Below are 70726 nucleotides of genomic sequence, written 5' to 3' on the forward strand. Positions count from 1 at the left end.
CCAAGGTGGGGGATTGGTGGGATTTCAAGTCTTAAGCTTGGGGAAAGGCCAAAGATTGATGGGACTTTAAGCTCAGGGATTGGTGGGTTTTTGAGCTTAGGGACTGGAAGGTTTTCAAAACCCAGACGTGAACTTGGACTTTTTACTGTGACTGCACATGCCAACCTTTGGCAGCTCAGAAGCAACTCTCAGGGGCCTGGGAAACACTCTTAAGGAGTATCTGTCTCTGTTGGAGGACAGTCCTACACTTTGAAAACCACCAGATAACAAATGTCAGGACTCAGGCAAACTGAACCTTGTAGCATAAAAGATTGAAGCCCTCTTCAGGGTTTGAAAACCTATCAAACTCCACCAATCCCTGAGCAAAACAAACAAACAAACAAACAAACAAAGAAACAAACAAAAATTATCAATCCCTGACAAGAAATCCCACCAATCCCTGGGCTTGGCTTGAAGTCCCCACCCTGGAAATCTCTACCCTGGAAAACTCCTCTCCCAGGAAACCCTGTATAGGTCTGTCTCCTGCTCACTTCCCTGCTGCCTTTTGCCCCAACAGAGGCATCGAATTTCTAGTCTCTTTCCCAAAAAAAAAATCTCTTATGAGATTATGGTTCCGTGTGACTTTGCGGTATTCCTTGACTTGCTACTCCTTGACTCTCGACTCTTGCCAGGATTCCTTTTCCCCTCAGAACTGGAACACCTCCACTGGGGAAAAGTTCAGAGCTGTAATGTCCCCACTGGGAAAATTCTTCTCCTCAGAGCTGCAACACTTACAGAGCCTTTGTTCTTTTCACTTCTCTAACCCTCCCCCATAACCCTACCCACCATGATCTCTCTGCCCAGCTTGCTTGGAGAGGACTTTAAATGTGGCTGATTCTGGAGGTCAGGCATGGTAGTTGTATCCACTAGCTGTGCCATAGAAGGTCCTTCTGAGTGGAGGTCTGAAGATCACATTTCGGAGACTTCACGGCAGTTTGTGTTGTTTGTTTGTTTGTTTGTTTGTTTTTATCAAACCACCTGCCTCTTGGACAAGGAAGGTAGCTCAGTTGGTCGGGTGCTTGTCTTGCAAGCAGGTGGGCATGAGTTTGATCCTTAGAACAAGTTTTTTAAAAAGCTGGCCTGGTGACAACTGCTCATAATCTTAGCAGTGGGGAGGCAGAGACCACTGATCCCTGGGTTCTTCTAGCCTGCAAGCCTAGCCTAAGGTACAAGGTCCATGCTGGTAAGAGCTCATCACAAAACAAAGCAAAACTCCACAGGTGCTGGGGAATGACACCCAAGGTAGTGTTCCAGCCTACATGCACAGGTGTACACACACACACACACACACACACACACACACACATTAGGAGCCTGACAACTCCAACCTCAGCTCAAGCTAACAGCCATTCTGAACATATGCTTTTATAAAACTGTGCTTTATTAATGCATACACAGCCCACAAGACACTTCATCTCTGCCCTTTCCCCATGCCACTCATTGCCTGTGCCCTATTCCATAAATATCTCTAAATCCTGCCCTCCAGGGGTGGATTGAAGGTTCAGTTGCCCATCTCCACCCCCAGCTACCTTGCAAAACTCCTTTCAGTGATTGGTACATTGTGTGGCAGACAATGAGGACCAAGTTTGGTACTGCTCCCAAAATAGGCTAAAACATATTACTCAAAATATAGGCACATGGCCAGTTTGTCTAGGTTTAATGACTTCAGGTTCAATGAGAGACTCTATCTCTAAGGACAAGATGGAGAAAAAGAGAAGACACCTGATATAGGCCTCTGGTCTCCACACATAAGTAGGCACAGGCATAAAGTCACACCCACACATCCATATCCATCCCTCACACCCACACATCCACAAACACCACCCCTACCAAACACACGATCTAATTTGAAAGGACTGCACTGCTCATATATGGGACCCTAGAACACAGGGTTAGTAAGGAAAAAAAAACCCACATGTCCGTCCTGATAAAAGTAACTTAATGGTTTGGATCGGCAAGATGGTGCAGCAGGTGAAGTGCTTGCAGTATAAACCTGGCTACCTGGGTTCAATCCCCAAAACTTACATAAAGATAGAAAGAGAAAACCAACTACACAAGGCTGTTCTCTGACATGCACACATGGGTCACAGAATACATGTACACACACACACACACACACACACACACACACACACACACACTGAACACACACTCTATAGCAGTGGTTCTCAACCTGTGGGCTGCAACCTCTTTGAGCTTGCATTTTAGATATCTTGCATATCAGACATTTACATTACAGTTCATAACAGTAGCAAAATTACAGTTATCAAGTAGCAACAAGATAATTGTATAGCTGGGGAGTCACCACGAGGAAGGCTGAGAACCACTGCACTATAGTAATAAACATTTTCTCCTGTTTGTTTTTTTCTCTGTAGATCAGGCTGGCCTTGAACTCACAGACTGTCTGCCTACCTTTGCCTCCTGAGTGCTGGGATTGAAGGCATGTGCCATCACTGCCCAGCAGAAATTTTTAAAATTTTTCAAAAGTTAAAGATCTGAATTTTTGATAGAAGACTATCAGCTAATAAGTAATAGTTTAGTAAGTTTGAAGGAATGCTGAAATCAAGTCAACTGTTTCTACCAAGAAGTAGGCAATGTCCCAAGTGTCCTCAATGAATGCTAAGTCACCAGGGTCAAAGGTTGTTTGGAAACATTGTATTTACCAGTCTCAAAATAATACTCTGCTCATTTACTTATTAATCAAGTGAAAGATGGGGGCAGAAGAGATGGCTCAGGGGTTAAGAGCACTGACTTATCTTGAAAAAGATCCAAGTTCAATTCCTAGTACCCATGTGCCAGCTCATAACTCCAGTTCCAGGGGTGACCATGTATGTATGTATGTGTGTATGTATGTATGTATGTATGCATGCATATCAAGAGCACTGGATGCCTTAGAAATGGAAATACTGATGGTTGAACAACCATGTGGGTGCTGAGGCTTGAACCTTGGTCCTCTGAAGAGCAACCAGTACTCTTAACTGCTAAGCCATCTCTCCAGTCCCGACCGTATATTCTGTATAACCTATTATTCTATTCAAATGTGTACCCTGACTGGATCCCGGGGTTGGGAAAAAAGAGCAATAAAGGACATTGTTGGGCAGCTGAGGCACCAGCACGTGGACAGTAGCTAACAGTGCTGAAGTCACTTCCGTTACCAGTTTGTTTCATTGTGGTTGCAGAGGAGACGCTCGCCAAGAGAGGGCGACTGTAACTAAAAAATGTCAGGTGGCAGAGAGGAAAGAGATGAAAAGAGTGAGTGAAACTATTCACAGCTACTTTGTTAAGGCTCAGCTGGCGGGAATGCAGGCCGGGCTTTCCCCAAATACCCTTAGGGCACGGAGGTGTGACTGAGTCTTGCCCACCAGGGGACCCGTTTGGCTGTCAAGCTAGGGCCTCAGCTGCAATCACAATCTGCTAGCTGCCTCTTCCTTGTGGGGGGCTGGTCTGGACTTGTCTCGCGGGCTCGGCAGTATCTGTCGTTCCGTGCACAAGATGCTCTCCTTCAGGTAGGAGCTCTGCAGCAGGGTAAACTGAGGCACGGGAAGAGGAGGCTCGGAGCCTTCGCGGCCGAGTCCACATTTACATCCTTCTTTCTAGCAAGCGGAGTCGGACCGGAGACCCCAGGGGCGTGGGCGGGGCGGGGCCGGTCCTACTGTCAATCTCAAGCCTGCCGCCGCCGACTGGCGGGCCTGGTGGGCTCCGAGTCAGCTCACTGCCTTCACCAATCACAGGGCGCGGCTCGCGAAATCCGCTTCCGATTCGCCGTTTTTGTGACCTCACGTCATCTGGAGGCGGAGCTTCAGGCAGACACTTAGGGTGCTGCGGGAGAGTGTGGATCAACCGCCTGGACCCGGCACGCAGGTGAGGTTTTGCGTGCACGGACCAGGCCAGAGTGCAGGAGAAGGACGGTGAGCACAGAGGTGAGAGGGGGAAAGCGTCGAGAGTGCAGAAAAGTGTGCCGTTTGTACAAAAGAAGACAGTGAGTATTAAGGAAGGAGGCAGTTTGTGAGATTGTGGGGGGGTTGTGTTTGTAGATCAGGGTATGCACCTTTGCAGGTTTTAGGTAGATTGGCGAACAGATGTGCAGATTTAGAGGTGTGTGTGTGCACAGGAGAGGGGGCTATGTGCTCGGGTTTGAGAAGATGTGTACTGAGGGAGGGGGCCTGAAGTTCGGGTGGGGGGGAGATGCTTTGCCCAGATGGTAAGGTGCACCCGTGATCAGGTATGGAGGTGGACCTTGCTTAGCTTAGCTGGGGCCTGTGGGCAGGAGAGGCAGCCATCTCTTGTGGTATGAGGGTCCAGCTTCCTGGGGGACCTTCGAATGCTCAGGTATAGAGGGGCAAGTATAGACTCACCCCCTGACCCACCCTCCTACCCCAGGGCATATACGATCCCAAGAATCTCCTCATTGGATTTGAACGATTCTATTTATTCTCTCAGGAGATAAATGGATTGCCCACTGGCATGAAGATCATACCAGACATACCTGGCCTCCCCAGGTTGTGAAGAGTCCTCTGTCCCCCTAAAGAACAGGATGGTTTTCAGAGGAAGAGTTCAAACAACTGAACATCTTTAATTTTTTAGCTACTTCTGATAGAATCTTCTTGAAATTTCTCTTTAAAACAAACAAAAAAACCCAAAGTAGTCGATGGGTGTACAGGGTCTGCACTCTACATGCCAAAAAGAGATGCACCTAGTAGTATATGGTAAAGCCCTGCTGCCAAAGAATTTGGTCAAAACAAAACAAAAAACAACAACAAAAACCATTTGAACAGAAAGGAGGAACAGTGATTGTGCAAATGAGAATTTGTGGAACGATCTGGAAGGGTAATGAGGCCTGGGATGGCCTTGAGGGAGGAGAAAGCACTTTTTGTTTCACATTCGACATATATTTTGGAACTTCTGAGAAGCAGAGATCTAGTAGCTTTGATTAGAACCAGAGATTACCCCAAATCTCAGGTCATTTCCTCCCTCATTGGGCTCATTTCTAGGGGCTTCAGGAACTACTGTTCCTCCACAGGGACCCCAAGCTTTCAAGATAAGTCAGACCAAAGTTCTGTGTTCAGAGCATCAGAGGAGCCCCATGCAGAGCTCACCAGCCTTGGGTCACCCTAGAAGCCAGCCTCCCTGACCTGAGGAAAGTGAGGCCCCGTGAACTCCCAGATGCCTTTTAATTACAGAAGCTCTTCTGCTAGGAAAGGCAGTGAAGTCCCAACATGCCCCTGTTTGTAAGGCTTCCGGAGATCTAGAACCTCTAGTCTTCCTGATCCTTGTGATACAGGAGGGAGGGACTCCGCCCTGCCGACACCTGCAGAGCCGGCTCTTTCTAGCACTGGGTGCCAGAACGTCTGATTTCTTTGATGATTTTCAGAGGGTGTGACATGAGTTTACGTGTCTGTACAGAGCATTGCAGGAGGTTCTTGCATCTGTCTGCTGCCACAGACCCAACTGTTTCCCAGGATGAATTCCCAATGGTACATGTAGGGGCATATGTTTCTCACCACATACCCATTTCCAGGATTTCCTACCTTTCCATCTTAAAATCCAACCCAAAGCTAACAGATCTCTAGATTGGACACCCTACTGCTTCTGGAATATTCCAGAGACATAGATGCTTCTGTGGAAGATCCCCGGAATCTGATATGCAAAGTTAGCCATGTCATCATTATTATACAGCCTCCCAGTGTGCCAAGTGGAGCACCAGGCCCAGTCTTGTCTCATAGGCCATGTGAGCAGTTGCCCTGTCTTCTGCTTTCCCCGGTGTCTCATCTGTGAATATTATTCATTCTTCCCGTGGGCTGGGCACCTGGCACTTGGCAAATGCTGAATGGATTGTAGCTCTGGCAACAGGCTGTGTCATCCTGTGAAAGCCAGGCAGCAGCTCCCTGTAGACATACTTTTTTTGTTGCCCCTTTAGGGTGTGGAATGACCAAGCTGTGGCCACTAGGGTCTGGTGATGTCTCATACCCTTTCCAAGGAGAGATCCGAAAGTCTCGCCTTTCCCCAGCACTTTCTGTGTGAGTTTCTCGCCACCCTGAGGCCACCCATAAGCCAGGCCACAGCAGCCCACATGGGTCTGTGGAAGGAGAGTCTACTCCCATGACACACCTCCCCAAACTTCTGACCTACAGAAACCATGAGAAGTGCTGAAGGCTTGTTTAGGTTTGCCATTCCCTGGCTTTGTGCTTTCTGCTGATTGAGTAGCTGTCTCCTGACCTCCACACATGCTCCCTTCCATAGGATGGATGGATGGATGGATGGATGGATGGATGGATGGATGGATAAATATTAAAAACTGACACGTACATATAACCCCTAGTACATAGGAGATGAAGCCAGAAGGGTTAGAAATTAAAGGTCGTTCTTGGCTATACAGCAAGTTCAAGGTCACATGCCCATGAAAAGGACAGACCAGTCACTTTCCTCTGTGCTGGGTATCATCCCTCAAGGCCACAGGTGTTCTGCTTTAGAACCAACCACCCTTCTGTTACAGGGTGTTTGCATCTCAGGCCTTGGTGCCCCACACAACCCCCTTGGATCTATAGCCATCAGGTTCGTGGTGAGCACTTTTTGCTTTTCTCTTCCTGAATTGTCACTGAAATCATTCCACCTCCTTAGGTGTGGATGTTTTTCCAGTTGCTGTGTGACCATGCTGCCGATGGTGATGTCTGGTCAGCTGAACAAAGCCTTCAGCTTCCTTGATCTGAGTCATGTTATTTCCTTTTCTTTTCTTAAGACAGGGTCTCACGTTTTTTGACCTGGAACTCACTGTGTAGACTCACTGTCTGTCAGGTGCTGGGATTAAAGATAAGGATACCACCATGCCTGGCCCATTGGTTTCATTTACCATATGGGGTACCAATGAACCTTTCTCATCTGTCCTTTATAAAGATGACCATCACAAATCCTTGGGGACATAGACTTATATGCCATGGAGCACTCAATAGGTGCCTGATTCTCTTAAATTCTCATGGAAACCAGTTCCCAATCCAGGTCGTTCTCTGAGCTACTCTGTGTCCTTGGTATCTCAGTGGCTTCTAGTATGTTCTGTCAGAATGTGCCAGCTCCAGGGTGAGTGCCAGAGTGGTTTTTATATGTGCAGGTTCAGCACCAGCATCCCAGGGAAATCTGTTACCATCTGTCAGGCCTACCTGTGCTGGCTGTAGCACTCCTGAGCCTCTGGAAACTTCCATTCACTCACCCCAGCTCAGCCCTTCAGGCTCCTGCTGACATGGCTCAGTCACCCCTAGATGGACCCTGTTGAGTGTGTACCCCAAGCTCTGAGCCCGTCCCTTACTTGACATCAGCAATAACCTTGTCGCATACAGTGTGGATCCTTATCTGCCGTTCACCTTGACCTTTCAGTCTCCTGGGTTACTTTGCCGTTGTTGTGGCCTCTGTGGCCTGCTGTTGTTCAGCATATGGACAAAGATTGATCAGACCTTGGGGGATTTCTGAGCCTGGACATTTCGAGAGCCACTTTTGAGAAAGACAACATCATTCTATTGTGAAACCTGTGGCCCAGAGGTCAAAGGTGAGTGTGATTGCTCACAATGCCCTTGAGTGTGGGCAGTAGAAGCCAGGCACTGTTTTAAAAGCTGAAAACTAGGCGGGAGAGGTTGCTGAGGGTCAGAAAGCACTGGCTGCTCTCCCAGAGGACCTGGGTTTGCCCAGCACCTATGTGGTGGCTTACGACTATTGGTAACTCTCTTCAGTTCCAGAGGGTCTGACATTTTCTTCTGCCCTCCGTGAGTGGTGCACAGATAATACAAGTAGACAAAATCCCCATGCACATAAGATTTAAAAAAAAAAAAAAAAAACTCAAAAAAGCAATCCCCAAATGAAGGAACCAGTGCACCAGTCACATGTCAGCTGTTCAGTGAGGCTTGGGAGTGGAAGGGGATCCCCTCTACCCAGCCGCCACACTTTTATATCTTTTTACAGAATCTGGTGCCTCTGACAGAGGTATGACCGGATACATGACTTCCACATAAATTTAAAATAGTTACTTTTTCTGAGTCTCATGTAGACCAAGCTGGCCTTGAACTTTCTATGTAGTTTAGGGTGGACTTGAACTCCTGATCCTCCTGCCTCCAAGTACTGGGAACACGGGAGTGCAGTACACACCTTTGTGCGTGCTAGGCTCTGCCAACTCTTCCAACTAAGCCATAGTACCAGCCCCACTTGTTATTTTATTTTAATCACATTTTCTGTGCTATTTTTGGAGGTGGAGTATGCCATAGGGCATAGAGGTCCGACGACAACCCATAAGAGTTGCTTCTCTCCCTCCACCACATATGGGTAACAGGATTTGAACTCAGGTTGTCTGCCTCAGCAACAGACACCTTTCCCTACTGAGCCATCTTGTCAGTCTTTGTTTTTTTATTGTTTCATGGTAGACAATGCATGCTATTGCTAGGTGTGGTGGCTCACACCTGTCCTCTCAGTCACTGGGAGGTGAGACAGGAAGATTGCTGTGAGTTCCGGGCCAGTCTAGGCTATAGACTAAGTCTCTGACTCAAAAAAAAAAAAAAAAAAAAAAAAGAAAGAAAAAGTTCAGAAAGCGTGTACTCTGTGGACAATGTTCTTCAGTACCCCAGCGTTGAGGTCTGAGGTTCTCTCCTCATGGGCTTGCATAATCTTCTAGCATAATAGATTATCAGAAATTAATGTTGGTGCCAAGCTTTATATCCTTGGGGCTTATCTGTGAGTCAGGGCAAGAAGAGTGCCAGTCCCCTCTGTTGAAACTCCTGGAAAGCTTGTGGGCATGCCCTGGTTTTACTGTGATTAATGTAGGCACTAGAGATCAGGGAGATAAGGAAACCTTTGGTAGTTGTGTGGGACTGTAAATGGGGCCATATACTGAGTGCACTGTGTGTGCTGCTGGGCAAAAAGCAGTGTGATAGTTTCTAGGGGATGGGGTTTGGGGGTAGGGTGAGGATGGAGGAGTCAGGGTGGGGCTGTCAAAAGCAGGTTGGTATATCCAGGCAGCACAGGCTCTGAGGCCAGGATTGCTGGAGAACAAAAACTTCTTAGAGCTTTTAAGATATTACTTTAAATCCCTGATAGCTTAAAGTTTTACAAGCTAGACTTGTTTTGGAGGGGGAGGGGAGACACCTGGAGACCTTATCTATGACATGTGTCCTCCCCTCAAGGCCCTGGTGGGGGAGGGATGAATAGTGAGCTGCCTTCTACTGGAGGGAGTGGGACAGTGCAAACAAAGCATGGCTGTGCAGTGAGCAGAGTTATTCAGAAGTCAAAGGAACAGGTTACCCTAGAGGGAAGCCACTTGCCATTAGCTGGTCACAGTCTACTGAGAAGGGGACCCTGGACCTTTTACACTGGTGCTGTACAGGGACATCTGTAAACATGCTCTGACCAGAGGAAGTAGTTTGTACTACCAGGAAGGATGAAAGCCATATTCAAAGATGGTGAAGATCCTGGGGTCTGAAGGAGCAGAGATGAGTCCCTGCATCTGCCACAGCTGGGGAAGGTATTAAGCAGGGTGGGAAGGTTGGGTGGGAGGGAGTACAGGCTCAGCAAGGGCCTTTTTTTCTTCTCCCAGAGTCTGTTGTAGGTAATCAGGTACTAAGAAAGTTACAAAGGTTGCCTGCTCTAGTCAGCACTTGAGTCCTGGTGGGGTCTAGCTTTCTGGAAAGATCTGAGCCTCTCTTCCTTCCCTCAGGGGCTGATGGCTTCAAAATCCCAGCACAGCGCTCCCAAAGCCAGGAGTCCCAACGGCAAGGCTGAATCTCAAGGACAATGGGGCCGTGCCTGGTAAGAGGCTTATCTGTTTTACAAGCAAGAGGGTGAAGCCAACTCCCAAGGGTTTCAGCCTCAGGGATGTTATAGATCTAGAAAAAAGTTATTATTTTATAAAGACAAATGAAAGGTCAGCTGTTTTCCATTCTATAAAATAAAGAATTGGAAATAAGAGCTTAGAAACCATTTTGGGTATGCTGTCCCTTGTCTGAAGTACTTGGGGATGAAAATAATCTCATTTCTGACACATGTGCCCATGCAAGCGCGCGCACACACACACACACACACACACATACACACACATAGGGTGGGGGAGAGGTATGTGTGCGTATATATTCTGATATATCTTAAGGAGAGGATTATAAGAACCCCACTCTCATTGCATGAAGGTAACCTATTTGCAGCATGCCTATGTTTTTAATGCAACTTATCACTTAAGGACAGGTGTGGGACTCTCCTCTGTCTTACCCTATCAGGAATCCAGGTCTTTCAGAGGGCCTAACGGTCATCTTGAGCCCTGCCACCAACCCAGGAAAGCTGGGTTGGTGTCATGGTACTCTTTCTGCCATTGAGCAATATGAGTGCTTTGTGTGTAAAGTGTCTTTAACACATGAAGTGTGTCAAGCGGATAGGGCCCGGGGTCGGTAAGGGCCCCCTGCACTCATGTACTGGTCTCTGGGCTTTTTGTTGGCAATCACAGATAGGACACCTTCTGATGCTGCCACAGAAGCAGCGTGAGTGACCTGCCTTGGCTGGAGAGATTTCTGAACTGATAACTCTTTCCCACCAAGTTCTAACTGGTGTGAAGGAGAGGCCGAGGGCACCTTGGCGACCCCATGTGACCCAAGGGGATTGAAGGGCATGTCAGAGACCCCTGTGGGGGGCTCAAGGCACAGAAGAGAGTCTCAGAGGGATGGAAGAGTGTTTTAGGCATCCCACCATGGGACAAAAGGGAATCTCAGAGTCCTCCATGGGGCCCAAGGGATGGGACATTTCTGTCCAAGGAACAGAAGGGAGTGTCTTAAGTCCCTTGTGGGGCTTGAGAAGAAGAGCCCTCATAGTAACCACCCTCTGTCCTTCTCTCAGGGAAGTGGACTGGTTCTCCTTGGCCAGCGTCATTTTCCTGCTGCTCTTCGCTCCGTTCATTGTGTATTACTTCATCATGGCATGTGACCAGTACAGTTGCTCGCTGACTGCCCCCATGCTGGATATAGCTACAGGCCATGCTAGTCTGGCAGACATCTGGGCCAAAACACCACCTATAACAGCTAAAGCTGCCCAACTGTACGCCTTGTGGGTCAGCTTCCAGGTCAGTTCACTGCCTTGGAGTTGGGGTACAGTGCATGGAGTAGGGGTTCTGCTGCCAGGGTCTTGTCTGGGATGCAGACTTCTGACCCAGAATGATGCTCACATTGTCAGGATGTTTCTAGTTAATTAGAAACAAATACATAGAGCAGGAAGCACCTATGTGTCTCATTGTATCCTTCATGGTTCCCTGTCCCGCCCCCCCCTCCCCCAACCTCCCCAACCTGTCTACAGCTCAGCAGCATGCCCTTCTGGGCAGTGAACAAGGCTGCCAATGGGAGGGCATAGGGTGCCTGAGGGAGACCCTTCACACAGCTGGAATCTTTCACAGTAGCTTCTGGGAGGTGCTGTCCTAGACTATACTGCTTCCAAGGGTTGCCAGATAGACCTGGTCCTGAGTGTCTTTGTCTGTGATGTAACCTCTCTGACATGAAAACTAGGAGCAGCTTTCATAGGATGGATGTTGGACACAGATGTAAGTCTACACCTAGGACAGGTTAGGGAGCCACATGGGAACCAGGTCAACCTTTTTTTCCCCCCAGGCAGAATCTTGCTTTGAGACTTGCCTCTCCCAGGGCCCAAGTTTTTAGACTCCAGGGTCTCCTTCCTTTTCATTACCTCCATCGTCTGGGTGAGAAGGACAGCATGACTCATGGTTGCTAAAGCATGGAAACAGCCCAGCTAGGACTGGATAAACAATACATGGTCTGTCCATAAATAGAAAGCTACTAGACTGTAGAAATGATGGGCCTCTGGTCCAGGCTACCCTTTGGGCCAGTGTTGGAAACAGCTGCCAAGTAGAAGGTGCCAAGACCAATTGGAGCAATTGTATTTATGTGAAATGTCTAGATCACATTCACACACTGGAAAGATTGGCGGCTCCCAGGGACTGTGGGAGAAGATGAGAAACAGTTGACAATGGGAACAGGGTTCCCCCCTTTTAAACAACAAAAAGTATTTGGGCACGGAGGTTGAGACAGGGTTTCTCTGTGTAGCCCTGGCTATCCTAGAACTTGATCTGTAGATCAGACTGGCCTTGAATTCAGAGAATTATTTTTTAAAAAGATGTATTTATTATATGTATGTGGATGCTTTTCCTACACACACACGCACGCGCATGCACACACACATATATATGTACGCTGTGTGTTTACAGTGCCCAGTGGAGGCCAGATAGGTTACAGACAGGTGTGAGCCACTATGTGGGTGCTGATGCTGGCACTGGGAATCTAACCCGTGACCTCTGGATGTGTAGTTGTTGCTTTTAACAGCCAAGTTTTCTCTCCTCCATCTTATGGTTCCCTTTTGTCTTAGGGTTTTACTGCTGTGAGCAGACATCATGACCAAGACAAGTCTTATAAGGACATTTCATTGGGGCTGGCTTATAGATTCAGACGTTCAGTCCATTATCATCAAGGCAGGAACATAGCAACATCCAGGCGGGCCTGGAGCAGGAGGAGCTGAGAGTTCTACATCTTCATCTGGAGGCTGCTAGCAGAATACCGGTTTCAGGCAGCTAGGATGAGGGTCTTAAAGCCCATACCCGCACCTACTCCAACAGGACTACACGCTCCAATAGTGCCACTCCCTGGGCTGAGCATACACAAACAAAGCATCACAAGTGTCCATCAGATTGTGGTGATGGTCGCCTGGTCTTGTGAGCCTGTTAGGTGACTCTGAGTCATGATGTTGAAAGGGTGGGCTTCATGGGATGTGGATCACAATCAATGCTTTTATTATTAATTATTTTATTATTATTTTTTAATAGGTTTTTTAGAAATTACTGATTTTTATTTTACATGCACTGGTGTTTTGCCTGCATGTGTATCTGTGTAAAAGTGTCAGAACTCCTGGAGCTAGAGTTACAGCTAGTGGTGAGTGGCTCTGTGGGTATTGGGAATTGAACCTGAGCCTTCTGGAAGAGGAGCTAGTGCTCTTAACTGATGAGCCATCTTTCCTGCCCTCATCTCAATGTTTTTAAATGGCTTTGAAAAGGATGTGGGAGGGCTCATGTATCCTGGGAAGCCTGCCCAGCTTCTTCAGTGCTAAGCTCTAGAATAATAGACTTGCTTGTATCTGCCCAATAAAACCAGGCCAGGTAAAATCACCCAGCCATCCCCTGCAGGCTGCCAGTCTTTCTACCTAAAACTCTATTTCAGGTGCTGCTTTACTCCTGTCTTCCTGACTTCTGCCACAGATTTCTGCCAGGTTACGTGGGAGGCATCCAAGAAGGTGCCATAACTCCAGCAGGTAACCTTTGCCTCTGAGTTGGTACGTGTCTTGCCCTGGCCAGTCTGTATCTCTGGCTCCTGGAGTGGCTCTCCCATGCTGCATTCCACAGAAGAACCAATTTAGTTTGGATGCTGCCCACCGGCCTCAAGGTTCTGGAGACCACTCATGCTATTGTAGATGTGGTACCTCCACACTCAGGAATGCAGTCCCTAAGTCGGCTGTCTTTCAGTCTTATTGCTTCACGGCAGTGGGAGGACCCTGGCTTCACTCTGCAGAGGCACCGCAGCAAACACAAGGGGAGCCTGGGAGAACATTGGGTTGACTTAGTCTTTCCTGCCACATGATTGACCTTGCTCATACCTCATAGTCCTGTCCTCGAGTTGGGCTGGATAACGTGGGTGAGAAGCAACACAGAGCAGCCACAGCCTCATAGTGTGAAGGGTGCTGCTAGCCTTTAAGCCTGGATTTGAAACAGAAGATGCCCCCCATCCTTTGGAATGGTACCTGGAGGCTCTAGCCAAGGGCTACACCAGCAGAGGTCAAGGAGCAGATAGGTGTGAGGCAGGCACACGGCTAGGCCAGGTGATCTAACATGAGTACTTCCTCTGATTGTCTCTCTGCAGGGATTGTAAACAAGTATGAGGTGAACGGGCTGCAGGCCTGGCTCATTACCCACCTCCTCTGGTTTGTGAATGCTTACCTCCTATCCTGGTTCTCCCCCACAATCATCTTTGACAACTGGATCCCATTGCTATGGTGTGCCAACATCCTGGGCTACGCTGTGTCCACGTTCGCAATGATCAAGGGCTACCTGTTCCCCACTAGCGCCGAAGACTGGTAAGTTTCTTAGTGTCTGGGCAAGCCTAGAATGGATGGTGGATACCTCCACCCAGGACCTGCAAAGAAAATTGAGAAGTGAGATCTGGGATTAGCCTTTTGGATACCTAGACTTTCTTGCTTTAAGAACTGCTAGCGGTAGCCAAGGCTGCCAGGGGAGCAGTTAAACTAGAAGGACAACTTCTGGCTGAGGAGAAGGTAGATCATTGCCTCTTTCTTTGGATTATTTCTTATAAAAGAGCCTTAGAAAGACTCTTGATATCTCAGCAGCTTTACCGTAGCTTTGACTTTGAGCAGTGAGCCTCAGATGAGAATGTTGGATGGCATGTCACCCTGTCTGCAGTTGACTACCCTACTGCATTTTATGGCTCCCAGAGCCGTTGCTGCTTTTGTAGATGTAATAATTGGTTCTTTCTGTTTAGCCCGACTGTGGGAACTAGTCATGAGAACCTGCTGTCCCAGCTAACAATAATCCCTGTGCACGCACAGTAGGCTATACCTAGGAAGGGTCTTCACCCCAATTATCTCAGCTGATTTTCTGCCCTAGCTCAGATAAAGGGTTTACTGTGGGACAGGTGACCAAGACCATGAACTTGGTCAGTGAACTTGTGGAACAGGAGAAACATGGGATTTAGGCTGTGAGCACAGGACATTTGCCACATAATCCAAGTGCCCCTATGTTCTGTGTCTCTGCCAAGCATGAGCACAGTGTACTCTGAGTCACAGTGAATGCAGATATGAGGCTGAGGGCAGGGCTGCCATGATCTCCTCTGCATGGACACTTTAAGGTCACAGCTGCATCTGGGCTTCCTCTTTCAGTAGCCAGCATCTGAACATTGGTGTTCACAAAGCTGAATAAGCTATGTGTGGCAAGATACGCTAGTTGATTAAATGTGTCTTTGGAAAGCAGGGGATATGGCTCATTGGTTAAGAAAAACACTGGCTGCTCTTGCAGAGGACCTGAGTTCAGTATGTAGCACTCACATGGCAGGTCACAACTGTCTATAACCCCAGATCCAGGGGATCCAATTTCCTCTTCTGACCTCTGAGGGCCCTCTACCCACATGGTGCACAGACAAGCATGCAGATAAAACACATAAAATACATCTAAAACCAGATTTTAATGTGTCTTCTGTCTATGTTTTTAAGCAAATTCACAGGCAATTTCTTCTACAACTATATGATGGGAATTGAGTTCAACCCCCGCATCGGAAAGTGGTTTGACTTCAAGCTGTTCTTCAATGGACGCCCGGGGATTGTGGCCTGGACCCTTATCAACCTGTCCTTTGCTGCCAAGCAGCAGGAGCTTTATGGCCATGTGACCAACTCCATGATTTTGGTCAATGTCTTGCAGGTAATTTGGTGTGCTTGCAGCCAGGGAGGGTAGGGCACCACACCTGCTGGACTTTGGGAGAGTTTCCAGCATGCCATCCTGTTGAGAGCTGGCCCTTCCAGGTCACAGTGAGTACATGCTGAAAATATACGATTACATAGATGCTATTGTGCTAGCCCCCAATGGGACAGCATGTAGTCTGGCCTGAGCCAAGGATGACTCCTTAAGTGCTGGCCTCAGAGGGAATCTGAGAGTACATGGGCTTTTGTTCACTAGCTAGAGAAGAGAGATGGCAAGCATGCTCTGGGCACAAGGAGTGACCTGTGTCGTCCTCATAATGGGAGAGGTTGAGACCTTGTGGAAGGTCCTCTGTCCTGAGCAGCCAGAACTAGGAAGCTCGTGGCCAGGTGGGACCAACACAGGGACCCTTTTGGAAGTTTTCATCTTTCCGTTAAAGGCAGTTATCCCTCAGGAGGCTGCGGCAGGGATTGTTATGGGTTCAAAGACTGGCTAGGGGCTACATATTGAGTTTAAAAGTAGCCCGGACTACAGAGTGAGACCCTATTTCGAGAATAACAATAGACTAGGGAGAGGGCTCTGTGGCTAAAGGGCTTGCCCTGAGAGTATGAAGGTCAAAGTTTGGATCCCCAGAACCTGTGTAATTCCAGCCTCAAATGACAGAGGCAGGGGAATCCTCAGAGCAGGCTGACCAGCAAGACTAACCATATCAGTAAGCTCTGGGTTTGCCAGAGATGCCTTGCCTCAATGAATAAAGTGGACGACTTCAATCTGTGGCCTCCACATGCACAGACATTTGTTCATGCACCTACATACCAATGGATGCCCAGTACATATACCACATACCATATGTGGTGGTGTGTGTGCCCACATACATACCACATACACACATGTATAAAAGAGAAGAAAGGGGAGGGAAAAAAGCAATATGGGAAAAAAAATGCCCAGTGGTGCTGGGGTGTGGCCTGGGTCTGGTGTATCCAGCAGGGCTACAGGGTGCCAGGGGCAAGTGACTGCAGATGAGGAAGAGGCACAGGCACAGTTCAGGCTAACTGACTGTGTGCTGGGTGGGGCCAGACTGCAGACTCAGAACTGGATGGAGTAAGTCCTGCCTCTCACCAGCTCTGGTCGTGTGAACCTGAGGTGTGGGTGATATGGCCAGGACCGTGGCCTTTGGGAGGGATCTTCTCTGTGGTTCTCCATAAAGCTTCTGTGCTGGGGCATAGAGATGGATGGAGAAGAGACGTACAGAACACTGGGGTCTGGGCTCAGGAAGCTGGGACTGTGTGTACATATTATAGGCAAATCCTGTTATGCCTGAATAATGTACCACTTTTGCAACTGTGACTAACACACTTAGCACCCTAGAGATGAATCTAGAGTCTCTAGAAGGCTCTCTGTGTGTCCAGCTGTAGTCACAGCTTTTGGCCCCATGTCGGCTCCCTTGAGGTGGGAAGTGACAAGCAAGATTTTTGCTTGTGTCCATCTCTGTAAGTGGACTTCAGTCTCCTTGGACACCTTGTGTGTGTGTCATGGTTCTGATGGGCAACTGACAGGGATCAATGCTGGGACATTCACCATATGGATGTCTATGTTTGTGTCTACCATGGTACTTAGCGCCAGCTTCCCAGAGACAGTCCCTGAGCTCCTCCATCCTGAGCCCCCTCTGCTCTGAGATCCACATCTCTTGTCACCTGTGGGAGCTATATCTGGGAACCCTTCCTGCTGATGACAGTGGCCCCACCACCCCTCTAATGTTCCCAGCCCCACAGTAACTTAATCAGGTTACTTAGCAATACCCCAACTGCCTGACCCCCATCCCTCCCTTGCATGGGGATGAGATGGTGACAGTTTTGTCTCTGTCTTACAGGCCATCTATGTGTTAGACTTCTTTTGGAATGAAACCTGGTACCTAAAGACCATTGACATCTGCCATGACCACTTTGGGTGGTACCTGGGCTGGGGAGATTGTGTGTGGCTGCCCTACCTCTACACGCTGCAGGTGAGGAGGAGCAAGGGGATGGGACATGGTGTTACCAGCTTCGTGGGCGTTGGCTGTGTGGTCTTTAGGTGCTCTAGACTGACCTTGAATAGATACACATGCTGAGCTTGCCAAGGTGTTAGTCCTTGGGGTTCACTGAGCCAGTGTCTTCTCCAAAGGGGGGAAAGCCCCCTGCATCACAGATATCTTTGACCCAGTATGAGATTTGGTTCTCACTCCACCCATCTTACACTGAAAGTACCAAAAGTGGAAAGCGCACTTAACATACCTGGCCTACCAACGGTAGCTCATTCTTGCCTTCCCTAATGCACACATGGCCACGATTGGGCAAAGTCATTCCACAAAAGGCTTGGAGGGCTACTGAGAACTGTACTGAAACTGAACAGCAGATTGTGTGGATTGGTTTTCACACCATCTTGGTCTGGGAGGACCTGGCATGGTACCAGTGTGAGTGTGTCCCTGTGGTCAGAGACCCATGCCCCCAAATCAACTAAGGCAGGATGGAGCCATCAGGGTGGCCAGCAGTGACTTGAGCCAGCCTTATTTCCACCCACTTGGATGTATTGGCACCGTGGTAGTAGTGGGCCTGCTTATCAGCCCCTGCTGCTGCCTCGAGTGGCGGGAAGGAGCTCAGAAGTCTGTTGACCTCTCCAGGTGGGAATCAGTGAGGTGAGCCTCTGTTGGCTGGTCATGTAGCTGATAGGGACATGGGTTGTGGAAGTGGTCTAGCTACCTGCGCAAGGGTGCTGGGAAGCAGTTGTTCCCTGCAGAGAGGACGGGGAGAGTAAGGACAGGTATCAGCCCGACTCACACTGTAGGTCCTCACCAGCCATAAGCAGCTCACATGGTTGGGTTTCTGCACCAACTGGGCACAGGCTCATGGGCCACCTCACTGTATCTGTAGTGCCGGTGTGTGAGCTGATGACAGCCACACTTCCACGGGTCTTTCTATCTAGCAGGCCTTGTTTCAACCTCATGTTACTCCGTAACCTCTATGTTACGGAGTCCACAGATTAAACCAAACATGCATTGGAAGTAAGTTTTTTAAAACTTGCTGCTGGGCCTGGTGGCACACACATGTAATCTCAGCTCTTGGGAGGTTGAGGTAGTAGGGTCAAGAGTTCAATCCCCCTCAGCTGCATAGTAAGTTCGAGATCAGCTTGGGCTACATGAAACTATCTCAAAAACAAAAACCAAAATCCCTGAGTGCTGGGATTACAGATGTGTGCCTTCACCCTTGTATCTTACTTAACATAAAAGGAAGCTGGCGTGACAAGTCTGGGGCAGGGGCAGGGTCTGCACTTTTTATCCCACACTGATGCTCACCCTGCTCCGTGATGGGGCCACCCTTCACTTTTCTTCCCTCACCCTCTCTCACAGGGCCTGTACTTGGTGTACCACCCTGTGCAGCTCTCCACCCCCAATGCCTTGGGCATCCTGCTGCTCGGCCTGGTGGGTTATTATATCTTCCGAATGACCAACCATCAGAAGGACCTGTTCCGCAGGACAGATGGCCGCTGCCTCATCTGGGGCAAGAAGCCCAAGGCCATCGAGTGCTCCTACACATCGGCCAACGGGCTGAAGCACCACAGCAAGCTGTTGGTTTCGGGCTTCTGGGGTGTGGCCCGTCACTTCAACTATACTGGTGACCTGATGGGCAGCCTCGCCTACTGCCTGGCTTGTGGTGGCAGCCACCTTCTCCCCTACTTCTACATCATCTATATGACCATCCTGCTTATCCACCGCTGCCTCCGCGATGAACACCGCTGTGCCAACAAGTATGGCCGTGATTGGGAGCGCTACACAGCCGCTGTGCCCTACCGCCTGCTGCCTGGAATCTTCTGAGGGCCATCCTGGGAAGCATAGAGAGGCGTCATTGAGTGTGCGGAGTTGGGTGCATGGGGACCGGCGTCTGGCTTTCCCCTGCAAGGGCCTCCTCAGTTTGCTCATCTAAAGATTGGAGAGCCTGGTGTCCCACAGTGTCTGGCTGGTGGCAGCTGGAGAGCTGAGTCCACACTGATGCCCCAGCAGAATGACTTGTTCTCTCTGTTCAGCATCGTAAGGGCAGTGGCTCTTTCATGGATGGGAGCCCACCATCTATGCTGTCTAGGTAGCTTAGGCTTACCAGATGTCTCCCAGGATTGGGCCATCCTGGTAAACTGGAGACAATGTAAGATCTAAAGAGTTTGGCAATATCACCTTCACCTCCCACCTGCCCTAGTGGACTAGGCTCCGTTTTTGTCTGTAGCACGTGCAGTGTTAATTGATCAGCAAAGGGTTCAGGGACCATTGAAGGAGGAAGGCTTTTTGTTTATGTTCTTGTTTTTTGTTTTTACCCCAGGAATGCCATGCAGTGGACTGGGATATCCAGGGGGCACTGCCCACTGCACAGTCCCTGGCTAACAAAATCTTTCTGGCATGAGACAGGGTTCCCAGGACTCCTTGAGTACCCACCTAGCAACTCATCCACCCGCTCTTTTCCAGAAGGTGCTTCTTGTTTACCCCTGAGACTTGGCTCAGAGGTGAACAGACTCGGCTCAGACAACCCAGAATAAATCACCAGCCAGTGGCCTCAGCCAAGCAGGACACACAGTGTTGGGAAAGGAACCCATTCTCATTAGGGACACTGCCCCCAAAACTCAGGGTATTCTGTAAAACTAGAGAGGCTCATCTTAGCCTTGCAGGCAGTTCTTTGTATTAAATCTGCCTTTTTAAATGAGTTACCTTGTGCTGTCTCCTGAATGGGCCTGACTAGTACCAGGGGTGGGGGTTGGTCTGGGAGTGAGGGCTGTTGTATGATATAGGATGGGACCTCAAGAAGTATTAGAGCCAATGCCTGGGCACTATCAACATTTCATGTCCTACTGTGCTTTGGGGTGAACTGTACAAAACCCTCCATAATTCCCCTATCAGTCCAGAACACTGCTGGGTCATTTGCTTGTAGGAGGTGAGGGGTGAGGAATCTACTCCATTTGCCAGTGATAGGAAGCCACACAGTGAATGAAGAAGCCACACAGCCGAGCCTAAACTTCTCTTGTTTCTGGAGAAGTAGAGGTGAACGAGAGGTGAGTGACGCCCACAGCCAGGGCACAACTGGTCTACTTCCTGTTAGAGATGGTTGAAGATTGACAGCTACTCCTGAAGAGACAGCCGTGAATCCCATCAGCCTGACTTGGTATTTTACTGGGCCTGCCTGTCTAAGAATGTGGGCATCTCTGTTGGTCACATGTTAGCACCTTTATTTCTCCCTTGAACAAAGTCCTTTTAAGGAGGCTGGTGCGGTGGATGTTTGCTCTGCCTTCTGAAGACTATATAGCCTTAAATAGGTGCCCCTCTCTTGGCCTCAGCACACTCATTTGTGTGCTAAAGGCCAGTGTTGTGGTCTTCCTACACCGCTGGAGAAAGACATTCAAGTGCATGGGAAGAGGCCCCCATGTTACTAGTGCTTGCCAGTTGCCTATGGCCCTAGTTTGTTTTAGCCTGGGAGCCCAGTTAGTCTTTGGTGCATTGGTGCCCTCATACCTGGTGCTCCCTGCTCTCTGCCAGCTGTGGGCCCACCTGTCCTGCCACCAGGAGATGAAGCCACTCTTCCCTCTCTGGGGTAAAGATAAGAGTAAGCCACAGAGTCCCAGACTGTAGATTGTGTCAGTCTCTGCCAGTCACCCACTGCCGGCCTCTGTGCAGCTTCAACCCAGGCTTTTTATGGCCCGTCCAAAGTGGTGCCAGCTGAACTGTGCTTTGGGTGGAGCCACCCTGACACTCTCCTCATATCTCATCAGGCATCAGACAGGCCTAGATTGAGTGTTGGAAACATGAGCACCTTCGGAGTGGCTGGAAGGGTCACTTGTCCTGTGGCCCTGGAGATAAAAACAGGATCTATACACCGTTGGTTCTAGCAACAGGGCCAAGACACCATTAGAACACAACTTCACAGTCAGTGTAACACACTCATGACTCCGAGAGGGCCCTTGGTTACACGTACCTTCTGTTACAATATTGGGTGATTCAGCCAAATGAGTCTAGGGGATGAGGGGTTTGAAGCAACTTGCCCTGAAGAATGTGCCTGTCAAGTAGCTGAGACCAGGTTTAAAAGTGGGTGTCTTCATTCCAGCCCCACTGCAAGGGATGGGCCGGGGACCTGGGCAGAGTGCGTGTTGTACTCCATTGTTCTGAGATCTCTGCCACAGCATGGAAGCCATCATTGGAAATCTGCTGTTTTCCCTTTTTAGTTTGGTTTTGTTTGTTTTGTTTTTTAGGTAAAGTTTCCCGTATAGTCAGGGTTAGCCCAGAATCTGTGGCAATCTCACCTCAGCCCCCAAGTCCAGGGATGACATATGTGTACCCCCATGCTTGCCTGGCTTCTGGATTGAAAATATTTTTTTAAGTTGTTTTATATTCTTTTTATTTATTTAAGTGTTTTTGCCACTATAGATGTTCTATACTGATACCCAGAGGCCAGAGAGGGAAATGGATCCCCTGAAACTGGAGTTACAGATGGTTGGAAGCTGCCATGTGGGTTCTGGGAACTAAACCCCAACCCTCTGGAAAAGGGCCTAGTTCTCTTAACTGCTGAGGTGTTTCTTCAGCCCCTGGTTTAAAATATTTTGAAAAAGAATTGCACTTGAGGGCTGGGGAGATGGCTCAGTTGGTAATGCGCTTGCTATGCAAGCTTGAGGACCTGAGTCCTGATCCACAAAAAGCCAGATCCATAATCTGTAATCTCACTGGTGTCAAAATGGGAGCTGGAGGCTTGTGAACAAGACAGCAGGAAACCCTGTGGCAAACAAGGTGGAAGGTGAAGACCAGTACCTGAGGTTCTCCGTCACACACACACACACACACACACACACACACACACACAGCAGGAAGCCAGAGTGACACTGGGCTTGGCTTGAGCATCTGAAACCTCAAAGCCCACCCCTAGTGCCAGGCTTCCCCCAACAAGGCCATACCTATTCCAACAAGGCCACACTTCCTAAGTGCCCCTCCCTGTGGGCCAATGGGGACCATTTTCACTCAAACCATCACAGTTGGCTTTTGTGTATGTCTACCCACAGTTAGATACTGTGTCTACTCAGCCATGAGGTCCTGGCTTAGGTCTTTCAACCATAACCTTGGACAGAATCCACTGCAGGTATTATCACTTGGGACTGTAAGAAATAATGGTATTTTCCAAAGTGCTTTGAGGTCTTGTTAAACATAAATAAAATCTCTGGACCCAAGCTAGTCCATTGTGGCACCTTTGGTCCCTGTCCTGACTCACTAAGGCAACACTGAAGGGCCTCTAAGGAAGCCCAGTTAGTTTCAAGTCTGAATTCTCATTTCTTTTTCTTTCTTTGTGAGACTTAATAGCCAGGCTGGTCTCCAACTTGCTATATAGGTCCTGCCTCTACCTTCTAACCTTCCAAGTGCTGAAATGAGGGTACCGGTATTGATGAAACCCAGGGCCTCAGCATGCTAGGCAATCACTCTACTGAGCTATACTGCCTGGTCACTCCCTTCAGGAATGGTGTTTGTGAAGTGTTGACTTTATACTATAGTTCCAGAGTAGTTACTAGAATGTTCTCCCACATACCAAATGTACCAGGGTTTTCCCCTGACATTGCCTTGGCCCTGCCTGAAGCCCTAGGTTCCTGCATCTCTGTATATAGAGTATCCCTCTTGATTTCCCATCATGCCCTGGATCACCAAACCAGGGCCCAAGGCTGAGGGCAGTGACTCTACACGAGTCCAGGTATCTTTGATTTTTGAGTCCCTTGTCATTCCAGATGGAGGCCTTGGTTCTTCCTGAGGTCCCATAGGTCAGACATCTAGAGGGACACACAACAAGAGTGAACCTAGGAACAGAGAGTAACCAGTGTAAAACCCAGAAGTTTCTCTTACAAGATCATTTCAAACAAGGGCTGATAACCTTGCATGGGTGAGGCCCTGAAGTCACAGCTGCATCACAATGTCCAAATGTCCCAGCAGCAGGGAAAAGCCCAGGGTACCCAGAGGGGCCCACAACATCTTGTAGAGGGAGAGGAAGAGGAGGACTGTGACCTCCCTCAGAGATACCAGTAAGTTCCATTTCCCACCAACTTCATGATTTGGTTCAAGGGAGGGGCCCTCTCCCTGATGGAGTGCAGGTTATGCTTCACGGGGGGTGGGGGAGGCACCCTTCATTGTTGTGGGTTCTCGGGTTTGGCCTGGGTGAGTGTCCCTGCTGCTTAACTTAAGACTCTTGGATTTTTTTTTTTTTTTAAATGAGAAAAGGGACATGTTCAAGCTAGATCAACTGATCCTGAATAAACACACTTGGGATCGGCCGCAGATGCCCAGACTGTCACCAGGGAGCACACAGATGCCCAGACTGTCACCAGAGAGCACACAAACCTTGAGAGACCAGAGCCCCCCATCCTGCTGTTTCCAGAACCCTGAGACAGGTGAGATTGGTGAGCTTCTGGTTTCTTGGGAGCAACAGTCAATGGTTTTGTGTCTGCTTGCCTCACCTTACTGTGAGGAAAGATTTCCATCTAGGTAGAAAAGGAGTCAGGCCTTGTTTCTTCTCTGTGCCCTAGTTTACTCTCTGAAAGCAGGAAGCCCCATGACCCCCATGAGCAGCTTGTGACATACACAAAAATTTTCCTGGCCAGAAACAGGAGTTACAGTTTTGGGTAGTTTTTGTTGTTGTTATTTGTTGTTGTTGATGGTGGTAGTGTGTGTATGAGTATTTTGGATGGGTCTCTCTATGTAGTCCTAGATAACCTGGAACTCATTGTGTAGCCCAGGCTGTGCTTGAACTCAGATCCTCCTGCCTCTGCCTCCTCAGAGCTGCTATTAAAGGCATGAGTTGCTATGCCTAGCCCCAAACATTTGTTTTAAATGAATGACCAGAAACCAAGTCAAGCTTCCTCCCAGGAGAACAGTAATGCCTAACTCCTGTCATGGGTTTTCACTGGCTCATCCTGCCAGCAGGGGGGCAATTTCTGGAAGGGCCAGATTGTTCAACCTACCATCGTCACCAGTAGGAGCATGGGGAAATCTCTGCTCCAGGCCTTGGATGCTGTCTGAGGACATTCTTGTTTTGGTGGATGTTGTCTGCTAAGTTAATATGTTTCAAAAGGCTTCCTTCCCTGCAGAGTCACAGGAATAAGCCAGACATTAATGGCTATTTATGGGACTCACAATAGCCCAAGATAATTTGACTCTGGGTCTGCAGCATTCCACGTCTCCACAATCATGACGTTCTATTCCACCAGTTCTCAACCCGGGAGCTTGACCCCACAGGGATCACATAGAAGATATCCTGCATATCAGATATTTATATTATGATTCATAACAGTAGCAAAATTGCAGTTATGAAGTAGCAGCAAAATAATTTTATGGTTGGGAGTCACCACATCACAAGGAACTGTATTAAAAGGCGGAAGCGTTAGGAAGGTTGTGAGCCGTGTAAGTCAGCCTCATGCAGGCTGGAACACAGGTGTAGCTTTTTTTTTTTCCTGGGAACTTCATTTCACTGTGGAAAAGTGAGCCCATGTGTGACTTTGAAACTCAGGGGCAGTTGGGGCAGATGCAGCTGGTGATGCTATGCAGGAAACGATGCTGTAGTCTTTCTTTCAGAAAACTCTCAGTGCCTGGAAGATGAGGCTAACTCTGTTCATCTGTGCTCTGTGAGGGCCAAGTAGGGCCTTGTTGAGACCAGTGGCTTCACAGGTGTACATGTGAATTTTGAAAGAAATTCTACCCAGGTATAGTGATTCACATCTGTAATCCCAAACTTGGGAGGAGGCTGAGCCAAGATTGCTATTAATCTGAGTCTAGCCTAGGCTACAGAGTAAGACCCACATCTGGTGTTGATAAGGTGCAATCACGAGGCACCACACACTAGGGAGAGGCTGCTTGTGGAAGGAAGACCTGGGTAACGTGGTGTCTGTTCTTAATTTCAAAGAGTTTCCACAGTCATTTGAGCTCCCAGCAGCCACTGCAAGCTCAGTTGTCACTGTCATCGCAGAGACAGGATCTCTACCAGAAAAAGATGATTCCCCAAAGCCTTGGAGATTCCCCCGCCCCAAAGTGCTAATTATCCTCTTAACTCTGATTTACTGCTGTATCTTTGAGAGGAACCCAGTGTCTCTAAGATGTTCTTTGTCTACACAGTGGAGCACAAATACTATACAGGGGGCGGGGGAGGGGACAACAGTTACTCCTAGCATGAAGACAGGATCTCTAGAAGAGGAACAAAATAAGCAAACAACAGAGTTATCAGGTGTGGGCTCAGATGGGACACTGAGGTGGATCGATGTGGGTAAGTTTATTAGGATTGTTAAGGACATCCGTAGACATAACAGCATGGTCCAGGGCTCTAAAGAGAAATCAGGCCCCACAGGCAGGCCTCTTACTACAGCTGTCTGGGGAAGAGGATGCTTCCACAGCTGGAGCCCGCAGATTCTCTGATTTCCGGACAGGAGGCAAGAGAGGAGGAGTGGCTATGTTACCCCTCCATACCTCTGTTGATATAACTTACTCCCTGTGTAGAATCTGAGCTGGAGATCCACAGACAGTGTCTCAGTAGCTGGTGTCTGAGAGGAGAAGAGCTATGCATGTCTTGTGGGGACAAAGATTCTGAGAGAAACCCAGCAGCACTGACAAGATGCCCCTGTGGACCCTTCAGCTCCTGGGGTGCTGGGTGAGGTGAAAATTACATACATGGGACCCCTGTTGTAGATTGTCTTGGTCCTGGTATTGTTTATATTTTGATACTAATTTCGTTTTCCCAAGAGAGGCTGTCTTGGATAAGGAGTGAATCATGTACTCAGGTGACTTCATGTGAATCTTCTCCCCATTTTAACTTGTAAAATAAAGGCTAGAGCTGGTGATTGGGCAGTGGAAGGGAAAGGTGGGGCTAAAAGTTTTAGAGAAAGAGGGAGACAGGAGGAGGGGGAGACAAGGAGAGGAAGGAGAGAGAGGAAGACAGAAGAGGAGGTGGAAGGAAAATGGAACAAAAACACATGACCTAGAGAAACTACAAGTTGCAAGGGATTTCATATATGGGGAGTACAGTAGTATAGTGGTGTATCTGCTCAATCTAGGCACACAGCTTGTGTTCATAGTAATCGAGTTGTGTTTTCCTTACATGGGCTTATTTGGGTTAGAGATTTACCACACCAGACCCCAACCTCCTTTTTTGCCCAACTGTAATCTCTCTGATAGAAGAGGAGTTATTTTAAAGATTGTTTTTATGTCTGTGTGTAGATCTGTGAGAATGTATGTGTACTGCAAGTATATAGCTACCTGTGGAAGCCAGAAGAGGTCACCAGTGTCCCTGGAGTACAGGTGGTTGTGAGCTGTCGGTGTGGGCGCTTGGAGCATCTTAACTGCTGAGACTTCTCTTCAGCACCAGGAGGAGATATTTTAGGATTAGTTGTGCTATGAGACCACTAAATAACAGAACCCAAGACATTGGAATTGCCCCAGGAGTCTCACGCTGTGGAGGGAAAGGCTGGAGCCAGACAGGGAGCTTGTCTTCCAGAGACCTCACACAGGTCTGAGAACTTGTCAGACCACCTTGCAGGAGAGACTGGAGCTGAGACAGTGATGAGTCAATGACAGGCAGGACCACACCCTGACCAGGACTCTTAGATCCTGCCCTCTGTTTAAGCCTGAGCCTCATGTCCTGACTCTGAAGAGGGACTTGGGGGTAAATGGACCTCTTTGTCCCTCTTCCCAACATGGTCATATTGAGTGAATCTTTCTCTGCTTTTCATGGTTGGTTTTTAAGATGATATACTGGGGACAAGTGGCTGAGCCTGGCTTGTTGGGGATGCCAGGGCCCAGGCTTTTGCCGTGAAATATGTTAACATATCCAGTGTGCACAACTTCCTGAGCCCTGAGCCTGTCTAGCTGCGCAGCCACAGTTAACTCCTGTGTCCTTCCATGCTGGAAAGCAGGTTGCCTGGCCTCGTCCATACCACAGGGTCTGTCCCAGTTTGTCCACACCAGAGGTTTCAGAGATGATGTTTCAGAGATGAAGTTTAAGTGTTGAAACTAGAGCAAACTAGGCTGACCCACTGTGAGGCTCACACACAGACAGGAGTGGTCTCCTTGTGACAGATTTGTGGCCTAAGCACTCCCAATACAACTTTCTGTAAATGTTTCACTTGTTTTGGAGGGAGCATCTGAAGCAGGCAGAGGCACAAAGCTACAGCCCAGGAGACGCTCAGGCCTGCAGGATGACTGGGTGCGCGGAGCTGTTTAAAGCTCTCTGTTCCTAAACAGCACCTGCAGAGTGGCTCTTGCTCAGGCCGACCTTGCTCTAGGTACACAGAGTCCATAGAGGATGAGATAAGGGATGATGTGGTCTCTCCCTGCAGGTGTGTCCAGGTTACCACAGCACGATGGACAAAACCCCCCTCATCTGTGACTATGGTTCTGGCTTCAGTAAGGTTGGCTTTGCAGGAGCTCAAACTCCTCTGGCCGTCTTCCCCACCATCCTCGGGAAAATGAAACATACTGTGAGTAGCCCCTGGCTTCATCCTCCAGCCTCCTGGGATGCTCTGGTTGCTGTGCCTGTCATAGTTCCCAGTGCTTTGACTTCTATACTGCCTGCTCCCTGTCAGATGGCTCAAGAAGGTGGCCTTAGGGACAGATGGGAGGGCATGAGCAAGCAGCTTTCCTCCTGGTTTCAGGCTCTTTCATACACTCCAGCATGGGCAGCTGCCTCTGGATGCAGTTTCTCTTCATCTCTAGTACTTCTTCCTCTAGCAAAATACCACTTGGGTCTCAACTGGAGCCACTGGCAGCCTTCTCCTCCCACCTCTCTGAGCTTGATTGGCAGTGCCCCTCCATACAGATAGTGACTCCCACCTTCTTTGTCATTCTGTCAGCCATGAGCTTCCTCTGAGGTACAGTGGCTCGCTCTCTGTAGTGTAAGGCCTTAATGTGGGTTGTACCTGAAGTCATCCCATAGCTCCACAGGGAGAGGAAGGAAGCACACATTAACAGTACTGTCGAGCCTCTCATTTGTGTGTCCAGAGAACCCCAGTAGATGTTTGGCACATTCGAGAGCCCCAAATCTCCATAGACTCTTACGCAGATCTATGTAGCATGTGAGTTATAAACCATATACCCGTGTACAGTAATGGAGAGAGACTGTGAGTGTGGCAGACAGTCACGGCAGATGAAGTTTACAGAACCACAGCCCAGAGGGAGCACTGCACAAAGAGCAACAAGGGGGACAGGGATGCTCATGGCTGCTCATGCAGCACGAAGCAGAGGGCCATAGCATGGGCAAAGTCAATTCGCCATGAAAACCATAAGCAGATTTTCTGCTCGGCCTGTCCTCTGTCTTCTTCAGGCTTGCCTTCTCTTACCCATATTCCCTGTTAGCCTTGCCCCAACCCTGGGCAGCAGGAGTAATCGTTAATGTTCAGGAGAGTCTACTTCCTTTTCTTCTTTCTGGTGAGAGACTCAGCTGTACTCTAGGACCCGGGATGCTGATCTCTACCCCGGGCTGGTGACTGACAATGAAGGCAGTGGGGTGTTTGGTGGGAGGCCTGGAGGAGACCGAGAGTCTGGACAAGGACAGAGTCATTCTTTCCATTTGCAGTCCTGGCCCACAGGCTACCAGGCTAGTAAATGATGGCTTCAAAGCTGACCCCCACACTCACACAACCACACTCTGGAAAGCATCCGAGGAGGCACATTGTCAATGCCATGTCCCCCTGGTCTGTCTGTATGTGAGGCCTCACTCCACATGTTCTCAGCAGTGCATGGGGTTCACAGGGCACTGAGGGAAGTGTTCCCACTCGACAGAGAAGTGGGTAGGAGCTTGGGGAGGTAAGCGGCTCACCTGAGGTCTTGGCTGGTGGTTCTCAGATGAAGGCCAAAGCAATGGAAAGGGCAAGATGGCTGAGAACAAGCTCTGGGCAGCGGGGCTATGACTGCCTTGAGCACAGGCCCCTGAACTTACGGTACTGCAGCATGCCTCCAGCATCCCTGGGGTGCTCCACTGCTGCAAGGTAACGTTGCACCATGTACCATGCACCACTGGAGCACAGTTCCACCACATAGCTGCATGATAACTGATGGTACCATGCACCCATGCAGAACTGCCACAGCCCAGGATTGCAACATTGCCCAGCCCTCTGACTGTCCTGTCACACTCACGCCATGTCCCTCTCCCCTGTTGCACTACTATCCCATGAGCATTGCTTCCATCCAGCTGAAGCACTAGCTTACCCCGGAGACCCTGAACTCCTCTGAGGAGTGAGCATGACTCAGGGGTTCCTCCACGGTCTCATCGAGCCAGTCTTCCATCTAGAATGGAGCGCCCACGTTCCCTGTTTTATTCTTTCTGTGCTCAGACGTGGGCATAGCCTGATGGCGCTTCAGTCTTTGTCCTTTCTGGGCTTCCTGCTAAATCTCCACAGCTCTGATCCTAATGTTGATTTTGTGGGGTTTTATTTTGTTTGGTTGGTGGAATGAGGTAGATGCCCAGCCCCTCTTATAGCATGGAAAGTTCAATCCACCTGAAACCCGGGAGCCAGCTCATGCTGTAGGCCCTTGTCCAGCAAGCCTTCCAGAGCAAGTGGGTAGGATGTGCCCCCATGCCTTCCCTCTGATAGTTTTTCTCTGTTGGCCTCCATTTCTACACCTGTAATGTGAGTGTCCTCACAGTGACCCTCAGCAGCCCTGGACCTGGAGGCAATTGCCCCATTTGCTAGTGACCACTGCTGAAAGTGTGCATGGTTGGAGAGCCTCCTCCATGTTCAGGCTGGTGATGGATAGGAGTTCCCAGCAGCCTCAGGGCACTGGCTTAAGTCCACACATGAAAGCCATGTACGGTGGGCATAGTCCCAGTCTGCCACTCTCAGGGGCTGTCCTGTCCTGCCTGTTTTTCAGAATGTGCTAGAGGGATTGGAAGAAAAAGACTGGTTCATTGGAGCTGAGACCCAGAGTAATCGAACAGAGCTGAATATGTACTACCCCATATCCCGGGGAGTCATCACCAACTGGGACAATGTAGAAAAGGTGAGCTACAACCTCTGGGGGTGGGGCCAGTCATGCCCCAGGCACTGCCCTTGGCACTGAGGAATGTGTTTGTATGATTTGGGGGGGGGGAGGGTGCTGCTTTATTTATTGAGTTCTTATATCTATCACCCTTCCAACCCTTATTCCACCCTAATCCCTTCCAATCCCACAACACTACATAGGAGAGAAAGGAGATTAGAGGGGAAAGGGAGCCTCTTTAGACTACTTCCTGCTGTTAAGGGGTATGGGGTTTCTAGGGGCAAGTTCAATCTTTGTAGTCAGGATAGTTCCAATCTCTTCTTCTAGTCTCTTTGCTCATGACTACTTGACAAACCTGCAGCACCAGTAACCAGCAGCAGCCGCCTCCTCAGAACACATGCTGGCTCCTCCTGGGGCTCTGCCATTTATATCCTTTCAAAAGTTCCAAGCATTCCAAATGTCACACACTAGCAGAAACTATCTGCCACAGGCAAAACCACACCCCTGGTAGAGCACAAGACAAATCATAATCACCTGCTGTGTAGCAGCCTTTTACCCAACACCTAGGATTAAAACAGAAGCATTCATATAACATAACTGGGTTTTTAAAAGAAAACAAAAGTCTTGATATAGGAGAGACTTGCTGTTTGGGCCTAGCTCTGTTGCTGCTCTCAGTGCCTCCATAGTCACAGCCTTGGGGGTCCTAGTCAGGAGACCTCAGTTTCAGTCCTGCATTCTCTGCTCACTGGCCACACCACCAAGACAAGGCATAGCCTCTGGGACCCTCAAGACAAAGATGCCTTGTCTATAAGATGATATGATTGCTCCTATGCTCTCATGGCTGAGAGGGAATGATGCATAAGAAGTCATTAGCCTCGGGGAAGTAACACGTAGGTCTGACCAGCCATCGGTGACACCTGCACTTGAGGGTGTGTTGCTTGTGATCTGAGCCCTGATGCAGCCATGATGAAGGTCCACAACCACAGATTTAAGCCCCAGACATCTGTTGTCTCATAGCCCTCAAGGTCAAGGTGTTGGTACAGGACTGTTGCTGAGGGCTATGAGGGAGAGCCTGCCTCAAGCTTCTCCCTGGTTTCTGGAAGCCTTGCTGACAATCTTTGGGGGCCCTTTCAATGTTTGGGGGCTCTGCCACTTGTAGAGCATTACTTCAGTCTCTGCAGGGCATCTTCCTTGTGTGTCTTTGGTTCAGATTTCCCCCTTTTATCAGTGTAGTGAGAGTTAGATTTGTCATACCATTCCAGTATAAGCTCCTGTCAGTGTCACCAATGACACCTGCTGGGAACCAAATCTTGGTCTTCTGCAAGAGTGCTCTTAATCACTGAGTCAATCCAGCCCAAGACAGGACCATTAAAGTTGAGCTGTGTGGAGGTATTCATTTGCCATCCCAGCTCCATGGTGACAGAAGCAGGAGAGTCAGGAGTTCAAGGTCAACTTAGACTACTAGGCCCTGTGTCAAAACAAAAGGTAACCAAATTAAAATGAGGCTTCTACAGTGGATTCTAGTTCATGTGACTGTGGCCTAAGAAAAGATCAGGACACAGATCTACAGAGCACAACCATGTGAGAAGATGAAGAGACAGGCCTCCAGATGAGCCATTGGTGACATTTCCATCTCAGATCTCCAGCTTAGGTGTGAATGCCATCCTGTTTTATCTGGATCCTGCCAGATGCTTCTCTGTTTTTCCTGCAAGTCCAAGGAGAAAATTCCTATCTCTTATCTGGAGCTCTTCTATGAAGGTTCTTCTAAGCAAAAAGAGACAAAGACTATCAAACGTCCAATTGCTTATCAAAGAACTCTCTAGCTCCTCCCCCAGATCCTTGGCAGGCAGGCTGAACCTTGTCACCTTTATGGTGGGTGGCTCCAAGCCAAGTCAGTAGGCGCCATTTCACCTTTACAATCAGGTAGCTCAAGGTCATCCAGTTAACTTTGCCTCAGGTCATAGAGCAAAGACTAGAAGGTCTCTCCCAATGGACTTGCCTTAAAATCGGCAGGAACCTTCTATTCTTAAGCATTCTTATCTATGGAGGCTTTTAGAGGACACACAAACTGTATCGCTACAGGACACGTAACTACATCTGACAAATGCAGTATCTGAGCTTGTATATTTTGCTAACAATTAAGTTTTCTATCTACAATTGAAGACTCCCAAAATCGGGAGACCCTTCTTCAAGTCTCAGGAAATCACGACCACCCAAAAATCACAAGAAACCACACCTGGATACAATCAGCAGAGGTTTATTGGGGAGAGTTGGCTAGCCAACCATCAAAACTGCTCATCCACGCAGGAACAGAATTTTGACAAAAGGCCAGCAAGCTGAGGGTTTTTTTTTATAGCATGGGGTGGGGAAAGGAAGGAATTTTTGAGCAGTTACACATGATTGGTTGCATTTTCACTCGGTTACACATGATTGGTTGTTTTACAAATTTTGAGCATCAGCAGGCTGTAACACTGGGAAAAGATCAGGGGGTGGGGGTAACCAAGAACAGTGGAACATTTCAGAGGAATCCACCCTAAATGATTTAGAGCCACATGAAAATTACTCTGCATACTCATTCTTCTCAAAAATGTAGTTTTACCATGTCACTGTGCCCTACCCTGTCATTACCAACTATTTCAGGTTAAATATTTCTCACTTTCTTCAGTCACAGCCCCATATTGTATCCTTTTTGTGGTCAGGAATGTGTCTTCCTGCTTTGGGCTTTTCCCACCCACAGGTGGGTCTACTCCCTGAGGCTTGAGGAATGTAATCCAGCAAGTGTCCTCTGATTCAGGGATAATGTCTTCCACCCGGAATGTGTCCCGGGGCAGTGAAGGCCTGAAATCTTATTTTCAGTTCCGAGTTCTGGAACCTGCACTTTTTCTGCTCAGGTCTAAGGGCAAAGAAAAAGTCTACATATTTTTCACAAAATGGTCTTTATAATTTTTTACTCTACATAATATCAAATATCCTGTAACAGAGGCTCACTAAGGTCACTTTGATGGTCTTGAGTAGGCACATATTATGTGGCAAGCTTCCATCATTGTTGGGCTTTCTCTATGACACCGAAACTACCTGAATTTCCACCGAATTTTGATGCATGCATCAGTCACCCATAAGACCCTAGAGACCCTTTAGATTGTGCTGGTCCTGTCAACCACGGTCAACCCCATTCCATAACTTCAGGCCTGGTGTATCATTGGAGGCTGGATCACGCTGCATCTTTCCTTGATGGTGATCCAGAGGTGCTGGTTATAATTCAGTCATCCTTTGGAATTACAGAGTCTTGTCAGGGCCTTTTCAGACATCCAGATCCCTGGATTACTGTGTGCAACGGCAGTACTTGCAGGATGCCAACCAAATCCTTTCATGTGCTCCACATTATCTCTAGTTAGGCTACAAAATCTCAGTGTTGTCACCACACCAATTGCTGGGTACTGAATTGCTTAAAGAAGAGCGACTAGAAATTTGAATATTTTCTCTGCAGGCACAGCTTTAACTTGCTACATAGTTTCAGATGGCCTTGAACTTTTGACCCTGTTGGATCTTTGAGGTGGAATCTATAAAGTTACATGTGACAGCTCACACTCGGGAGGTTTATTTAGGGAGCTGAGGAGAGATACAGAGGCTGCCTCTGGGTGAAGAGAAAAAAAAGGGGGGAGGGGAGGAGGAGCAGGACTTTTTATCAGGGATGTTGTAGCATATGTGCAGGAGAACATTCACCAGGACAGTGGGAATGTGTAGCCTCTCCGCAGCTAGTCATGCCTTGTCCTGCTGTCACTGGGCTCCTTGGGCTGGCCTTGGAGGTGCCTGATCACTAACATTCCTCCCTTTTGTTTATTATAAAGAGGAGGAGCCAGAAAGGGAGTGATGGTGACAATAAAGATGCAGGCTCTCAGGCTACTTCCTGCGACTGGGGACAATGTCATCTTTGGGGACCCTAAGAAAATTGGGATGCTGGCCAAATCCTGGGAGAGCTGGCTGGTTAATTGCTGCCCAGGATCTGTTGGACCATCTGTGGCTAGGAAAATGCAGGCCCAGTTGAAGTGGCCTGTAAGGGTAGACCAGCGCATCTGTGGGCAGCTTCTCTAGAGCTGTCCTGGGTGCAGATTTTGAGTAAACACCTGGACTTGGTAGGATTCTGGAACACATATTCGTATTAAAGGCAGAAGATAAAGTAGGTTCAGGAGAAAAAAAATTTTCTTAGGTTTACACTTGAAACTTTTAGGCTCATGGTCTTGGTATTTGAGGGGAGGGAAGTCCAAATCCATGGAACAGAGGAGGAAGAAAAACTTTTTCTTAGGTATATACTTGAAACATTTTGGCCCATGGTCTTGGTAGTTTGGGGAGGGGAGTCCCAAAACCTGGGAAAGGGGAAGGAATTTCACCCTTTGGGATAGGTAATAGGTGGGAAAATAAGTCTGTTACTTATACAGCGGTACTTGTCCAGAGCCCATTTGACCCATGGGAGGTGGATCTGAGTGGATTCCTGAAGCTTATAAGAATCTTTTTTAAGTTTACAAAAAGAGATAAATTTTAGACATGTTAAATTGTAGTCTGTACTGAAATACATATTTTAGAAAAGGGTAGTAGATAGCATATTTGTGTTACAGTGGAGGCTTGGTAAACAATTTTTTGTTAAAAGCACAAGCACCCCTTAAAGTAAGTTCAGGAAAGACAGAAATCTTCTGTGAAGCAGGAGGGGAAGGAGGGGCTTCTTCCCTCTCTCCAGAAGGTTGGATGTATATACATTTAGAATAATGAAAAACACCTGTAAGTCTATATTTAAAAGACAACCAAAGGAAATGTAAAGTCTTGAAGCTGGTAACTATGATAGTGGATCATATAGTGAAAGGCTTTACTAGAGATAGACTAATAATTTGTCAGAACTCCATTGATCAACATTAGAACTCTGAACTTTCAAAGTTCTATTATAACAGTAGCAATGGGAAGAAATCCGAAGAGGTTATTATTCCTTCTATATACCTTAAATCACCTTATTACCATCTAGGCTTTCATTTGGGTTGATCAACCTAAAACACTTTGTAGACCCTAAAATACTCTCTTAGATCCTCATAACTTAAGGTTTGATATCTTCATATCTTACATAAACTTTATAGTTTTTTCCTATCTAATCATTTACTATGAAACACAGGCGGTAGATCACTGGCAGCAGTCATTGTAAAGAGAGTTGAGGTCTAGTACCTACTAAGCATATCTGAGTTAAATAATATGTTGTTCATTATCTGCTCTAAACTGTTCCTTGTGAACATAAAACAAGAGGCCAAATGAAGATTAATCTTGTAATTGACTGCATTGGTTCTTTGCATGACTTTAAATATATTTTCTAGATATGAAAGGATTTAACCATGTATAAGGTTATTGACTTAGCTTTCATGAGACTAAGGCTGTTATAGTAGCTTTTGACATTAGAACCTGCAGGAGGGGGAGGGATATGCAGGTCCCCCAGGGCAGGCAAAGATGCAGTTGCCGTGGGCAAGGAAAGAGTCACAGGCCAGGGCCCAAGGTGTCCCAAGGACATAGGTAGGACTAGAACCAGTGCTGGAGAGCCATGTCATTCTGAGGCTAGTCAGGGACCAGGGCAAAGAGCCCAAGTAAGGCAAAGTGCTGGAGCAGACACAGCTCATCCAGTAACAGGATTCTTGAGAGAAAAAAAGGAGAAAAAAAAAAAAAAAAAAGCCAGTAAGAGTGAAGCTTTGCCTGAGGCAAAAGGTCTGTGGTGAGGGCTGGCAAGCAGGGCCAGCTATAGCTGTAGAGACAGTAGCCAAGGGGTTCCCACACTCCCAAGGACATCAGAGGGGTGTCAGATGCTCAGTGGTCACTCCCTTAGATCTGGGAAGGCATTTATGCCAACCAGGAGGGGAAAACTCACCAATATCCAGTGTTGGATATGCGGATGTCCAGCGATCAGGTGGAGGAAAGCAAGCCTGTAGCAGGCAGATTGCTACAGGGGGTGGGGTCCTAACCTGTGGCTTCATCCCCACTGTGGGGTGCACAAACACCAGAGAATCCTAATCCAAGTTCTGGCACCAAATGTTGGATCTATTTTGGCAGGATCCATAAAGTCACAATTTGACAGGTCTTCTCACCTTCTTATTTAGGGAGGTAGGGAGGGATGCAGAGGCAAAAATGGAAAAGGGGGGAGGGGAGGAGGAACAGGCCTTTTATCAGGGATGTGGCACACCCACAGGAGGAGGACATGAGACATGAGGGGACACTGGGAATGTGTAGCCTCCCGGCTGCCCTTCTGGCCATGGAGGTGCTAATTGCTAATAGACCCTCCTGCCTCCCAGCCTCTTTGAATGCTGGGATTTCAGATGTGTATCACATGTGTGGTTTATGCATGCCTGGTTTATGCATGCCTAGTTTATGCATGCCTGGTTTATGCAGTGCTGGTGAGGAAGACTAGACTGTGGGGCTTTGTGTATGATAGGGGAACATTCTAACAGCTGAGGGCCCCACCCCACATTTTTTTCCAAACACTTTTGATTTTTGGTTGGCTAAATCTTTGGGTGTAAAATCTGTACATCTGGAGCTCAGTCATACTCATTTGTCTGTCAGCTAGATGACAGCTAGGTACCAAATGACAGCAGAGGTGTTAGATAGCTAGGCGATAGATGACTGATAGGTACATAGTGAATGACAAAAATAAAAAGGGAAGGACATGGCTGCTCCTAGGTTTGGTGGAGGGGAAAGCTTATTGTAAAAGGGAGAGAAGAGCCAGAGGCAGGGATATCTGGCAGAGACCAGAGTGGATATGGCCAGATTGAGCTGGGCCATGTGAGGAGGCAGGGAGAAGAAAGGGAAGAGCCAGACCAAGAGGCTAGGGGGTAAAGAGTAGAGAAAAGAGCCAGGTAACCAACATGGTGGATTATATAGGAAAGGGCAGCTAGGGTAAGGACAGCCTAGCCCCTGGGCTGAAGAAGTTTAGGGTAGAAGATGGCATATGCCAGCCATGTCCTGTAACAGGTAGGCACTGAGGGATGCTGGGAAAACCTGTGGCCTAGTCTACTTTGATGTGTTAAATAGCCACCTTAGCCATTTGTCTCAAATTTAGACCTAACTGATACATGATAGATAACAGATGGTAGATTGATGATGGACACAGAGACAGATGCAGAAGAGACAAGACAGAGTAGACAATAAACAGCTAGTAAGATGAACAGATAGGTGGCAGGTATAGATAGGAGGTAGATTTTACACACACACACACACATACATACACACACACACACACACACACACAGAGAGAGAGAGAGAGAGAGAGAGAGAGAGAGAGAGAGAGAGAGAGAGAGACTAGATGGTTAACAGAAGACAGAAAGACGATTTAGATGCCTAATAGATGTATCAGATACTTAGATCAATAGATAGGTGTTGGATAATAGCATGTCCTCGGACAGCAAACAGCTCACCTGCTGTTCTTTCTCCCGCAGATTTGGCATTACTCCTTCTACCACACCCTCCGCATTGCCCCTGAGCAGCACCCTATCTTGATAACAGAGCCGCCATTAGCCAGCAAGGAAGCTAAATCCAGAATGACTCAGGTACTGGGGCCCCGAGCCCTCCCTACAAGGCAAGGAGGGAGGTTCCTGCTCTGTCCCGACTTGAAAGTTCCCTGTTTCTGCTTTGAGCCTCATCCTAGTCTTTCCTGCTGTGATGGAGTTGGTAAGGGTGGACCCCAATCTGTGAGTGCTCCCGCCACAGCACAGATGGTAGAGTCTGCCTTAGGCTGCAGTGGGGCTAACTGCAGTGGCTACAGGAAGCTGTGCCCTACCCCAACTGTCAGAGTCCTCATCCCAAGGCTCAGCTTCTCCTCAAGAGGCAAGTGAATGAATCAGGTGGCCAAACTTGCCCATCTGACTAGCAGGGCATAGCCTCCCACATGCAGGCACAGGGCCAAGGCGTGATCTGCACATTTCAGAGGCCACTTAGATCTGGAAACAGCAGTTCCACCCATCATGGTGCAGGTATGAGCTCACATCAAACCTGTTGCTGACACACATCCCCCACACATCCCCAGTGTAGACAATCAGAACATGGAAATAGCCACAGCTGGCTCCCCTGAGGCCTGGGCATGGCTGGCTTCACTCAGAAAGCAATCAATGTCCATGAAGGTCTCAGCAAACTAGATTGGGATAAGAGGGGTGAGACTGCCCCAGCTCAGCTGCCCAAGATGCCCCTTAACTGTAGTGGACAATGGAGCAAGGCTGTATGCTCACCAAGGGGGAGGCCTATGACGAACTGTGCAGGCAGGGGTTGAATAGCTCTGCTTCGACCTGCTGGAGGCTGTGGGGGCAGCTCTGTCTGGGTGGAGTCCAGCTGGACAAAGACACATCACACCCTGAGCCAACCAGTCTTTCCACAACCCATTATAGAAGTATCTAGAGGGAGCCACGGAGCTAGTGTCCTAATTAGCATTAACTGTCAATTTGATACAGCCTAGAATCACCTGAAAAAAGAGTCTCAATTAATTGCCATTATCAGATTAGCCTGTGGGCATGTAAGTGGGAGATTGTTAAGTGTTAATGGGTGCTGGACGGTGGGCAGCATCATGCTTACAGGTGGTCCTGGGTTGTATAAAATCTAGAAAGCTAGCTTGAATACGAGCCTTTGAATGAGCCGGCAAGCATTGTTCCTCCCTGGTTCCTGCCCTGATGCCTGGCTCATCATGAACTTCCCTCGGTGGTGAACCATGACCAGCAAGTATTCACCAATAAAACTGTTTCCTCCCCCAAGCTGCTTTGGTCAGAGTGTCTTTACCACAGCCACAGAATGAAGCTAGAACAGTCAGTTCACAGCAGAGCCAGCGGGAAATGGTTGCTGCCTCCCTGGATCTACAGCCTGCAGCAAGATATACTACTCATGAGCCCGGGGGGCAGTGTGTGCCACCTGGCCAGCCAGCATGCCATCTTCCTCCCCAGATTCTATTTGAAACCTTCAACTTCCCTGCCCTGTACTCGGCTAATCAAGGGGTCCTCTCCCTTTACGCTTCTGGCAGAACCTCTGGTGAGTGACCCTATGGGATCCCATTCTTCCCAGACACATGTCTAGTTCTTGGGGTTGGGGACACTCACCACAGCAATGTGGTCTCTCCCTAAAAAAAATTAAAAGCACAGGTGGGGAATGGCCAGAGAGGTCAGTGGGAGCTTGCTGCCAAGCTTAATGCCCCAAGTTCAATCCCCAGGACCCACAGAGTGGAAGGAGAGAACTGACAAAGAATACTTTTCAAGGTTCACAGTGATCCTCACTTCATAATAAGGGTCCTGAAAAAAAAATGCAGAGCGGGGCAAAATTGAAAACAGCTGGTGAGATTATTTGGTGCCAAACTGCGGTCTTTGTTTTTGTTCTTTAAGAAGTATTTTTTAAGTATGTGTCTGTGCACATTGGCCTCAGAAACTTGAGGCATGGATCCCCTAGCACTGGAGTTAGAAGCATTCATGAATCCCCTGTCAAGTCCTCTGCTTTTAAGTGCTCTAGGCCCCAAACCACGGTTTACATGGTCCGTGACTGCAGAAATACCACTGCCCTCTATTTCCCATAAGCTGGTCTCCAGGGTTAAAATCTTCCCCACAGTCCCTCTCTAACTCCTCATCCTCTTGGGGCTCCAGATTCCCCTCCCCTTCCAGATATTCAGGCTCAGTCACCTGGCAGTCTATAACTTTTCAACCCAAGATTATACTGAAAATTAGCAGTTGCCAGCTGCTAGCTGGGGAAGAGAGGGCCCTGGTGCTTCCTTATCTGCGTTCCTCTGGTGAGCTCTAAACATACTGTCCTGAAAATGGACAATAATGAATTATATTTTACACACACCTGGCTCTTGTTCTGACTCCTGGAACTTCCTTATCCTGCTGACGCAGAATGCTCCCAGAATGTTTTTTTTTCTTAACTGATCTCCTAAGGCATACTGAATGAAATTAACATAACAGCATCAATGCGCTCTGACACAGGATCACAGCCACACCCGAGGATCCCATTGCGCCCCCTGCCCCTGCCACTCGCTGCATTTTCTAGCATTTGTGGATGGAGCTGTGCAGCCAGCATGTGAGCATCAATGGTTTTTCACCCTGTTCACTATGTGGAGGTTCTTCTGTGCTGTCTCTGGCATTGACCAATCATCGGTCAATAGCTCTCTTACTCTTCTTGCTGAGCCGTGGTAGTGTGGTTCCACATCAGAAACGTGCCAAGTTTCTGTCTACTTACCTGTGAATGGCCCTTTGGGGTGTTCAGATTTGGAGGGTTATGATAAAGCCACTATGAACACCTACAAGTCTCTTCCTATAGGATGTGGAACAGCGGTGTGGCCCTCCTTGGTTACCCTTCTACTGTATGTGACAGCGTACTAGACAGAAGCAGATTAAGGAGGGAAGGGAGGACTTGGCTCACAGTTTGAAGGCATTGTCCATCTCTGCAGGGAAGGCATGGTAGGAGGAGTGTACAGCTGGCGACACTGCAGACAGAGATGAAGGCCGGTGCTCAGTTCACTTTCTTCTCTGTATTCAGCCCAGGACCCCAGCCCACAAGATGGTGCCACCAATATTCAGAAGGGGTCCTCCTTCCTCAATGAACCCAACCTGGAAGCTTCATCACAGATATGGATCGTGCCAAATTGACAATACTAACTGTCCCAACTGACAGCTCTTGGGATGGCCAGTCTTATTGTGGCCATTCTCATAGATGTTCAGTAATGTCTCCTCCTGTTTTTAATGTGTTCTTCCCTCAAGGCCAAGGGCACTGAGCCTATCCTCTCGTGTTTATTGGCTGTCCATGTCTACTTCAGGTGTTTTACCAGTTTCTCATGAGTTCGCCTGTGTGTTTTGACAACTTTCTTTCCAGTCTTGCTGGGAGGGCTTTTATCAGATTCCAGTTCTGCAGAGCAGTGCTCCTACCCAGGTTCCACTTCTCCTGCCCACGGTCTTTTCAAGAACGGGTTTTCATTTCTACAAAGTCCTGTTTATCAATGTTTTTAATGTTTGGTGCCACACCCAAAAATCATTTACTGGACCCAAAGGTTTTCTGATTTCTTCTAGACATTTATGGAATTTAGTTTAATAGTCAGTCCTGTGGTCCATTTTGATTGTTTGGATTGTTAATGTATCCCACAAGATAGGAATGAAACGTGTGTTGCTAGTTCTGTGGTGTTTATTGAAAAGATCCCTCTTAGCTATGGACAATGGATGGGTGTTAAGGCAGGGAGGGTCACTCTCCTTTGGGATGCCAACACAAAAAATTCATAGTTCTCACCTTAAAGGACTAAGAGGTAGCTTATTATGGAGCCATTTTAAGTGACAATGGCCAGGAACATAAGTTACCCCAACTTCCATCTTCCAATGTGGAAGCAGTTTTATAGATCAAAGGAAGTCAAATCAAGGCAAATTTAAAACACCTTGGTGGGTATATCAGAGAAGTGCTTAAGTGAGACGAGGGATGTTTTTCTATATGCCATCTAATGGCATTCTTAGCTTTTGGGTTGTTGGAAGCTAGTGGTGTGCTCAAGTAATAGATTCCAATTTTTTTTAAATCTATTAGTCACAGGACTTTAGTTCCAACATAGAGGTGGGCAAGGAAAGGCTATTCCAGAGGCTAAAGCCAGCCTGAGATAAGGTAATTAGTCTCTGGACCTGCAACCTTCCAGTCTCTCCATAGTAATGAAGTTCTGATCAGTCAGTCATCCTCTGCAGATGCAGATTTCCAGATATTCTCGTTCACAGGGGATATGGCTGCTCATAGGTCTCCAGTCCCTCCAGGCATGCCTTACACCCATGGACATATGGGCAGCAGTAACTGGACATGGGGTTATCAATAACAAAAACAATATGGATGACATGAAGTTGGAAACAAGAGAGGATGAGCTACTCGAATTGGAGATAGGTAATGAGAGAGATGATGGAAATGCATTGTGTAAATACACATATTAAGAAAGTAGGGGCAGGAAAGGTGGCTCAACAGTTAAGAGCACAGGCTGCTCTGTCAAAGGACCTAGGTTCAATTCCCAGCACCCTCATGGAAGCTCACAACCATCTCTAACTCCAGTTCTAAAGGATCTGAATCCCTCTTCTAGTCTCCAAAGAAGGGCACCAAGCAGGCACGTGGTGCACACACACATGCACACTCACAGGCAAAACACCTATACACACAAGATAAAATTGAATAGATTTTTAAAAAAAAAAAAAAAAAAAAAAGAAAGAAAACAGAGAGGCTTAATGGGGACCAGGGACAGAGACAAGAGGACAGGAGGAACTGGAAGATAGACAGCAAGACCAAGCTAGCAAATACAGAATTGACTCAGTGAAGCCTGTTATTTTGTGCTATTATTAAATGCCAAAATAAACGCGTAAATACATTACATTTATTCCCTTCCCTTCCCTTGAAAAGCCTGTGTGCTTTTTGAAGCTGAGCTTCCTGTGTACACTTCCCAGCCCATGGCCTGTTCCATCAATCTTTTTTGTTGTTGTTGTTTTCTTTCTGATTCTAGGTCAATACCAAATGTTCTTGATGCCATGGCTCATACTGAGTCTTTCACTGAGGTGAAGTTTGTCTTACCCTCTGGATGGCCTGATTTGGAGATATGGGCTCTGCTAGGTCTTCAGCATTCCTGCATGGATTTTAGAATCAGGTTGTCAGTTTCTAAAAACAAGTGAAACCAAAACCCAACAAATCCACAAAAACCAAAACCCCTCAGATCCACACCCCTATAAAAACCCTTAGCACCACACCCCTATAAAACCCCTCAGATCTACACTCCTACAAAAACCCTCAGTGCCACACTCCTACAAAAGCCTTCAGTGCCACACCCCTACATAAACCCTCAGTGCCACATGCCTTTGGGTTCTGCTTGGGGCTGTGTTGAAAATGTGGTCAACTTTGAAAAAAAAAACCAGAATCTTATAGGCCTCTAGTAGACCCTGGCAAGTCTGCGGGGTCTCTGGGTCCTTCTTGGCACTGCGACGGGACTTTGGGTGTCCAGGCCATGTCTGTCTGTTATCAGACTGTCACACAGGTTCTGATGCTGTTGAAAGTGGCACTACTTGTTATGGTTTCAGTGTGAAATGTCCCTGGCAGGCCTCAGTTCCTGTGGGGCTGTCAGCTGATGGGGTTTGGGCATTGGCTGGATCTCAAGGGCTCAGATTCCTGATGGAGTCACAATCCCATAGTGATGGATGCTGAAAGCAGGGTCTGGTTGGAGGATGTAGGTCATGGTGGCATGGTGGCATGGTGGCATGCCCTTACAGGGTCTGTCTGTCCCCTGTTTTTGTTTCCCCTATTTCTTGTCCACCATTTATGAGAGCACCTGCTCTAGTCCAAGCTCTTGCCATGTGCTCTACAGTGGCCCAGCTGCATAGACCATCAGCCAAAACTTCTCCCTCCTTTTAAATGATTTCAGCAATTGTCACAAGGATGAAAAGACTAACATATTTTGATAAAAAGTGAATGTGTTTGTGTGTGTGAGTGCATGCATATTTCTATGTGTGTGTGTCTATGTGCATGTGTATGTTTGTGTACTTGTTTGTGCATGTGAAGGATAGAGATTGATATGGAAAGTCTTTCTCAGGAACTTTCTGCCTTATTTTACTTTTAAAAGACACTGTCTTGGCTCACTGGACCTAGAATAGAACTAACTGTTTGACTAGACTGTCTGGCCAATGCACTCCAGGGACCAGCTTGTCTCTGTCCCCCATCCCCAACCACTCAGAGCTGTTATAGACTGTGTCCCTATCCTCAGCGGTTACATGGATGCTGGGGATCTGAACTCAGATCCTCCAGTGCATGCTCCAGGCTCTGGCTGTCTTTATTATCTCTTCCTTTCTGACTGCTCATTGCTATTGCACAGACAGTCGATTTTCCATATTGATAGCGTATCCTTAATACTCTAGTTAAACTGATTTTTATAGATTTTTGTAAGATATATTACTTGGCAAATATATATTCTTTGTTTGTTTTGTTCTATTTTCTCTGTGTAGCACTGGCTCTCCTGGAACTTGATTTGTTGAGCAGGCTACCCTTAAACTCAGAGCTCCATTTGCCTCTGCCTCTAAAGAGCTGGGATTAAAGGTGGGTGCCACCACTGCCTGGTAAATGTATATTCTTTGAAACATTTAAATTACATTAATTTATTTATTGCATGTGTGCTATCATGTTAGTGTGAAGATTAGAGGACAATTTTTGGGAGTTGATTCTCTCCTAAGATCATGTAGGTTCCAGGGGACATTTCACACTCAACCTGCCTAAGCTATCTGGCCAGCCCCATGGCAAATATATTTTTGACAAATAACATTTACTTTATTATTTCCAAGCCAGGTGGGGTTTTTGTTTGTGTTTGTTTTTTAATTGTTTCATTCTTTTTCATTGATTGCCTTGGCCTTGCTGTTCTGAATGGAGGTGATGAGGATATAAATACTTGTTTCCTCCCCAGTTTTAGAGGGAGAGTGTTAGCCTTACAATGTTGCGCGCACCTCTTTTGTGAACCCTTCGCCCGCGAAGAAGGACAAGGAGGCAGTAATCAGGTATCACTACAGACGAGGCTTTACTTCTTGTAACAGCAAAAGCGGAAAAGACCCCAAGCCTGGGAAAGGCACCGCTATATACCCTAGAGTGGCATGTTCACTTCTGATTGGCTGTTCACTCATCACCCCATATTACGCCCCGGGATGGGCAGTGACTTTGGTGTGCCTTTTGCCTTTTGCACCTGCACAGTCAGTTGTTAACAAGTGGGAGGACAGGATGTCCGCGCCATCTTGGAATGGTGAATCACTGCGGCTCCCAACATTACAATGTTAAGCTGTGGGTTTCATATTTTCTTCACCAATTCAAGTAAGTTGTCTTGTGTTTTTGTCTACTGAGAATTTCTTCTTTTAATTGGGACTAAATATATTGGATTTTGTCAAAATGCAATTTTTGCAAAGTGATGTTAGTTTGACAATTTGCTGCAACTTCAAATCACTTGAGGAGAGAGTCTCAGTGAGGGGTCTACCTTAGGTTTGCCTGTGGATGTGTCTGTGGAGGTTATCTTAATTAAGTTAATTGATGTGGGGAAACCCAGCCCACTGTAGGTGGTACTATTCCCTAGGCAGGATGTCCTGAACTGTCTGAGTAGGGAGTTGGAACTGAGCACAAGCAAACAAGTGAGCATGCGTGCTTTCTCTCTGGTTTTGACTGTGGATGTGATCTGACTAGCTGTTTGAAGCTTCTGCCTCCCCCACCCCAACCCCCAACCATATGTTGGACTACTACCTAGAATTGTAAACTGAAATAAACCTCTTTTTCTCTTAAGCTGTTTCTGTCAGGGTATTTTTTTATCACAGCAACAGAAAGGAAGCTAGAACATGTATTTATTGGTACAATCACATGGCTTCTTTTCTCCTCTTTAAGATGGTGAGTTAATATTGATTTTGAGTTGTGGAATGAAGGCCATTTAATTCTTTTAAAACCCATGTTGTTGAAATCAATTTGCCAAAATTTCAGTTTGGAGTTTTGTGTCTGTAGTCATGAGTGACAATGGATTACTTGTGTTCTTCTCCCATCTTTCAGGGACCATAGTGTGCGCGTGCATGATGGCCAAGGTCTTGGGAATAGACTCTGCCATTTTCAGCTGTTGCAGCTGAGAGGGGACCAACTCTCTCTCCCCTGTCACAAGCTGGAATGGGAAGTCCACTGGACTTAACCTTGCTTAATTGAAATGTGCAGTTCTTGATCTCCAGGCTCAACAAGGAAGAGAACCACCCAGACCCCAGTCAGCGCCAGAAGCTATGGTGTCACATGCAATAGGCCCCTTACCATGCACCCCTTAGCATGTCACAGCCTCTCTGAACTAGCAAACTTGGAGCCCTTGCTAACTAAGGCACACACTTCTGCCATCATGTTCAAGCTTCCCCAATGCAGGGGCACCTCCCAGAGAGACCCAGTGCCTACCCACACATAGATAGCACTTCTTTTATCTCTTGGGCAGCTGTTGGTAAAATTGCATGTTTTACTTAGCAAGAAAACCTACAGGCTTATATCCACAGCTGGAGGTCAGCTTTCATTCCAGTTCATGTCCTTTGGGAAGAAGCTGGCTCCTTGGCCCATCTCCCTTCCCTTCTGTTATTTTCCCTCTACCACCCCTTCCTACAGAAATAACACTCACCAAGGCATGCTATGTACCACACATCATAATGACAGAGTGTTCTCTTATGTAGGAACAACTGTTGAATCTGGAGACGGGATGACCTACTTCGTGCCCATCATTAATGGCTATCCTTTGCACCTGTCAACCACCAAGCTGGACATAGCTGGCCAAGACCTGACTCTGTACCTCATGAAACTGCTGTCAGACAATGGGAATGTGTTAGAGACCATAGGTAGGAAACAACTATTCTCAGACACATAAACCTGGGTTGTGTATAAGGTCCTTTCACTTTTCAATGCGTATGTACATAGGTGTATTAGGAGACTAAAAGACCTACCTCAAGTGTCAGCCTCAAGAATGCCATCCACCTCTTTTGAGGCAGATTTTCCAGTTGGCTTGGAGCTTGCCTATGAGGATATGTTTGATTATTTGATTGCAGAGGAGAGTTGACCAGTACCCCATAAGCAGCAAGGGTCTTAGGTCTTTGACTAGGGCTTAGACAGGGTTGTTGTGGTAAATCTCCAACCCAAATAAGCCCATGCAATGAAAACACGACTCAATTACTATGAACACAAGCTGTGTGCCTAGATTGAGCAGATACACCACTATACTACTGTACTCCCCATATATGAAATCCCTTGCAACTTGTGGTTTCTCTAGGCCATGTGTTTTTGTTCCATTTTCCTTCCACCTCCTCTTCTGTCTTCCTCTCTCTCCTTCCTCTCCTTGTCTCCCCCTCCTCCTTTGTCTCCTTCTTTCTCTAAAACTTTTAGCTCCACCTTTCCCTTCCACTGTCCAATCACTGGCTCTAGCCTTTATTTTACAAGTTAAAATGGGGAGAAGATTCACATGAAGTCACCTGAATACATGATTCACTCCTCCTCTGAGGCAGCCCCTCTTGGGGAAGTGAAATTACCATCAAAATACAAACAGCACCAGGGCAATCCACAACACCACAACACAGGGTAATGCTTGTTTCTTTTGTGCCCACTTCCTGGGCTAGATTCTTAGTTTATATAATATGCATGACCCTGGTTCCCAATAGGTCACTGGCCTTTCTTGTCTTAAGACAAGGAGGCCTAAAGAACATCAATCAGAATGATGGCGAGAACTGACCAGGCTGGAGTCCTTGCATGTTCTTGGCTGCCTTCTCTTAGAGAGCGTGTGAACCATCCATCTGTTCTCCCAGGACACTCCCAAATGCTGATTATGCTCATCCTTGCAGATGAAGAAAGTGGAAATTTAAAAAGGATAACAATAAGAGAGAGAAAGAAGAGAGAGAGATACACAGAGAGAGACAGAGACAGAGAAAGAGAATGCAAAATAAGGCAAAATGAAGAATAATTTGCCTAAACCTAAGTAAACAGCAGAGGTGGAATATGACCTAGACTTGTTTCACCAAAACCCAAACCAGGTGAAGGAAGAAACATTAGGATACAGCAGAGTCCCTGAAGCCAGGAAAAGGAAGACAGAGAAGGGAGAAGCAGATAGTACCAAGAGGAATGGAGGAACCTCCAGGCTTTGGAAAGAGGATGGAAGAGACATGGGCAAGGAGGTTGGGTTAGGCCAGGAGTAGCAGCACATACATCTAATCATGATATTTGAAGATGGAGGCAGGAGGATTAGTATTCAAGGACATCTTCAGCTACAAGTGTGTTGGAGGCCGTGAGACCCTGTTTCAGATGAAGAGGAAGATAGGAGGAAAGGGAGAGGAGGAATGGTCGATTGGCCTCAAAGGAAGAGGAGAGGATGGGGAAGGGGAGGAAGAGCAAGAAGAAGAGGGGGAAGGAAAAGGGGGAGGAGAAATAAGAGGAAGAAGGAAATGAGGAAGGAGAGTTGGAAGACAGAGGAGGAGTTGGAGGAGGAAGGAGAGCTGAAGAAGGAGATGAGTTGGAGGAGGAAGTAGAGGAGGAAGAGGTGGAGAACAGTGGTTTTCAAGTGGAAGTGGCAGCTGGCAGTCTGCAGGGCATGTGGGACCAGCAGGTGAGCCCCACAGGAAGTCCCTTTTATTCAAGGCTCCATGACAACAACAGATACTCTGTGAAAGCCCTATCAAAAGCCGAATCTGGCTTTCAAACCTGTTGTCAGAAACCTAGGAGGAAAAGGGGCATCACTTGCCAGAGTTTTCTAAGAAAGGGTCCTCACCAGTGTGGTTAGTCCTCCTGAGAACCCGCAGGCATGTCCAGCATACCCAGGTTATGAATGTGAACTGGATTTTCTTGGTCCTACAAACACCATACACAGCAGGGTTACATCTTAGGGTACGCTGAAGAGATCCAGCTCTGTGCCTCTTGTTCAGAAGGTTCTACTTCCCCATGCTCCCTGTTCTTCTAAAGCCTGGCCCATGGCCTGGCCAAGACCCTGCTGAATGGGTTACATGGACATGGTGGCTGCCTAAGAGTGGGCCATCTCCCTATGCCCACTCCTACGAGTAGCACCCTATGTGCCCTTGCTTCTTGGTCTTCCTTGCCCTGCAGCTGACCTGGAGTACATCCGAGACCTGAAAGACAAATGCTGCTATGTGGCGCTGGACTACAACATGGAGATGTCAAAAACTTCAGAACCCTCCTTCCAGAAGAAATTCACGTTGCCAGATGGCAAGGAAATCAACCTAGGGCAGGAGGCTTTCATGTGCTCAGAGGCACTCTTCAACACCAGCCTCCTGGGTGAGTCCAGAATCAGGAAGTAGTGGTCTAATGGGCAGAACACTGTCAGAAGGAAGGTGTGGTAGCATGGTAGTGGGTCATTCTGCTTCAGGATTCTCCTGATCTAAAGTTTCCCTGGTATTAGTTCCCACTCACTGAGCCACCTCCTACCCTCTTGTTACTTTGCTGACCCCTTGACTCCTCCCCGAAAGTCTTAGTCCATTCGCAGATGGGCTGAAGGTCAACCATAGCCCTCTCTTGCATAGTGTGCTATTTATAACTCTGCCACTGTACAGGATATTTTAGAATGGAACAATGAAGCCAGTTAAGGCAGAAACACAAGGCATAGACATTTATGAGAGCTTTAAGCATCTGAATGGCCAGTGGGTCTTTATACTATTTATTTTTATTATTATTATTATTATTATTATTATTATTATTATTATTATTGTGTTTTTTTGAGACAGAGGTTCTTTGTGTAGCCCTGGCATCCTGCAACTCACTCTTTAGACCAGGCTGGCCTCAAATTCAGAGATCCACAGTCCTCTGCCTCCTATGTGCTGGGATTAAAGGCATGCGCTACCACTGCCCTGCTCCAGAGAGTTTTTAATGACTGTTGGCTTGCTTACTGTGTTAATTAGTCTTCTCATTGCTGTGGAAAAAATGCCTGGCAAAAACAACATAAGGAAAGACGTTTGACTGACAGTTCAAGGTTACTGTCTATCAGGAATGCAAGGTGGCTGGCCACACTGCATCCGCAGGCAGGAAGTGGAAAGAGTGCTGGTGCCCAGCTCCCTTTCTTCTTTATACTGTGTCCATGATCCCAGTTCATGGTGTTGCCTGCATTCAGGGGGGTCTTCCCTTCTTGATTAACCCAATCTAGAAACTCAGGCATGCCTAGAGGCTTATCTCCACAGTAATTCTAGATCCTTCATGCAAACAGTATTAGCTCTCAGAGTCACCCCGTCTCTGGAACAGTGAGTGATAGATCAGCCAGACAGTGGTGCACATTGGGATGCAGAAGCAGGAGGATGACCATGAGTTCATAATCAGCCTGGGCTACACAGTGAGCCATTGTTTCAACAAAAAGAAAATGATGGACTGTGAAGTTCCTATGAAAAGGAAAAGTCACAGGAAGCTAACATTTTCTACGATCTAAGCCTTCAAGTAATTTGTGCCATATGTGGACATACTTTGTGGCTAGCAGGGCTTAGCTCTCTGTTCTATGCTATATAGTACAAAGTGTGAAGTCTTTCTCTGCTTCTGGTTTTTGAGATAGGTTCTTGCTCTGTAGCCCAGGCCAGTCTGAAACTCATTATATGTAGCCTAGGCTTATCTTAAACTTGTGGCAACCTGCCTGCCTCAGTTTCTCAAGATGTGGGATTGTAAGCATGGTAGACCACACGGTTTTTAAAGGCATAATGCATGCCAATGTGGAAAAGTCATTAAAGTACTCTTCAGAGGCTCGGTGGATCCCAGGGAGGAATGAAGCCTCAAGCTCCTGATGTCAGCAGAACCCTCTGCCAGGAGGCACTCCCCTGTATTAGTTCTTCAGCCCTTAGCCCAAGGTCACCCTGTGCTAGGAGTGGGGGTGCTGATTGGCATGCACTGCCTCTAGAAACATGAGCTAGCTGTAGCTACATGATACATCCATCATTCAAGGCTGGGGTCTGTTGCTTGCTTATGGAACACTTGAAAAGTGAAAGCAGATATTCAGCGCCACTTTCCAAGGCTGAGTCAGGACACTGCCCTACAAACACTCACAAAACAGGTGACACCAACCTTGTTTGAGCCACCGGAGGTCAACTCTTCTCAGTGATTGGTGCTGGTAGGCCAAGCTTATGACCCACTTGAAGTCCACAGGGCCTCAAGATTCCTGGTGGCACTTGGGTCTATCCAGAATCTGGAAGGTATTCCTCCCTGAAATACTAAAAATGGGGAGCCTCTGATCCCAAAGCCCTCTTGTGCATTTCCCCCAGAGAGAACCAAACCAGGGATCCACATGCTCGCCCAGGAATGCATCCTGTCCTGTGAGAGATCCCACTGGAGGACTCTATTCAGTTATATCATACTGTCTGGTGGCACTGGTACCTGTTCAGGCCTACGATTCCGGCTGCAGAAAGAGATAGCAAGGCTGGTCTCTCCAGACTTCTGTGTGAAGGTATTGGCCCAAACCTCACTGGTAGCCTTCAAGGGTTGACCCATGAGTAGTTCTAGAGTGGCTAAGGTCTAGGAATTGCACCAACAAGCAAAAGTGACAGAAGTCCCTGGCATTTACATCGGGGGTGGGGTGGTAGTAGAGAGAGAGAAAGGACAGCAAGCTAATCTGGTGAGGGAGGAGTGGCAGATGGGAAGGGGCTGCAGCCTGCAGGGTGGGCAGTAGCAGAGCTGGGGTACTGAACATCTGATCAGAAGGTAGCATCGGGATGATGAGCTATGGGGGTTAAGACGAGCATGTAGGTTCCTTTTGTACTTTATATGAACATGTGTGTATGCATGTGGACACAGATGGCATTCCAGATTTATACATGGGTTCTAAAGATATAAACTCAGGTCCTCATGCCTCAGCCTATCTCCCTAGTCTTCTTCTGAAACAGATATTACTATGTAACCCTGGCTGTCCTAGAACTTGCTATGTTTGATCAGCTTGTTCTAGATCCTCCTGCCTCTGTCTGAGTATTAGAATCACAGGCATGGACCACCAAGGCTCCTACAACTCTTAATTTAAAAAGTTAATTTTCTACCATGTGGGTCTTAGGGATGAACTAAAATTGTCAAACTTGGGCAGGTGTATTTCCTGAATAGCTTTCTGATTAGCCCAGAGTGATGTCTTGATGTGGGTCTCTTCCTCCCTCCAGGTGGTTGCCTCTCCATATGCCAAGTATGGTGCCTGGGTAGGTGCCTCCATCTTGTGTTCTCTCCCTATGTTCAAGGACATGTGGATCACAAACCATGAGTATTTGGAAATTGGCCCTTCTGTCATATGTAGAAGAAGCTTCTGACTGGTGGATTTCAGGTTCCATCACCTGAGCCACCATCACCATGCCTAGGCTGAGCCTTAGCCATACTGAACAGGACATAATCAAAACAAGCTCACAGCAAGGCCCCCTTTTTCCTGAAAGACAGTAAAAGTGTATAACAAGGACTGACTCTGCCTGGTGTCTGGGTGCCCCTGTAGCATCCCAGTGCAGCCGATGCTGATTCTTCTGGTGTATTGGTCAGGATAAGTCAGTAATGTTGCATAACAAGCACCTCCAATTCCCAGTGCCACAAAGTGTGGTTTTCCAGTCACCCTGCTGCCTGCACCCTGAATTAAGGGTCATCACCCTCATTTGGGACCTTCTGATAAAGCAAACATGATTGTGCAACATTGTCACTCATTATGAGTTTCTTAGTGCTCTTTTTGTTGCTATAACAAAATACCTGATACTTGGTAATTTATAAAGAACAAGGGTTTATTTAGCTCACAGACTCAAGAACATAACACAGGCCTCTGTGAAGGTGATGTTGCCTTATTAGAACATGGTACAGAGCATTGTGGGCTGAGACAATAACAGTGAGGTTGAGTCTCCTTCCTCTTCTTCCTCCTCTTGTCCTTTTTTTGTTATTAGGAGCCATTTTATTTTTTTCTCCAACATAATATTTTTATTATTTGGGAATTTCACATCATGCACTTTGATCACACTCACTTCCCAGTCCTCTCATGTCCAACCTCCCTTTACCTTTGTGACTTCCCTATCCCCCAAAAAAAAGAAGAAAGAAAAAAAAAAAGGAAAACATGGGGTGCCCATACACTTGCTGGAGCATGGTCAAACTCCCAGTGGCCAGTCCCTTAAAGACAATGGAGTCCTTCTCTACCTGCACCCCTGCCGGAAGCTGTCAATTGAAGAGCTACATTTCAGCTTCCTTATTATAATTTATAAGAGTTCTTCTTGATGGCTTCCTGTTAGGCTGTTAGTTGTGTGTATGTGTGTGGGTGGGGGGAGGAGAGTCCTCTTATTATAAATCCACAAATCCCATCAAGGGGCCCCACCCTTTTTTTAACCCCAGTTTCCTTCCAAAGCCTCCAAATACCATTAATATATAGATTTTGAGACTTGGTTTCTGTGGTGGTTTGAATAAGTTTGACCCCTATAGATTCATGTGTTTGAATGATTGGCCCATGAGGAGTGGCAATATTAGGTGTGGCCTTGTAGTAGGTGTGACCTTATTGGAGGAAGTGCATCACTGTGGGAGTGGGCTTTGATGTCTCCTCCTATGTTCAGGCTCTGCCCAGTACAAATGGTACCCTCTTCCTGGCTGCCTGCAGAAGACAGTCTCCTCCTGGTTGCCTTTGGATCAAGATGTAGAACTATCAGCTCCTTCTTCAGCATCATGCCTGCCTGGACATTGCCATGCTTCCCACCATGATGATAATGGACAGAATCTCTGAACCTGTAAGCCAGCCCCAATTAAATGTTGTCCTTTATAAGAGTTGGCTTTGTCATGGTGTCTCTTCACAGCAATAAAACCCTAAGACATCCTAACACCAGTGGCTGAACTTAAGAGTTGTCTGCTGGATCTCACTGTCAATCAGGGGACATGGGGGTGTTTATTACAGTTAATAGACACAAGTCACACAAAGCCCCACTCCTACAGGAAGGAGGGAAGTTAAATGGCACAGGGGCTGGGAGGGTACTAACACCTCATCCTGTACAAGGGGTCTCAACCTTTCAGGGAATGTGGTCCTCCTGGAGTTGCTGTGAGGCCATCAGGTGTGACTACAGATGCAGGAACAGCAGCCAAAGTTGACAGGATTAAGGCTGTAAAGGTCAGCGTAAAGGTCTACACAAGGACTTGAAATCTGCAAATAAGTGAGTGGGAGCACTGGTGACAAACCAGACATGTAGACTGACACATAGTACGGGAGACAACCCCAGGCCATAAGAAAGGAATCATTCCGGTGCAGTTTCCATATGAGGTGCATTTAGAACTCACCAGAGACTCACAGATAATCAGTAGGCACTAGGCCCTGTCTTCCCTAGCTGGCAGCTGCTTGTTTAGGCTCTCAGTTCATCCTAGGTTTGAAAAGTCATAGGCTGTCTGCTAGGTGACTGAGTCACAGATCAAAAAGAAGGGAATCTTGTGTCCTGAGCTAATGAGGTGGGACTCTGGGGAGGGGGTAGCACTAAATACAGGGAAGATCGTGTCCCTATGAAGAGGCTCTGCCAGTGAGGGATTTAGGGAGCAGAGGGGTGCAATTAGGAATTTAAAAACATGTATTTTGTACCAGCAGCAATGTGCCAGCCATTTTGCCTTTTCTCTAAGCTGACACCCAACTCTGCAAGATTAAAATAATAAACCCCTCCACCTTCACTGAGTCCCTGAGATACTTATAGTGGAGTGATGCACTGTGGGATCTGACAGCAGGGAGCACCAAGTGGTTACTGTGACAGGAAACATCTCTAAATTAGGTGCCAGTGACCCAGTGCATGTCTGAGTCTTTCAAGGCCCCAGTGCTGTGTCATGAAGCCCAGGCAGGGGCTCATCACCACTGCAGCCCCTGGACAGTAGGTGATGACATCTGAGACTACTGGACCTTCTAAGGTAGACTCAGAAGCCAGCCAGTCTGACAGCTTGGAGAATCAGACATGTGTGAAGAGATGGTGGCCACTGTTCTGTCTGTGCCATGGGATTGAAGGAACTCCTGGGCTGAACAATAAACAAACAAAGCAGCTACCTACTAACAATGTTTGCTCATCAGATGCCCTTAACCTTGACATCTAGGCACTCCTTAACCTTGATAGGCAGGTGTCCTTGACAACTACACACCCTTTTGACCTTCACAGAGATCCCTTTAACCTTGACAGTGCATGTTGGGAAGCCACTTGCTGTTGGCTCCTTCACAAGCCACTGTAAACCATGAGGGGACTGAAGCACCATCCTTGAGAGGTTCCACCCCACAGTGGTTCTTCCAGGCTCCAGATCCCCAGAGTCCATGGTTAGGCTCAAAACTTCTTCTTTTTATGGAGCTCAAGACCCAAACTCCCAAAACTTCAGGTGGGAACTGTCTGACATAGCAGTGATATCACTCTGGGGGAAAGTCACCGGTACCACACAGCAGCAGACCTTCCCACTGAACTCCATGTCCCAGAGGCATATCCCAGCAGGCTCTGTGCTCCTTTGCTGGACTCGAGGTGCTCTGACCCATGCCTGGTGCTCTTCTCCCCATAAATACTTGCATATCTGCAGTGATGGGCTCTGTGCCACTGGGGCTCTCAGACCTGCAGCTTCAGATCTCCCATGGGCTTGTAGAAACACCTTGGCCCAGGCCATCATTCAGGGTAGGAACTAGGACCTAAGAGTTTAGTCCCCAGAGGTTCTGTCCCTTGAGAAACCTAAATTAAGGAATCCAAGTTACCAATTTGGGCTGGGATCCCTGAATTTTAGAGCTGACCAGTAGATGTCACCCTAGCACTGGTAACCACATCTCATCCTGTCCTGGCTAGGAGGCTGGAGGTTTCAGAGGCTTCTTGGTGGGGATAACAGGGATCACCTTTCAGCTTGCCTGCCCATGCCTCTGGTTGGTCAGCCTGCCTTGTGACAGGATAGGGTAGAGGGTGCCGGGTGGAGGGAGGCAAGGAGAGCACAGCTCATGTTTGGCATTTAAGGAGGGATCAGGGTTGGGAGAGAGTCTGTCATTGACAAATGTCTAAGGTCAGAGCCTCCCAAAAGGGAGCTGTGCTAGAAGTTGAGGTCTGGACCTGAGCCACATCCCATTCCAGGCCCCAGCTGCTCCTCTGACACTGTTGTGGGGCCCTGGGTGGTCTAATTCCTGCTGTTGAGAGAGAACACCCTAACAAAATGCAACTTAGAGAAGGAAGTGCTGGTGTGGTGTGCAGGTCTAGGTTACAGTCCATCATTGCAAGGAAGACAAGGAGGCTGGAACTTGAAGCAGCTGGACATATCACATCCACCAAGAGCAGAAGGATGGTACTGCATGCTCAGGCATGTTTCGCAGTCTTGCATAGTCCAGGGCCAAAACCCAGGGAATGGTGCCACCCACTTCCAGGCTGGGATTTTCTGTGTCTATTAACACAGCCAAGTCAGTTCACACACGGTCCAGCCTGATCTAGATAATCCCTCATTGAGACCATGTTTCCCGGTAAACTGTCAATTTGATAATCAGAATGGTCTCTCACACCAGGTGTCCTCAGGCAGAGGCAGCTCCATCACACCTGGGCGTGCTAGGCAGGCAGGAGACTCTGCACAGCATCAACTCTCAGTCAAGGGTATTGCTGCTACTGGTGGTACTGGGATGGTGTGCACCTCTTACACAGTCAGCTTCACTGCATACCTACTAAGTGTGAATCACTGGGACCAGCCTGGATCTGGAAACACAGCCCTCTCAGTTTGAGTCTTAATGGGAAGCTGTTTGGGACATGAGTGACCATGTGAAGGGGTGTCTGTGGGAAGGCAGCAACTCTCACTGCACTCCTAATCTTAAGGTGACCCCTGGGGGCTCTGAGGACCCAGCTCTCCAGCCACTGCTAGCATGGCCATGGCATTGACGCTGGCTTCTTCCCCAGGTGCTGCTCAGACATCTATAGAAAGTCCTTTCATGGCACCTCCAGGGACCATTTTAGATTGCAGATTCTGTTTCCTGTATTTCCTTTTTTTTTTTCAGTCTAGGACACCAACCCAAAGAATGATGCCGCTCACATTCAGTGTGGGTCTTCCCACATAATTAACCTAATCTAGAAACTTCCTTACAGACATGCCTAGAGGTCTGTCTTTACGGTATTCTGGATCTTCTTAATTTGACAGTTTTAACTAGCACTCTGTGTTTTCAACAGCCTTCATACCACCGACAGCTTAAAGTTGTGTTGGGGCAAGATGGAGGGTGCGAGACACAAGGAAAAGGCAGGAGAACGGGCAAGATCCATGAGCACAGTGCCAGCAGGGTGGTCTGGGCCATCCAGTGCCTTCTTTGAACTCTTTGGGTCAGATAAACATTGGAAGAACACAGTTAAATTCAGCAACTTCACGCCTCTGGCACTCCATGCCTTGGCCTTCCTCTGAAGACAGCAGCTTGTCTCAGTAGAGGTCCATGAAATACATACTTAGTGAAAAGTCACAGGGCAGCTAGGGACCCCGGGGACCCTCACCAGGGAGACCTCCCATGTGACCCTGTCTTCAACCCTGCAGTGGGTCCCAATGCCTGCCATGCAGGTGTCTGGGTGGCTAGCGGCTTTCCTTGAGCTGATGGAGGGTAGAAGTGGAGATGTGGGAAGGAGGAAGCCCCTCGAGCTGGGACCTGGCCTACCTTTTCTGCTGACTGAGCATCATGACACAAGAACTCAGCTGATCAAGCCAAAACTGTCCGCAGAATAATGTGCATTTTCCTAAAGCCAACAGACAAGGCTCCTCAAAACAACAGATGAACCATGCTTGCCTCCAGCCAGAACACTTCTGCCCTTGAACTTGATGCTTACATTCTCATGCATGGATCTTTGAAAAAAAAAAAAAAATAAGAAAGATGGTGCATATATTTTTACTTAACTTAAAATTTTTACTTAAATATTTAGCTTGGTTCAGTCTTTAAACCTCATAAATTGTATCCTTAGAGAGATAATGACTCAGAAAGCTTCAGAAGCACATAGAATAGCCTTTTAAAACATACCTAAGCAGGGTTCTCTTAAGAAGCCTGTACCCATGTGGGTGTGTGCGCTACCCTTTTCCTGTTTGCCTGTCTAGACAATAAATTCATTAACTTGACTTCACTATGACTCACCCAGACATTCTTTTTCAAATATTTATTTATTTATGTTGACACAGCCATCAAGGAAAGGCTATGCCAAACAAGTGAGCTTCCTGGAGACGGCCCACCATTTTGCATGGCTGAGATGGGTGCTCTCTGGAAAGTCACAGCCCCAGAGACTTCGTCCCACGATTGTTTCTCGCTGCTGATGTGCCTTTCCTGCCACTATTCCATAGTCCAGTGATCCCTGGGCATCAGCCCACCCTATTGGGTAAATTTCCTACAGATCAACATGAAGATGAACATTCAGGAATTAATGCTGTTTAGGTGAATTAATGACTTTATAGCATTTCTGCTTTGATTCAAATAAATTTAAGAAGAAAGTTTAAGAAGATGGTTGTAGTTGTTTTGCCAGAAAGATATAGTAATAAAGTTGGAATAAACAATAGAATGTGTTCCCTCCTCATAAAATAGTACGTAAAGGCTGCGTAATAAGGAGGACAATGAGCTTTCATAAGTTACACAAAGAAGAGAATTACACTTGGGACAAATTTGTGAAAGGAAAAACATTCATTCTAGGTCAGGTCCAAAGATAAAGCCACAGGTGTGCACTGTGATAGAGCAAGGCCATGTGACAATGTTGCTTTGAATTTATGAACTTATAGAATGAAACCCTGCTTTTTTTGGGGGGGGGTTCAAGACAGGGTTTCTCTGTGTAGTCCTGAAACTCACTCTGTAGACCAGGCTGGCCTCAAACTCAGAAATCCACCTGCCTCTGCCTCCCAAATGCTGGGATTAAAGGGGTGTGCCACCACTGCCTGGCAAAACCACACTTTTAATATCAGCATTCTTCTGTAACTTCCCTTTCGTGTAACATATCTATGAAGTAATTTATAAAGAACTTTTGTCTAAGAAGGTATAAAAAGTCAGAGAGAAGAAATAAAGTGTGGCCTTTGGGGCTCTGCTCCATCCACCAAATGTATATGAATATATATCTGTCTGGCTATATGTATGTAGGTATATGTATATAAATATGCATGTGCACTTGTAAAAATTGATGAAACAGGTGGTCAGGCCCAGCCAGAGAGTATGTGTGTATGGCTGTGTGCCTGACCTTCTTCTTTTTTTCCTTGGTTTTCCTCTCTGGCTTAGAAAGAGTTAACAAACTCTAAGCCTCTTGCCTGGCTAGCCAGGGGTCCTTGAGCCAGAAAGAAAAGATCCCAGGTAAGTAAGCCTTTTTCTTAATTCCCTCCTGCTATAAGCAGGAGTTAAATTTCCAGAAGCCAGTGGTTTTGGGCCACAAAATAGCAAAGAGTTAAAGAAAGAGTTAAATTGCCAAAAGTAAGCAGCTTTTGGCCATGCAGTCAACTCTGTACCCCCGTTTCACTGCCTTCCTCTGGGAACTGGAGGCTGGGAAGGCCTTGGCAGAGTGTTTGGATGTCTATCTATACACCACAGAGTTGCAGTGCCTATCCAGGCCAGAAAACAATGCGACAGATTCCTGCAACAGGAGTTACAGATAGTCATGAGCCATCGTGCTGGGTACTGAACCTGGGTCGCTGAAAGAGCAGCTGGTTCTCTTAACCCCTGAGCCACCTCTCTAGCCCCTTGTCTTGGAATGCTTTGTGTGTGTGTATGCATGTGCATGTGCATGTGGATGAGTGTGCATGTGTGTAGGATAGAGTTGGTGTCAAGTGCCTTCCTCAGCTATTTTCTTATTTTTTTAAGACCCCCCCAAACACACACACACAAAACAGATGACACCAGGAAAATGGCCAGGGTGGCTGTTTCAGAGACCTAAGTGGACATTAGCCTTGCTGACCCCTGGGCTTCTCTGTACAAGTGAGGGTAATAGGCTTGACTTCAAAGCCAGTATCCTGCTGTCAGTAATGTCCCTGTGACATATAACCACCAGCAACCATGTCCAGATGTCAGCAGTTGTATTTGGTGGGGGAGGGGCGGACTGGAGATGGACGAGTACCACGTTTACAGTACGGATGCTGTTTTTTTGTAAGATCTTTGCTCCACAGTGGTAGGGGTCAGTTGAGAGCCCCCTCACTTGAGTGAGGAGATCTATGAAGACAGATATGAGGATGGCAACTATGGTAGTTGAACTTGGTTATCAGTTTGGCACACTGAGAAGCTGGAACTTCAACTGAGGAATTACCTCCATCAGATTAGCTTGTGGGAACATCTGGAACTTTTTTTTTTTTTTTTTTTTTTTTTTTTATTGCAGAAAGACCCAGCCCATTGTGAGTGGTGTCATGCCTGGTTAGGTGGTCAGTCTGGGCTATATGAGAAAGCCGGCAGCCAGCTCAATGTGAGCCTTGGATCAAGTCAATAAGTCCCAGTCCCATGGAGCATTGAACTGGGATTAGAAGACCTGGAAGAGAGAACTGGAGGACAGGGGGTGCAAAGATCAGGTGGCTTGTCTATAGTCTGATCAAACCTCCGATTTTAATTTTTTCACACAGGGGTTATGTACACACAGAGGCAAGATGTGGGGAAGGGGATGACGCAGGAGCATAGGTATTCTCAGGGGGAGTATAGATAGTTTCCAGAACAGGGTTTTGGCTGGGTAAAGAAGCAGGGAACAGGTCACTTATGACTCTGTCTATGATTCATTTGTTTTTATGTAAGCTGGAACCTTCCACCAAGGCTACCCATCCACAAGGTCTATGATTACCCGTTCCCATCCAGGCTGGTAGTTTTGTACCAAGGCTGCCTGCCTATAAGATCCACAGCTATCTGTTCTAGAGTCAGTGCTTTCCCACAGAGACCAAGACTTTGTGTTAGCAGGCATGTATGGCTGACTCAGGCCCATGGCCGATTTAGGTCTTCAGTGTATAAGCAAGGCTGCTCCTGACAAATAAGCAGCACTCCTCTATGGCCTCTGCTTCAGTTCCTGCCTCCAGGTTCCTGCCTTGACTTCCCTTGATGATGGGCCATAACTCAGAAGCCAAACAAACCCTATCCTTCTAAAGTTGCTTTTGATCATGTTGGTTTATCATAACAACAGATGCCAAACTAGGACAAGGACCCACTGGGGAACTCAGCATTACTGATCACATTTCCAAGACAAGCTAACACAGATACCTGAGGTCCCATATAACAGCTTTTTCTATACCCCAACCCTGAGCATCCCCTCTTTGCAGAAGACCTGCAGGTAAAAGTCCAGGTACTATAGCCAGGGCACCCAGGGCAGATTGCTTTAGTGGAGCCAGGCTGTGATGGTTCATGCATGACCCTGAGCCAAACTTCATCTTGTGATCTCACTGGTGAGTGGGGAATGGTAAGATCTCACTGAGAATGAGGGCCACACCAGAATTGTACCATGGCTTGTGATATCTTACTACTACTAGAGGAGTCTGGCTCAGGCTTAGAGACTCAACAGGGCTGCTTGCTCCCACCCAACTGTGGCCTAGCTCATCCTAAAACCCATGGATAGCAGGCAGTCCATTCTCACAACCCCCACCCACTCCCACTCAGGGCCAGAACCCAACAGGAGTCCACTCAAGAGTCTACAATGCAGAAAATGGAGACACAGCCTTTCAGATACCCAGATTGCACTCCTCCATGAGTTTGGGTTCAGGATCCCCAGGATTGCAGCCACTTAGGCTGCGGAGGCAGGAAGAACGCCTCCTGCCATGGCCATCTGCATTCATGTGCTTCTGCACAGCTAAGTACCTGTGAGAGCTGGGAGAGGGATGAACGGAGGTCCACCATCTGTCTCTCGCTGTCCAGAGGGAAGCTTCAAAGCTGCCAGCTAGGCCAGAATGTCCAGCTGTTCCCCTCTCAGGAGAGAGTCCAGCATAGTCTGTAGAGCTTGCCCCTACAGCTGTGATGGGGCCTTCAGGGACCTGTAGGCTGCTGGCTGATCTGTACTTTAGAAGATAAACATGCTGATCATGGAGAAAGGGAATATATACCTTTCTTCTCTCCAGCTTGCTTCCCTTGGCAGAACCATGCTTCTGAGCAGCTTCAGGCTGAATGATGATTAAGGAGGGTCTGGGGCAGGGTACCACAGCCCCTGTGGCCCTAGTATAATGCACAGCTCACCAACTGGAAGGGGCTTACTTAGCTCAGGCCCAGGAGTCTCCTCCCTCAGGCCAGCAGGCAGGCCAATTGGTGGCACTGACAGAATGCACCCAGGGAGAGGCATGGCTGACAATTCCAAACCCCTCTACCATGTGGGCAACTGTCTAGTTACTAAGACACTTGCTCCTCTCCTACTGGAACCCTCCCAGTTTCCTTGCTTCTTTCTCTTAGGAGCTGCCTGCCAAGTCCTATAGCTTCCTTAAGCCTTTCCAGGCTGCTGCAACCTTGTCCCTCCTGTCCTTTGGCTACATCCTGGAAGTCTCATAGCATCTGGATGCCCTCCTGGGCTTATCTCTTGCCTCTCAGCTCCCACTTGGAGCTATGGAAACTCCCTTCGATGGGGTTCATTTTTGAGACCCTTCTTCTCTTCCTCTACAGACTCAGATTTTACTAAAGCCTTGCTCTGTTACCACAAACAGCTTGATCTCAGTACAGTTCAGTGGCCAGAACTGGCATGCTCAAGTTTCAAAGGTGGCAACTTCTGCCACCTTTGCACAAATGATCTGGAAATCTTTTCTATCTAAATTTATTCTTTCCTCCTGTTTCTTCCTAGCTTCACCTGACCAAGGTAGCTCTTACATACTGATGTTTAACATTCAAGAGACTCCTCCCTCTAACCAACAGCCCATCCTAATAGGGTCAGGAAATTCTTCTGTAGCAGGCTGCCAAAGGCAAAGTCAGCTTCTTTACCCAACTCTTATCCATCACAGCTAATGCCTGTGCCTGTTTTCTCTGTATCCAAAAGGAAGATTACTGTAAAAAGTGGCCAGAAACTTAAAGAGGCTACCCATATTGGTCCTGTAAATATCATGGAATAAATCTGGGCTGCCCTGATTGCATATAAGAGACTGAATAACTCTCTACCTGGCCGATTTGGAGAGTGCTAGTTGTGTGTCCCTCCAGGATCAAACTCGGGACCACCATTTGTGGCCTTGCCTGTTGGACTATTAGACTCTCTCACCTCATTAACTGCCCCGAAACGATGATCACTCCCACCCCTTATCTCTCACACATCCCTCTTGTTGGTGTTGCAGACTGCTTTAACTCATCAGGGACAGACTTTTCAGGCACACTGGATTCTACAGACTGTATAACACCCCGATGCTGAGTTCTACCCAGCCCTCATGTCTGACTGTTGTGACACCTCAGTCCTCTGCGGTGCTCCAGCATACCACTGCCTACCCTCTGGGTGGTCTAGGATTTGCACCCTGGTGTTCCTTTTCCCAAAATTAGGAGTGGTACTTGGTGAAGAACCCTTGCTGGTTCCCATCACAGGGTTTGTAGTGGCTCAGCACGGCAGACAAGAGGTTCAGGTCTTACCCTTTCTTGCAGCTCCGGGAATAGACACTGGAGAAGAGGACTGACTACTTCCCTAACTGTTAGCAGTCTTCCTCTAAGTTCATCCAGGATCTCCAACAGGTGACTCAGACCATCCTCACCCTCCAGGGCCAAACAGACTCACTGGCTGCCACAGTGCTGCAAGATCAGCGAGGATTAGATCTACTGACAGCAGAGAGAGGTTTTCCCCAGGGAGGAAAGTTGCTTTTATGTCAGCTAGTTGGGTAGAGTAAAACATGAGACCCAACAACCCCAGACAGATCTCTAAAACATAAGAAGCAGCTTCATGCCTCTGGCCAGTGGATCACTGAGAGTCCAGTATGGAATTAAACACTACCCTTCTCACCCTACCTCCTTTTCTTAACACTATTGTCACACCCTGCCTTATAAACATCTTGTCTAGATTTTTTCAACAACGGATCCAAGATTTCTAACCAGACTTTTAATCAGTTGCTCTTACAGGACTATTGGCTCCTAGCTAGGAAGACAGAGGCCTGCAACTCCTGACTCGTACCCTGACACTGAAGATCAAACTTGCCCTAAAAACTTCAATGCCCCCATTCAACAGGAAGTAGTCTAATGATTACATCGATCCTTTCTTGACCCTGATTGTTTATTAGCAATGAAAAAAGGGGGGTTAATAATGTAGGGTAAGGGGGCCAAGGAAAACAACAGACTTACCCCGGTTTGAGCCCAAGGCCAAGGCAAAGGAAAAGAATCCTATCAATCTCTGAATTTACTCCAACGTCAGGCTACAATGACCCCTTCAATCCCAGGCCACTCTGGAAAGTTTCACTCCCCACCCCACAGAAACCCTTTATAAACCCTGCCTTCTGATCAATCCCCTGCTACAGAGGGACCTGTGCTTCTCCCAGGGGTGAGGTTCATGGTATTCCTTGGCTCCCAACTGCCAGGATACCATTCCCCTCAGAGTTGGAACACATACAATGGCTCCCCCTGGTGGGAGGAGCTTCCCCCCTTATTGGGCTGTAGCGTGGCCTGCTTTCCCTGTCCCAGACCTCTCAGCCACCTCACCAATGCTTGGCTACTGGCCCTGGTCAGCAGTTTCCAGGGAGCCACTTGGCTGGCAGCTCTTTTCTTTTCTTCTGTGGATAGGGGGACATAGGCAGCCCGATGTGAGGAAGAAAGTCTCGGTGTGCACAAGTGTGAGATGCAGGTTGAGCTAGCTTCCTAGCAGCTGTTCTCCCAAGGTGACTTTGCCACCCTCCCCTACTCCCAGGCCCCTCATTCAGGCAATAGTGGGCAGTGCCTGCAGATAATTTTGGTTGTCATGACTAGGTGGCGAAGTAGGCCTCACATCTAGTGGGGTAAGATCACCAGGGACACAGCCAATCATGTGTACTCAGCCCTTCACTATAGGAAGGTCCATCCCCACAGAATGGGCTGTAGACCAGCCTAGATCCTGAAGGTGGAAAGGCATAGCCTCTGCTGGTCTCATCTACTGTCTAGGAGCCAGGGAGAAGGCTCAGAAGCCTGAGTATAGGGAGAGCAGAGATTTCCTGGGGTAGGGTGTAGATGGGGCTTGAATCGATCCCAAATCCTTATGGCTGAGATTTTGCCTTCACCCTCACATGTCATCTTCAGTGAGCCAACCTGGCTAATGCCTGGGGTGGCAATGGACTCAACTGAGAAAATGATCTAAATATCCTTGCTTCAAGATACATATGCTTGACCAGCTTCTGCCCAGGAAACTGCAGTCAGTAGGATGGGGTACGCCCTCAGGACCCTGGGAACAGAGCCACCAGAGCAGTGAGAGAAGGGGTCAGTTACAGGTCGCCTGGTGAGCCAGGAACACCAGCAAAAGGATGTCTGGAGTATGGAATTAAAGATCAGATGAAAGCTTGCTGAGGGGAGGGAGAGAGAGAGAGAGAGAAAGAGAGAGAGAGAGAGAGAGAGAGAGAGAGAGCGAGCTGACTGCAGTCATAGCCACATGGGCACATGGGTCTTTGTCTAATTTGATGTCAATTCTACCACAGCAACCTGATTTAAAAAGCTGAAGGCCTCACCTAAAAGATGGACCCTTCTCATCCTTTGCCCCGTCTCTACCCTCTAACCTAGAATACAGACTCGATGGCTGATGTATCAAGAACAATGCTGGGACCAAAGAAAGATGAGCTGGGTCCAAGTGAGAGGGAGACAGCAATCTTATCCTGAATGGCTATGTGCTGAATGACTTTTCATGAGAGAGAAATAAAATTGTGCATGGCTTACACCAGATACTTAACTATTTTTTGTGAAGTAAAACTTATCCTACATGAAGCAGCAGCCAGCATTCAGTGAAAAATCTATGTTGTGCCAGGCAGTGGTGGTGCACACCTTTAATCCCAGCTCTTGGGAGGCAGAGGCAGGTGGATCTCTGAGTTTGAGGCCAGCCTGGTCTACAGGGTGAGTTCTAGAACAGTGAGGACTACACAGAGAAACCTTATCTTGAAAAGAAAAATCTATGTCAATATTTTTATAACATATAATTTAAATACTTTATCTCTACTGAGGCCCAAAGACTGCAAGGAACTCACCCAGGATCATACAGATGCAGGGCCCCAGTTTTCACCATGATACCAGCCCAGGCTGTTCAGAAGCTGGAAGTCTTCCTACTTTCATCTTGGAAACCCTATTCACTTTCTCTCTCTCTCTCTCTCTCTCTCTCTCTCTCTCTCTCTCTCTCTCTCTCTCTCTCTCTCGATAGTGTGGTGGTTTGAATAGGTAAGGCACCATAAACTCATGTTTAAATGCTTTGCCCATAGGGAATGGTGCTATTCGGAGGTGTGGCCTTGATGAAATGGGCGTGGCTTTGTTGGAGTGGGTGCGGCCTTGGAAGAAGTGTGTCATTGTGGGGCAGGCTTTGAGGTCTTTTATGCTCAAACTACATCCAGTGACACAGTCTCCTTTTGCTGCCTGTGGATCAAGATGCAGAACTCTCAACTCCTCCAGCACCATGTCTGCCTGCACACTCCCATGCTTCCTACCATAAAATGGACTAACCTCTGAAAGTGTAAGCCAGCCCCAATTAAATGCTATACTTTGTAAGAAAGAGTTGCCTTGTTCATGGTGTCCCTTCACAGCAATAAATCCTTTCCCAGAAATAAAACCTGTTAGGAGCCATGCTGCGTTTGCTGAAGTAGCTATATGCTCGCCATTAGAAGATGGCGCTGGCTTCCTGTTCCTAGTTCTTCTTGGCCTTGGTGTCTGCAGCTGTGCGCACGCGTAGGCTCGAATTTTCCCCGCTGATAGTACTATCAGTGGATATGTAAATGAGACCCCAGTCTGTAAGCCAATGAGGACAGATCATGTCTCTTTGATAGTATATAAGTCAGTACATTCTGGGGCTTGGGGTCCTTCCTTTGTTCTCCATCTTGCATCCTTCTAACTAAAAGAGCTGTAACAATAAAAGACGCTGTCAGAAGAATCTTGAGTGTGACGTGCTCCTTATCGGCGAGGTATCGTGTCACAAAAACCCTTACTAAGACAGTTTTGTTGTTGTTTTTAGTTTTTCGAGTAAGGGTCTCATGTATTTCAAACTGGTTTTGACTTTGCTATGTAGCTGAAGTTGGCTTTGAACTCATAGACCTCTGCCTGCCTTTGCTACAGGAGTGGTGGGATCAAACTGTATGCCCCATGCTGAGCCCACAAGAAGACTTTTTAGGAAAACACATATGAAAACACCTATCTCTGAAGGAACGTTTCCTTCTGCCCTTTACTCTCCAATGTGCCTGAGTCCTTACCTTACTGTTTGCAATGCACAGTATCCCAAGTGCCTACAAAAGGGGCTCCCAAACCCTCAGTACATCCATCCTTTATTCCTGATGCCTACCAGCTCAGCTCCAGGGCTGAGTGCCTGGTAGCATCGCTTTAGCAACCCAGGCTAACCTCAGCTCAGTACATTGGTTTCCACCAGCCTGCCTCTGACAAGGAAAACCAACTGCAGACATCCCCACAGGAAGAGAGACTGGAAATGTGCAGGCAGCCGTGCAAGTATGAGTTATCATTAGCAGAATGTCAGAATGTCTTTTGCTGACAGCCATCATCCCTGAACCTGCTAACAAAGGGTGAATATATTTCAGCCACCATAGAAGCCTTTTCTGGGAAATACCAGTTGCAGTCAATTGCAGACTGACCACCCTTGGGTCTGTGGTTCTCTAGGGCTGGGGAAAGCTGGTCTATTTTCCACAGAAAAACTAAGGAGAAGAACTGTTGTCTAGGCCAGAATGTGAGAGAGGCCCTTGCAGTCAGCCTGGTGGGGAACAGTGAGGATCTCTTTCCAGGGCTCAGGACTTGAGTTCCATGACAGAGTGTGTGCAGCAGTATGTTTGCACTTTGTCCAGGAAGAAGGGCAGGGACTGATGCCAAGTCTGTGGTAGAGGCCAGGCTGTCTGTAGGAGGTCTGTATCAGGGCCCAGTTGTTTTAAAGCCTCTTAGAATATAGAGGAATGGAGTGTAGGCATAAGAGGTGAATGATTGACAGGCACAGGGTTCAGTAGAGTTAGAACTAAGAACCAACAGGTTGGCTAGAAAGATAGACAGACTGGTGGTAGGTGGGTGAATGGATGCATGCATGGATGAATGGATGGGTGGATGAATGGATGGATGGTTGGGTGGATGGGTGGATGAATGGGTGGATGAATGGATGGATGGGGTGGATGGATGGATGGATGGAGTGTAGGTAGGTAGAGATATGGGTAGATGGATAGATGCGTAGTCCTAATTGATGGGTGAATGAATGGGTAGGTGGTGCAATGGATGTCTAGGTAGATAGATGTATAAATGCTGTCCTAGTTTGCTTTCTATTGCTGTGATATGGACCATGACTAAAGACAACGTGGAGAAGAAAGGGTCTATGTAGCTTACACATCCCCTTACACAGTCTGTCACAGAGAAAAGTCACGGCAGGAACTCAAGTCAGGAACTTGGAGGCAGGAACGGAAGCAGAGGCTGTGGAGGAACGCTGCTCACTGGCTTGCTCAGCCTTCTTAAACACCCTAGGACCACCTGCCTGGGGATGGAACTGCCCACAGTGAGTTGGGCTTTCCCCCATCAACCATTAATCGATTAAATGGCTCTCATTCTTGCTTAAAGGCTTATCTGTTAGAGGCAATTTCTCAACTCAAACATCCTCTTCCTAGATGACTCTAATTTATGTCAAGTTGGCAAAAACTAACTAGCACAGATGTATTGCTGAGTAGACAGATAGGTACATGGATAGGTAGGTGATAGATGATTGATAGATGATAGATAAATAAGTTATTGATAGATAGTAGCTGTTAAAGGATGGATGGATAGATAGATAGATAGATAGAGATAGATAGATAGATAGATAGATAGATAGATAGATAGATAGATAAGCAGGCAGGCAGGCATGCACTCAGCGTATAGAGCAGTTAAGGGAGGTCTAGCCCTGCCTGCAGACTCAGGCTGCTCTTCTGTTCCCCCAGTGAACAGCTTCTATAGTGGATATGATGATGGAGTACCCCAGTGGCCACATAATGCTATTAACAAGGTAACAGCTCAATGGGGACTCAATCCACATCAGGGACTGAGCAGATAGGTCTTATACCTGAGAAGTCCTCTGCCTTACAAGGTCTTAGCTGAGCAGGGCTGGATCTATAGCCAGGCACTTAGGTACAGCAACTGCTGTTTGTTCTAGTCCTGACTGCTGCAGATTTGCTATGTGACCTGGGGCCAAGGGTCACTCTGTGTGTGTGTGTGTGTGTGTGTGTGTGTGTGTGTGTGTGTGTGTGAGAGAGAGAGAGAGAGAGAGAGAGAGAGAGAGAGAGAGAGAGAGAGAGAGAGATCAGGTGCAAAAGGAATCACATGCTCAAGACATTGTATGGTGTTTGGCAAAATGGAAGATTTTATCACTCTGTCCCCACTTCAGTGATGGCCTCTCCTCTTGGGATGAGTTATGAAGGTTGTCAATATGGTGAAACTGATGTAGATGACATCTGTAGTATCAATTCCTGCTTACTGATTGTGTCATGATATTGGGACACTAGACAGAGCACACTGTACACAAGGCTCTGTCTTATCCCACTACACCCAAAGGTCACAGTCATTACTACAGACAGAGATGGGCGATCAGAATCCCTGATGGGAATTTGTGCCTGCAGATCCCAAGTCTTCCTCCTTGTCCCCTGATCTCAAGTTTCCAGGGCATCCTGAGGGTAGTTTAGGATTTTCAGCTCCAGGGAAGGTCCCCTGGAAAGCTGCGCTTTCTGATCACCACTGGGATGGCTGCCTCTCCCCATTGAGCAGGATGCAGAAGGGTGACCCTGAGGTTTGGCACAGGGGTTTTCTTCCAACAGTTCAAGAGTTGTGGGTTGAGGTCCTAACACTACCTTTGGGTCTCTATCCAGGGCTCTTTGAGAGAGGGCTTGCTCTACTCTGTGGATGAGGGCTGCGTACCAACTTGGAGATAAATGGTCCCACCCAAGTATACTGTGGCATTTCAGATTGGACATACCTATGGGCTGGGGGCAAAGCAATAATGAGTCCCAGGTGAGGGCATAGTGAGTCTGTGCAGGGCAACTGGGATCTGAGGGAAAGTGAGGCAAAAAGGACTCAGCACCAATCATTTGTTCCCAGCACTCCTCGGGAACATGGCTCTGATCCACAGTAGCCAAACAACTTTCTATGCCTCAATATTGACTTTTTGGGTGCCCAAAGGAAGTTTTTCTGGTGAGCCAAACAGCCAGTCATTTTTGGAACCTCACATGGAAGCTGCCTAGACACCCTGCTTTCCCCAGATAGCCAGGTATCACTAGTGCCCTGACCAGCCACATGGGTTCCTGAAGAGGCTGTATACCCCACTGGGGACCAGACCCAAAGGAATGTTTTGGCCCAGAAAGACAGGAGCCTGGAAGAAATGCACAGAACAGGTGGTAGCCACAGTGACTCTGAGAGCCTCCAGCTGGCTCTTCCCAGACCTTACCTCCTTAGATGGGCTTCTCTAAACAGCCCAGCCTTGATCCTGGGGGCATTTATCTCTGGCTGTCATCTCCAGATTCAATGGAGATGGCTCCTGGTTAGACCCTGTAGTTCTTGGGGATGGCCTTCATTTGCTTCCTAGCTACTGTGGGTCCTGGGAACAACCCTCTGTCCCAGTTCAAGCTGAGGAGGCTGCCTCTGAGAGGGAGGCAAAGGCCTGGACTCAAGCACCTCAGGCCCATTTCTTTCCATGATGCTTCAGCCTGAACGCTGGCACTTCCCTCACCACTTTGCAAGAGCTGCAGATTGCAAGGTTGGA

At 47.6% G+C, this 70726-nt stretch overlaps 2 protein-coding genes across 9 annotated transcripts; both read left to right on the top strand.

The window, feature by feature from the left end:
- Positions 1-3234: 3234 nt before the first annotated feature.
- Dhcr7 (7-dehydrocholesterol reductase) lies at positions 3235-20247 on the top strand. Of its 8 annotated transcripts, none has more exons than XM_034516131.2 (10): positions 3235-3291; positions 3771-3959; positions 7405-7573; positions 9725-9816; positions 10888-11110; positions 13266-13356; positions 13962-14175; positions 15325-15529; positions 17397-17528; positions 18909-20247. In XM_034516131.2, exons 4-10 carry the CDS (start codon positions 9731-9733, stop codon positions 19371-19373), a joined length of 1416 nt encoding a protein of 471 aa, XP_034372022.1. In that variant the 5' UTR covers positions 3235-3291; positions 3771-3959; positions 7405-7573; positions 9725-9730; the 3' UTR covers positions 19374-20247. The 8 variants fall into 8 exon arrangements, with proteins under 8 accessions (XP_034372022.1, XP_034372042.1, XP_076770274.1 ...); XM_034516151.2 differs by lacking the exon at positions 3235-3291 and adding an exon at positions 3530-3545 and having other exon boundaries at positions 3771-3900; XM_034516141.2 differs by lacking the exon at positions 3235-3291 and having other exon boundaries at positions 3800-3947.
- Positions 20248-20360: 113 nt separating this feature from the next.
- Positions 20361-53805, top strand: LOC117697438 (actin-like). The gene is made up of 10 exons (XM_034488527.2): positions 20361-23587; positions 23779-23953; positions 27884-28024; positions 30414-30542; positions 37976-38086; positions 39464-39548; positions 46715-46876; positions 49122-49310; positions 51269-51450; positions 52148-53805. Exons 3-10 carry the CDS (start codon positions 27908-27910, stop codon positions 52289-52291), a joined length of 1119 nt encoding a protein of 372 aa, XP_034344418.1. The 5' UTR covers positions 20361-23587; positions 23779-23953; positions 27884-27907; the 3' UTR covers positions 52292-53805.
- The last annotated feature ends 16921 nt before the right edge of the window (positions 53806-70726 follow it).

This window comes from Arvicanthis niloticus, chromosome 1 (assembly GCF_011762505.2).
Source record: "Arvicanthis niloticus isolate mArvNil1 chromosome 1, mArvNil1.pat.X, whole genome shotgun sequence".
Lineage (NCBI taxonomy): Eukaryota > Metazoa > Chordata > Mammalia > Rodentia > Muridae > Arvicanthis > Arvicanthis niloticus.

Excerpts from the sequence above, each read along its gene's own strand:
- Dhcr7 (XM_034516131.2), top strand. The coding sequence starts at position 9,731 with ATGGCTTCAAAATCCCAGCACAGCGCTCCCAAAGCCAGGAGTCCCAAC. Across the intron at positions 11,111-13,265 it reads CCTTGTGGGTCAGCTTCCAG|GTGCTGCTTTACTCCTGTCT; the intron begins GTCAGTTCACTG and ends ACTCTATTTCAG. Across the intron at positions 13,357-13,961 it reads AGGTGCCATAACTCCAGCAG|GGATTGTAAACAAGTATGAG; the intron begins GTAACCTTTGCC and ends GTCTCTCTGCAG.
- LOC117697438 (XM_034488527.2), top strand. The coding sequence starts at position 27,908 with ATGGACAAAACCCCCCTCATCTGTGACTATGGTTCTGGCTTCAGTAAG. Across the intron at positions 28,025-30,413 it reads TCGGGAAAATGAAACATACT|AATGTGCTAGAGGGATTGGA; the intron begins GTGAGTAGCCCC and ends CCTGTTTTTCAG. Across the intron at positions 38,087-39,463 it reads CTAAATCCAGAATGACTCAG|ATTCTATTTGAAACCTTCAA; the intron begins GTACTGGGGCCC and ends CTTCCTCCCCAG.